Source organism: Rutidosis leptorrhynchoides, chromosome 6 (assembly GCF_046630445.1).
Source record: "Rutidosis leptorrhynchoides isolate AG116_Rl617_1_P2 chromosome 6, CSIRO_AGI_Rlap_v1, whole genome shotgun sequence".
NCBI classification, from domain to species: Eukaryota; Viridiplantae; Streptophyta; class Magnoliopsida; order Asterales; family Asteraceae; genus Rutidosis; species Rutidosis leptorrhynchoides.
The window spans coordinates 431950343-432022431 of NC_092338.1; the positions used below are offsets into that span (position 1 = coordinate 431950343).

At 33.5% G+C, this 72089-nt stretch overlaps 3 protein-coding genes and 1 long non-coding RNA gene across 4 annotated transcripts; all 4 read left to right on the top strand.

The window, feature by feature from the left end:
- Window positions 1-31156: 31156 nt before the first annotated feature.
- Window positions 31157-38427, top strand: LOC139851553 (protein argonaute 1-like). The gene is made up of 22 exons (XM_071840634.1): window positions 31157-31305; window positions 32139-32827; window positions 32923-33131; window positions 33245-33394; window positions 33479-33612; window positions 33705-33814; window positions 33940-34046; window positions 34144-34282; window positions 34369-34485; window positions 35149-35256; window positions 35328-35399; window positions 35497-35619; window positions 35729-35894; window positions 36055-36314; window positions 36439-36581; window positions 36878-36940; window positions 37024-37087; window positions 37182-37317; window positions 37414-37487; window positions 37607-37701; window positions 37811-37842; window positions 37979-38427. Exons 2-22 carry the CDS (start codon window positions 32147-32149, stop codon window positions 38182-38184), a joined length of 3189 nt encoding a protein of 1062 aa, XP_071696735.1. The 5' UTR covers window positions 31157-31305; window positions 32139-32146; the 3' UTR covers window positions 38185-38427.
- Window positions 38428-47316: 8889 nt separating this feature from the next.
- Window positions 47317-49255, top strand: LOC139852847 (F-box/kelch-repeat protein At1g57790-like). The gene is made up of 2 exons (XM_071842182.1): window positions 47317-47745; window positions 47886-49255. Exon 2 carries the CDS (start codon window positions 48035-48037, stop codon window positions 49169-49171), a length of 1137 nt encoding a protein of 378 aa, XP_071698283.1. The 5' UTR covers window positions 47317-47745; window positions 47886-48034; the 3' UTR covers window positions 49172-49255.
- A 1654-nt stretch (window positions 49256-50909) lies between these two features.
- LOC139853067 (uncharacterized) lies at window positions 50910-51356 on the top strand. Its single transcript, XR_011761271.1, has 3 exons — window positions 50910-50945; window positions 51070-51143; window positions 51263-51356. It is a non-coding gene; the product is annotated as an uncharacterized lncRNA (long non-coding RNA).
- Window positions 51357-52367: 1011 nt separating this feature from the next.
- Window positions 52368-53426, top strand: LOC139855268 (uncharacterized). Its single transcript, XM_071844505.1, has one exon. The coding sequence runs from the start codon at window positions 52368-52370 to the stop codon at window positions 53424-53426; it is 1059 nt and encodes a 352-aa protein (XP_071700606.1).
- The last annotated feature ends 18663 nt before the right edge of the window (window positions 53427-72089 follow it).

Consider the following 72089-nt stretch of genomic DNA (forward strand, 5'->3'; position numbering starts at 1 on the left):
TTCCCATCCTTGGTCTTGTGGAACATAACCGTTATGGCCGTTGATAAGACAGCGTGTTGTAACGTCGTCAAAGGGACGAGGGTTACGTAATGTCCAACAGTCCCGTAACAATCTAAAAACCTCATTTCTTACCCCAATTACCGACTCCGTCACTTGTGGGAACGTTTTGTTTAATAGTTGTAGCCCGATGTTCTTGTTCTCACTTTGGTGGGAAGCGAACATTACTAATCCGTAAGCATAACATGCTTCTTTATGTTGCATGTTAGCCGCTTTTTCTAAATCACGAAGTCCAATATTCGGATATATTGAGTCAAAATAATTTCTTAACCCGTTGCGTAAAATAGCATTTGGGTTCTCCGCAATATATGCGTCAAAGTAAACACATCGTAACTTATGGGTTTCCCAATGTGATATCCCCCATCTTTCAAACGAAAGTCTCTTATAAACCAAGACATTCTTGGAACGTTCTTCGAATGTCTTACAAACTGATCTCGCCTTAAATAGTTGTGCTGAGGAATTCTGACCGACTATAGACAAGATTTCATCAATCATGTCTCCGGGTAGGTCTCTTAAAATATTGGGTTGTCTATCCATTTTGTGTTTTTATACTGTAAAATAGACAAGAGTTAGATTCATAAAAAAAATACTTATTAATACAAGCAATTTTTACATATATCATAAAGCATAAGCACACTATATTACATATATTACACCACACGAATACAACTATCTTATTCCGACTCGCTTGTTTCTTCTTCTTCGGTTTTGGTTCGTTTTGCCAAGTTTCTAGGGATATATGATGTTCCCCTAATACGAGCCGTCGTTATCCACATTGGTTTAGAAAAACCTGGTGGTTTAGAGGTTCCCGGGTCATTGTTACAACTTAAGGACTTCGGGGGTTGACGATACATATAAAGTTCATCGGGGTTGGAATTAGATTTCTCTATTTTTATGCCCTTTCCCTTATTATTTTCTTTTGCATTTTTAAATTCAGTTGGGGTAATTTCTATAACATCATCGGAATTCTCGTCGGAATCCGATTCATCGGAGAATTGGTAATCCTCCCAATATTTTGCTTCCTTGGCGGAAACACCATTGACCATAATTAACCTTGGTCGGTTGGTTGAGGATTTTCTTTTACTTAACCGTTTTATTATTTCCCCCACCGGTTCTATTTCTTCATCTGGTTCCGATTCTTCTTCCGGTTCTGATTCTTCTTCCAGTTCCGACTCTTCTTCCGGTTCCTCTTCGGGAACTTGTGAATCAGTCCACGAATCATTCCAATTTACATTTGACTCTTCATTATTATTAGGTGAGTCAATGGGACTTGTTCTAGAGGTAGACATCTATCACATAATATCAAACGCGTTAAGAGATTAATATATCACATAATATTCACATGTTAAAAATATATAGTTTCCAACAAAATTTGTTAAGCAATCATTTTTCAAGTAAACACGGTCGAAGTCCAGACTCACTAATGCATCCTAACAAACTCGATAAGACACACTAATGCAAAATTCTGGTTCTCTAAGACCAACGCTCGGATACCAACTGAAATGTCCCGTTCTTATTGATTAAAAACGTTCCATATTAATTGATTTCGTTGCGAGGTTTTGACCTCTATATGAGACGTTTTTCAAAGACTGCATTCATTTTTAAAACAAACCATAACCTTTATTTCATAAATAAAGGTTTAAAAAGCTTTACGTAGATTATCAAATAATGATAATCTAAAATATCCTATTTACACACGACCATTACATAATGGTTTACAATACAAATATGTTACAACAAAATAAGTTTCTTGAATGCAGTTTTTACACAATATCATACAAACATGGACTCCAAATCTCGTCCTTATTTAAGTATGCGACAGCGGAAGCTCTTAATAATCACCTGAGAATAAACATGCTTAAAACGTCAACAAAAATGTTGGTGAGTTATAGGTTTAACCTATATATATCAAATCATAATAATAGACCACAAGATTTCATATTTCAATACACATCCCATACATAGAGATAAAAGTCATTCATATGGTGAACACCTGGTAACCGACATTAACAAGATGCATATATAAGAATATCCCCATCATTCCGGGACACCCTTCGGATATGATATAAATTTCGAAGTACTAAAGCATCCGGTACTTTGGATGGGGCTTGTTGGGCCCGATAGATCTATCTTTAGGATTCGCGTCAATTAGGGTGTCTGTTCCCTAATTCTTAGATTACCAGACTTAATAAAAAAGGGCATATTCGATTTCGATAATTCAACCATAGAATGTAGTTTCACGTACTTGTGTCTATTTTGTAAATCATTTATAAAACCTGCATGTATTCTCATCCCAAAAATATTAGATTTTAAAAGTGGGACTATAACTCACTTTCACAGATTTTTACTTCGTCGGGAAGTAAGACTTGGCCACTGGTTGATTCACGAACCTATAACAATATATACATATATATCAAAGTATGTACAAAATATATTTACAACACTTTTAATATATTTTGATGTTTTAAGTTTATTAAGTCAGCTGTCCTCGTTAGTAACCTACAACTAGTTGTCCACAGTTAGATGTACAGAAATAAATCGATAAATATTATCTTGAATCAATCCACGACCCAGTGTATACGTATCTCAGTATTGATCACAACTCAAACTATATATATTTTGGAATCAACCTCAACCCTGTATAGCTAACTCCAACATTCACATATAGAGTGTCTATGGTTGTTCCAAAATATATATAGATGTGTCGACATGACAGGTCGAAACATTGTATACGTGTCTATGGTATCTCAAGATTACATAATATACAATACAAGTTGATTAAGTTATGGTTGGAATAGATTTGTTACCAATTTTCACGTAGCTAAAATGAGAAAAATTATCCAATCTTGTTTTACCCATAACTTCTTCATTTTAAATCCGTTTTGAGTGAATCAAATTGCTATGGTTTCATATTGAACTCTATTTTATGAATCTAAACAGAAAAAGTATAGGTTTATAGTCGGAAAAATAAGTTACAAGTCGTTTTTGTAAAGGTAGTCATTTCAGTCGAAAGAACGACGTCTAGATGACCATTTTAGAAAACATACTTCCACTTTGAGTTTAACCATAATTTTTGGATATAGTTTCATGTTCATAATAAAAATCATTTTCTCAAAATAACAACTTTTAAATCAAAGTTTATCATAGTTTTTAATTAACTAACCCAAAACAGCCCGCGGTGTTACTACGACGGCGTAAATCCGGTTTTACGGTGTTTTTCGTGTTTCCAGGTTTTAAATCATTAAGTTAGCATATCATATAGATATAGAACATGTGTTTAGTTGATTTTAAAAGTTAAGTTAGAAGGATTAACTTTTGTTTGCGAACAAGTTTAGAATTAACTAAACTATGTTCTAGTGATTACAAGTTTAAACCTTCGAATAAGATAGCTTTATATGTATGAATCGAATGATGTTATGAACATCATTACTACCTTAAGTTCCTTGGATAAACCTACTGGAAAAGAGAAAAATGGATCTAGCTTCAATGGATCCTTGGATGGCTCGAAGTTCTTGAAGCAGAATCATGACACGAAAACAAGTTCAAGTAAGATCATCACTTGAAATAAGATTGTTATAGTTATAGAAATTGAACCAAAGTTTGAATATGATTATTACCTTGTATTAGAATGATAACCTACTGTAAGAAACAAAGATTTCTTGAGGTTGTATGATCACCTTACAAGATTGGAAGTGAGCTACCAAACTTGAAAGTATTCTTGATTTTATGTAACTAGAACTTGTAGAATTTATGAAGAACACTTAGAACATGAAGATAGAACTTGAGAGAGATCAATTAGATGAAGAATATTGAAGAATGAAAGTGTTTGTAGGTGTTTTTGGTCGTTGGTGTATGGATTAGATATAAAGGATATGTAATTTTGTTTTCATGTAAATAAGTCATGAATGATTACTCATATTTTTGTAATTTTATGAGATATTTCATGCTAGTTGCCAAATGATGGTTCCCACATGTGTTAGGTGACTCACATGGGCTGCTAAGAGCTGATCATTGGAGTGTATATACCAATAGTACATACATCTAAAAGCTGTGTATTGTACGAGTACGAATACGGGTGCATACGAGTAGAATTGTTGATGAAACTGAACGAGGATGTAATTGTAAGCATTTTTGTTAAGTAGAAGTATTTTGATAAGTGTATTGAAGTCTTTCAAAAGTGTATAAATACATATTAAAACACTACATGTATATACATTTTAACTGAGTCGTTAAGTCATCGTTAGTCGTTACATGTAAGTGTTGTTTTGAAACCTTTAGGTTAACGATCTTGTTAAATGTTGTTAACCCAATGTTTATAATATCAAATGAGATTTTAAATTATTATATTATCATGATATTATCATGTATGAATATCTCTTAATATGATATATATACATTAAATGTCTTTACAACGATAATCGTTACATATATGTCTCGTTTAAAAATCATTAAGTTAGTAGTCTTGTTTTTACATATGTAGTTCATTGTTAATATACTTAATGATATGTTTACTTATCATAGTATCATGTTAACTATATATATATCCATATATATATCATCATATAGTTTTTACAAGTTTTAACGTTCGTGAATCACCAGTCAACTTGGGTGGTCAATTGTCTATATGAAACATATTTCAATTAATCAAGTCTTAACAAGTTTGATTGCTTAACATGTTGGAAAAATTTAATCATGTAAATATAAATCTCAATTAATATATATAAACATGGAAAAGTTCGGGTCACTACATGGTGCAGATGCGGCGCATATGTCTCAGATGCGGCGCATCTGAAGCAGATGTGGCGCATCTGGTGGCCCAAATGCGGCGCATGACCAATTCTCGGTGCATTTAAAACTCTCGAGAATTTTCTTGTCTTCAGATGCGGCGCATCTCTTACAGATGCGGCGCATCTGGCCCTGTTGCACCAGTTTTTGATATTTTTTCGCGTTATAAACATTGCGGAAGGTCCCTAAACAACTTGGTTCGTACTAAAGCTCGAAAATCACTCAAATCACTCAAAACAATCAATCCTAAGAAATGAATACATGAAAGGAACTATGTACAATTTTTGTGAAGTTTATTAGCGAGTCGTTCACGCGACTCCTTCCCAAGCTAATTTGCGTTGGGGGAGAAAGTAATGTCATCTTGAACCGTGGTATCAACTCCATCAAAATAGAGTTTTAATCGATGACCATTCACTTTAAAAGTATTTCCGTTTCCAAACAACTCAACATATCCTGATGGAAATGCTTGTTTCACCAAATAAGGTCCCGTCCATCGGGACTTCAACTTTCCGGGAAAAATTTAAACCGTGAGTTAAAAACCAAAACCTTATCACTGGTTTTAAACTCTTTCACTTCTTTCAATCGGGCATCATGCCACCTTTTCGTTTTCTCCTTATACGAGCTCGAATTCTCGTACGCTTCTAACCTCAACTATTCCAATTCATGCATTTGCATGAATCAGTTTTCACCAGTCTTTTCCATGTCTAAATTACAAAGCTTTAATGCCCAGTATGCTCTATGTTCCACTTCAATCGGAAGATGGTACGCTTTACCATATACAAATCTAAATGGTGTGGTACCGATTGGTGTTTTAAAAGCAGTCCTAAAGGCCCACAACGCATCATCTAACTTGCGTTGCCAAATCTTAGGATTGTTATCAACCGTCTTCTCAAGTATGCGTTTCAAGGCACGATTTGTGTTCTCCACTTGACCACTCGTTTGCGGGTGGTACAGAGTAGAGAAATGATGAGTTACGCCATACTTCTTCAACACCTTTTCAAGAAGGTTGTTGGCAAAATGTGTTCCTCGATCGGATATGAGCGCCTTTGGGATTCCAAAGCGCGAGAAGAGATTTTTCAAGAAGTTCACCACCACCCTAGCATCATTCGTAGGTAAAGTTTTCGCTTCAGCCCACTTAGATACATAGTCAACGGCTACTAGGATGTACTTGCACTTATGGGAACTTGGAAATGGTCCCATGAAATTGATTCCCCAAATATCAAAGATTTCACAAACTTGGATGCCAGTTTGAGGCATCTCATCCTTTTTCGTGATGTTACCTGTTCGTTGGCATGCATTACAAGTCCGAACGAAATTATGGGCATCTTTAAAGATCGTGGGCCAATAAAAGCCCGAGTCAAGGATTTTTCTTGCGATGTGGTTTGGTCCGAAATGACCGCCGGTGGGCCCTTGATGGCAATGCTCAAGAATTTGTTGAGCCGTTTTTCCGTACACACAATGGCGAATCATTTGATCCGCACCAACACGAAATAGGTCGGGGTGTTCCCAGAAATAGGACTTCAAATCCGCAAAGAATTTCTTCTTTTGTTGATAAGAAAGTCCTTTTTGAAGAATGCCTGAAGCAAGATAGTTTGCAAAATGGGCAAACCACGGGATTTCAGATTCCTTGTCAACCCTCATTAGAGATTCGTCAGGAAATGTGTCCTTGATGATTGTATCATCGAGTTTATCTAATTCAGGGTTTTCAAGTCGGGATAGATGATCGGCATCTAGATTCTCGGCTCCTTTCTTGTCACGTATCTCAATGTCAAATTCTTGAAGTAAAAGAACCCAACGTATGAGACGATGCTTTGCATCTAGTTTCGAGAATAAGTACCTAAGGGCCGAATGGTCCATGTAAACAATGGTCTTGGACAACACTAAATATGACCGAAATTTATCAAACGCATAAACAACCGCTAGGAGATCTTTTTCCGTGGTGGTATAATTAATTTGAGCTCCCGTTAGCGTTTAGCTCGCATAATAAATTAGACGAAAATGATTATCGGGTCGTTGTCCTAAGACAACACCTAAGGCATAGTCGCTCGCGTCACACATTAGCTCAAATGGCATACTCCAATCTGGAGATACGATAATGGGAGCTTGTGTGAGTTTTGACTTTAGAATGGAGAATGCATTCTCGCAATTAGAATCGAAGTCAAATGGAGCATCCTTTTCAAGAAGTTTGGTCATTGGGCGGGCGATTTTAGAAAAATCTTTGACAAATCTTCTATAGAATCCCGCGTGACCAAGAAAGCTTCTAATGGCCTTGATATTCATCGGTATAGGTATCTTAGAGATAACTTCAATTTTAGCTTTATCTACCTCTATTCCCGCACGAGATATCTTGTGACCAAGTACAATGCCCTCCTTCACCATGAAGTGGCATTTTTCCCAATTTAGGACCAAGTTTGCTTTCTCACATCGGATAAGCATACGTTCAAGGTTAAAAAGACACGATTCAAAGGAATCTCCAAACACGGAAAAGTCATCCATGAAGACTTCCATACAATCCTCTACCATATCATCAAAAATTGCCATCATGCACCTTTGAAAGGTTCCGGGTGCATTGCATAAACCAAATAGCATGCGGCGATAGGCAAAGGTACCGAAAGGACAAGTGAATGTGGTATTTTCTTGGTCATTGGGATCAATTGGAATTTGGAAGTAACCGGAGAAACCATCGAGAAAGCAATAATATTCTTTTCCCGCTAATCGTTCAATCATTTGATCAATAAAAGGCAACGGGAAATGATCCTTTCTAGTGGCATCATTGAGACGTCTGTAATCAATACAGACTCTCGAGCCGGTAACCGTTCTAGTTGGAACGAGTTCGTCCTTTTCATTTACAATAATGGTTGTACCCCCCCTTTTGGGTACTACTTGTACTGGACTAACCCAAGGACTATCAGAGATGGGGTAGATTAACCCGGCGTCAAGAAGCTTGACTACCTCATTTTTAACAACCTCTTTCATGTTGGGATTTAGCCTACGTTGTCTTTGTACTACTGGTTTGAAGTCATTCTCAAGGAGAATTTTATGTGTACAATAAGACGGGTTTATCCTTGGAATGTCGGTCGTTTTCCAGGCTATAGCCTTTTTATGGGTTTTCAAAACAGAGATTAACCTTTCCTTCTCGTTACCGGAAAGATGTGAAGCAATAATTACCGGTAATTGAGATGTACCTTCGAGATAAGCATACTCCAAGTGTTTGGGTAGCTCTTTAAGCTCTAGTACGGGTGGTTCTTCCAAGGAATTCTTTATTCGGAATCTATCTTTATTTCCGATATCTTCAAATGATTCCTCTTCCTTGGGAATTTCTTCTTCTATGGTCTCATCATCCGTGACCACTTTCATCAACTCATCAAAAGCCTCATCAATATTGAAATATTCACTTTCACTTACCGGGGCAAATCCCGAGGTATCAATTTCAAGTAGCTCCTGCAATTCATCCTCAACAGAAAGATTTATAACATCAATTTAAAAACAAGAGTCATCGGTGGAAGTGGGTCTTTTCATGGCTTTGTAAATATGACAAATTATCCTCTCGTTTCCCACACCTAGACTTAATTGTTCTTTTTGGACATTAATGATAGCATCTGCGGTGTTAAGGAAAGGACTTCCTAAAATGATAGGAACTTTTGTGTCCTCTTGCATTTATAGAATAACAAAGTCGACGGAAAAGACAAGTGAGCCAACTTTTACAAGAATATCCTCGGCTATACCTATGGGGGTATCAAATGATTGATTTGCTAATCGAATACCCATCCGGGTTGGTTTCAAGTCTCCTAAGTCAAGTTTCAAATATAACGAGTAAGGCATTAGGTTAACACTTGCACCTAGGTCGGCTAGTGCATCGTACACTACCGAATCACCCATCATACATGGTATGATAAAACTACCCTGATCTCCCAATTTTGGAGGTACATTTTGCTTTTTCAAGATGGCTGAACACTCCTCATAGAGGAATGTGGCAGAAACTTCATGGTATCTACCCTTCGAGGATATGAGATCTTTCAAAAACTTCCCGTAATGGGGCATACCCTTAAGAACCTCCGCGAGTGGCATGTTAATGCTAATTTGCTTGATCATATCCGCAAATTTCTGATATTGACTCGCGAGTCTGTCTTTCTTCAATGCTTTTGGGTATGGAATAGGTGCCTTGTACACCTTCACTGGTGGTTCTTCACTTTCCTTCGATATTATTACTGGTGGATCATCTTTCTCTTGTTCTTTTTCAACATGCTCATCTATATCCACAGGTACCTGCAAAACAGAAGGATACAAAGGAAATTCCGGGGACTTAAGGGTCTCCGGGTTAGTGGTTAAACCACTTCTAGTAGTTATAGCATTTACATGCTCATTCCTTGTTTGATTGTTACTGGGATTCACTTGAGTATTTGAGGGGAGAGCACCAGGTGGTCTCTCTGATAGTAACTGTGAGATCCTTCCAACATCCCTTTCTAAATTCTGAATCGTAGCTTGTTGATTTTGAATTTGCTGAGTTTGAAGTTCCGCATTTTGCTCGTGTTTAACCATAAAATTTCTCAAAAGATCTTCTAAACTGGATTTCTTCTCGGGTTGTGGTTGTACATGTGCTTGTGGTTGTGGTTGTGGTTGATTGTGTTGGAAATTATTTTGGTAATTTCGTAGAGGTTGATTACGATTGTTTAGATGATTGTAACCCGGTGGTGCATTTCTTTGATTTTGATTTGGGAAATTCCGGTTATTTTGGTAACCTGAATTTCCTCCGTGGTAATTGTTGTTTGAACTTGAAGGTCCCCCTATTTGATAACTGTTGACAGGAGGATATTTTCGGTTCATTGCTTCAACTGCCAGAAAGTAGTCAAAATTCATTTCACCTTTTCGCAAGTAACCTAAGAAATTTGCTTGCTCTTCCATCGTTGTTTGGTCGCAATCTCGAGTGAGATGGGGACCTTGGCACAATTCACACCCTACCCTGATAGCGTTCATTTCTTTGGTTACCTTCTCAATTTGCCTTGCTTAATTTGCCAATTGAATTTTTAATGCAGCGATTTCATCGTTGCTTTCGACATTAGCAACCGTTGATGATCTAGAGAACTCCATCTCTTGATGCCAATTGTGAGAATGAGCTGCTATATCGGCAATTATTGTGTGAGCTTCTTCGGACTTTTTTTTCATGATTGATCCACCTGATGCAACATCTATATCCTTTCGGGTAGCCACATTGACCCCTTTATAGAATATTTGGACCTTTTGGAATGTATTCAACCCGTGTTGAGGACATACCCTAAGCATATTATTGAATCGGGTCCAAGCTTCATAAAGAGTCTCGTTAGACTTTTGCTTGAAGTGATTTATATCACTTTGCAATTTTGCTGCTTTTGAAGCAGGGAAGAATTATGACAAAAACGTGTCCATCATATCATTCCAATCTTCAATATAACCTTCCGGTAATGAGTCTAGCCAATCTCTTGCATCATCCTTTAATGACCATGGAAAGATTTTTAAACATGCTACCTCATCGGTGACATCTTTGATTTTGAAAAGCTTGCAAATGCTTACAAACTTACGAAGGTGCTCGTTAGCATCCTCATTTGGGGCTCCACCGAATTGGCATGTTTTAGTCACCATGTGGAGAAATTGGCCCTTTATTTCAAAACCATCAGTCATCGTAGGTTGAATAATTGCATAGCCCTGACCTGTTCTTGTTGCCTTCATTAATGCATCCATCGTTTGATTTGTAGCAGTCATCTCTTCCTATTCTTTAATAATTGGCTCGATGATTGGTTGAACAATTGGTTCAGAGTTAGAATCTAATGAAAGTGATTCTAAACCCTAAGCAAGAGATTCTACTTCTTGAGCTCTTAAGTGTTCGTGAAGTTCTCTTTTAGGTTCAGGATATGAAGGAATTAAATTAGAGTTGAAGAACGTAGATTCATGCACTAATACCTATCCTGCAATCACAACACCACAAACAAACCAATTGCAAAAACACAAGCTTACAATAAAAAGTAACTTTTCTAGGAATTGAATTCCTACAAAAGGATCAAATAATTCAAATTTTATTAAAATCTTTTAACAAAACCGGTCCCCGGCAGCGGCGCCAAAAAATTGATGTGTCAAAACGTAACCTTTAAAATGAAGACAATATGCTTAATAATTAACACATAATACAGGCAAATAAAATCCGATCATGTAGTAATTAGCAAGTAAATTGACCAGTTCGATCCACAGGGAGAAGTTTGTTTTAAGGATTTTACAACGATTAATTATTCTAAAGGGGGGGAGTTTGTGTTTGAAGTTGTATTTTCGTTTAACGAAACAGTAAATAAATATAATGAATAACAAGAATGAGAATGCGGTGTTTACTTCTATGCTTGATAAATGACAGGAATTGTTCTTTTATAATTAAAACCGTTATGTGGTAGTTACAATAGAGCAGTTTATATCAATTTCACAATTTCTATAAACTTAAGAGCTATGTTTAATCAACAAGATTCTTTCGTGGTTGAATTCACATAAAACATAGTTTACTAAAATCACTCTAAGTAAACTACATGATTGTATATCCTAAATATCGTTCAATTAACATCCTATACTCACATATAGGTGGCTAGATCACTAGGTGTTGAAGTATAAGCTATGGTCTTTGATAAACTCACATAAACCAAGTCATAACTTACATAATTGAACTAGGATACAAGGATGATTACAACAATGGATCTTTTAAAAGAACATGGTGATTTAGATTGATTAACTAACTAGATCCAACCCGGCTAAACTCACGTGAAACCTAAATTACAACAATCACTTGAGGTAATTTCATAACTATGTTGCTTTGGAACTTATTCAATTACCGAATTAAACACATAACAAAATCACTTAAGTTTATGCATCTAATCGTCTAGATTACTAGGTGTATTGAAGTATAGATTGTTTTCCTAGTTAACTCACATTAATAGGTTTGCAATCTATATAATTGAAGTAATGAACTAAGCAAGCATAACAATGGTTCTTACGGTTGAACTAGATAATTTAATCAATCAAACATATATATAACTAGCATAACATCAAAGTATAGAACAATTCCAAGCCATAAATCTTACATTGAAGCAAACACACAAGGCTTTTAGCCAAACATAATCATAGTAGAACTAATGAGACAGTAAATACAATTTGAATTCATGTTTAAAAGATATAGAACAATAATACCAATAGTGATGAATGATCCTAGCTTAATCTTGATGTTAAAAGAGTGGAGATTGACTTGTAGTCTTCCTTGAACCTTGAAAATCGTATTAGAACTGAGGGAAAATGTAGTAGTGAAGGTGTATGAAGTATGTAACCAAAGGCTCCATTAAATAGGCTCAAAAGTTAGGTAAAATGGCCAGAGATTGACCAGATGCGCCGCATCTCTTTGGGATGCGCCGCATCTCTTTACGTTCAGTAGATTCCAGCTCGATTCTGCACTCAAGACTGTCGGCAGGGGACCAGATGTGCCGCATCTGGGACAGATGCGCCGCATCTGAGGCTGTTTTGGTCCAGAAGTCTTTATGCTCCGCATCTGAAACTGTCGGGAGTTATTTGGTGCAGAGATGCACCGCATCTAAGAGATATGTGCCGCATTTGGACCTGTTTCAGTGGTTTCGGGCTGTTTTGAGCGTTCAATCTTCGTTTTAACTCTATTTTCGCTGTTGGTCTTCATTTATTCATTCACAATGGACTTTTACAAATATACACGAATTACAATACATACGTACAACAATTACATACAAATGGAACAACTTTGGATCGAAATAACGGCAATAAACATATATGATTTTGGCGTTATCAATTACCAAGTTATTTTGGGTAATAATGACACTAAGGAATTAGCACAGCTACGTGTTAACTGTTTACTCAGGTTCCGAGAGTTTTTCAGGTGCATAACTATATGCATCAATCCTTTCTTCTGTAGATGAAGTGCGGTTGGTTCATCCTCTCAATTGAGGTGTTTTCAAGAATCATAAAAGGTTTGAACGCAGATGGTAATCGTCAAGATACAAATGAGATTTAAGATGAAATCAAGTGGCAAACTTGAAGAAATGTTTAGTTTCATATGTTATAATCAATATTTTAATTCATTTTAATTATCCAATGTTATTAGTACACAGTCGATAGTCCACAGTTAACAGTCCAATAATTTCATATATAGTTTAATATATAATATTCGAATTAATTAATACATATCGTGACCCGTATACATGTCTCAGACTCGATCACAACTCAAAGTATATATATTATTGTAGAATCAACCTCAACCCTGTATAGCTAACTCGATCATTACTGCGTATAGAGTGTCTGTGGTTATTCCAAATAATATATATAGATGCGTCGATATGATATGTCAAAACTTTGTATACGTGTCCCGATATTTAAAATGCGTAAAATAAATAACAGAAATTAAATGACGATAAATAAAATTGCGAGAATTTAAATTGCGATAAATAAATTGCGATAATTAAATGTAATAAGTTAACTAGGAACAGTTAGCTAGGAACAGTTAGCTAGGATTTTGTTAGCGTGGATTCTTAACAAAATTTCTCATAGTTAATTTGTTTGTTTCTAACAAATTTTATTTTGTCTAATGTTTTATTCATTATGCCACTTGTCGGATTCTTATAGGCCAAAATCCAAATATGAAATTGAATAAAAATGGTTATTCTGTGGTGAACGGATACGTGCATCGGTGGATGTAAGTAGGATAGTAAATGACTGTTGAATCAGATTCGAAGAACGTACAATGTAACTTATTAATGTGAAATCTAAATATTCCTCGGGTATTACCTACCCGTTAAAATATTTTCACCATAATCAGTTTGTACAAAAGAATTTTTAATTACAATCTTTATGAAAACATATATACATATATATTTTTTTCAGATGTAATCATGGATTTAATGAGTCAATATGATATTAAACTCATTTGATTTTCGGTTTGAGCTAGAATAAATAATCTCTAAGAATTTAGAGATTACATAATCGCCATGAAGAATGAAGATAATTGATGTAGATCGATACGTAGAACGGTGATTATACTCTAGGTACAGAATGAGATGTTGAGGCATGGATTGTTGATGGTACTGGTGCTGTTATTGATGGTACTGTTGATGCCGGTGATGTTGCTGAAGCTGGTAAATTTTGCACCATATTCTCCAAATTGATTACTCGAGCGCGAAGTTCGTTGACTTCTTCTATTATTCCGGAATGATTGTCGGTTAGAACGAGCGGATGAATAAGGTTTAGAATTGTGGATAGAATATAATCATGTCGAGCTACTCTGGAAATGAGAGAGAAAATGGTGTCTCGAACAGGTTCGCCGGTAATTGCTTCAGGTTCTTCGCCAAGAGGGGAATGTGCGGGATGGAAGGGATCACCTTCTTCACGTCTCCATTGATTAAGTCGACTACGAACCCATCCTAAATTCATCTAGAATTGATGATGGCTGATTGGTTGATCCATTTCGGTTACACTGCTTTCGGAGTTCAAGTGGAAATCCATATCGGAATAGCTGTCGGAATCCGAGGAATTCGAACTGGTTGAGGGATCCATCTCGTACGATCAGATGAAAGATTTTCAATATGAAAAAGATTATATGATGTAGATTAGTACCCTGCAATACATGATTTACATATGCATATATAATACTAAAATCACATAAGTTACGGAGGAATCTATGGAAGCTATCAAGAAAAGTCTACAGTAACAGATATGCTAAGATATGAATTTTTGTCTATACACTATTCATGCAATCAATGCAGTAAATGTCTAGACTAAGAATGATAAGCAGGTAATTTCCTAAGGATGATAAGTAGATGATTTTCGACATGAAATGATAAGCAAAACTTTTGACATGCAGACACGGTCGAAGTCCAGACTCACTAATGCATCTAAACAACTATCAGTTAGACACACTAGTGCAAAACCTGGTTCGCTAAGACCACTGCTCTGATACCACATGTAAAGACCCATCCCAATCTATCTGGACGGATATATTACAATTGGTTACATCGCGAGGTACTTGACCTCTATATGATACATTTTACAAACATTGCATTCATTTTTAAAAGACAAACTTTCATTCCATTGAAAATCGACGACATGCATACCATTTCATAATATATCCAACTATAATTGACTTAATAATATTCTTGATGAACTCAACGACTCGAATGCAACGTCTTTTGAAATATGTCATGAATGACTCCAAGTAATATCTTTAAAATGAGCAAATGCACAGCGAAAGATTTCTTTCATACCTGAGAATAAACATGCTTTCAAGTGTCAATCAAAAGGTTGGTGAGTTCATTAGTTTATCATAATCATTCATTTCCATTATTTTAATAAACCACAAGATTTTTATTAAACATAATTCCAATAGCAGAATCCTCTCGTCTGCATAAAGGTAAAATCATTTCCAATAATATAATAGACCATAAGATTTCATTTTATAAACATAATCCTCAAGCATAATCCTCTCGTCTGCATTAAGGTAAAATCATTCATATGATGAACACCTGGTAACCGACATTAACAAGATGCATATAGAATATCCCCAAAACAGAATCCTCTCGTCTGTATAACAGAATCCTCTCGTCTTACTAAAGCATCCGTACCTCAGATGGGGTTTGTTAGGCCCATAGATCTATCTTTAGGATTCGCGTCAATTAGGGGTACTGTTCCCTAATTCTTAGGTTACCAAGCTAAAAGGGGTGATATTCGATTAGATAATCCAACCATAGAATGTAGTTTTGATTACTTGTGTCTATTTCGTAAAACATTTATAAAACAGCGCATGTATTCTCAGTTCCAAAAATTATATATTGCAAAAGCATTTAAAAATGGAGCAAATGAAACTCACAATAATGTATTTTGTAGTAAAAATACATATGACGTCATTGAATAAGTGTAGGGTTGGTCTCGGATTCACGAACCTAAATCATTTATATATATATATATATTAAAACAGATTATCGTAATCGAACAGTTTATATATTATTATTAGTGATATAATTGTTATATTTAATAATTTATAGGTTTTATTTATTAATTAAGTTTATTTATTTTATATATGCATTAAATGAATAATTTACATTTAGTTTTTAAAAAAGTATTTATGTAGTTATATTATATGCATTATATATATATATATATATATATATATATATATATATATATATATATATATATATATCATTTGTTTGTTAAAGAAATAGTAATTATAATAATACTGGAATAATATTAATAATGGTAAAAATTAAAATAATTCTAATACTTAATATTACTAACAATGATAATGATGTTAATAATTATAACTGTATAAATATTAATTTTACTGTTAATGATGGTTATGATAATGATTTTAATAATTATATAAATATAGTACTCATGATACAACAACAACAACAACAACGAAACCCAATACCACATGAGTGGTGTATGGGGGAGGTGAGATGTACACAATCTTTCCCCTATCCGAGAATAAAGACAAGTCATTTCTCCACCCAGGGTGAAAAACACTCAAAAGTAGAGAAAGTCATCCCTCTCTCTATTCGACGGATAAAGAGATTGCTTCCGAGTGAACCTCCGGTCAATAAGTAAATTAAAATTAAATTAAATTAAAAATAAAATTGAGACGCCATGAAAATGGTAAAATCAAATTTCCATGGGTTTTAAATCCTGCTTGAAATTTACTTTAGGCTCTAAGAGTTAGTCAAGTCGCCAATAAATCGACGCTTGCTATTGACTTAATAGTACTCATGATAATATTAATAATAATACTGATAATGATTCGATAACATTTTTAATGATAATAATTATAATAATAATACATAAGGATAATACTAATAATTATAGAATGTTAATAATGCTGATATCTATAGTAGGAGGCTGGAATATAAATAGGAAAGACTTCCTTAAATTCTTTCCTGAGTTCAACCAAGCCCCTTAACTAATTTTATTATTTTTCCTAAAAATAATAATAATTATTATAATAATTATAATACATATTTATAATGATAATAATAATTAATTGATAAAATTTATAATAATAAATACATTAATAATACTTATAATAATAATTTGATAAAATTAATGATAATAACAATAACAATCATATTTTAGGATAATACTAAAATGATAATAATATTAGTAATAACAATATTAATAATAATTATGATTACTATAATCATAATAATAATAATAAATGATAAATAATAATAAAATAATTATAATTCTAATAATAATAATAATAATAATAATAATAATAATAATAATAATTTGGAATATGTTTGACGATAAAAATTATACCATTATGATTACTATGTATTCATTATCATCATCACACTATTATCATCATCGTTATAATCTTATCATCTTCATCATGATCACCATGTCATATACCATAATCGATTATCATCACCATGCCTATTTCATGTACTATTATTATCATAATATTTCCATCCTTGATTCATCCTTATCGCTATCCTAACATCATCATCAATTATCATAATCTCATCGTGTAAATCATAATTCATAATCATAAATCTTAATCCATAATCATAAATCATAATCTATAATAATAAATCATAATTCATAATCCTAAATTATAATTCGTATCATAAATCATAATTCATATCACAAATCATAATTCATATCATAAATCATAATTCATAATTCATAATTTAATTATCTATGTCAAATAATCATCATCATCTTTTTCTTATTACCATCATCAACATCATTCTGTATCTTCGTCAATGTTAACATAAACAAAAGTAGAACTGTAGCAGCAATTACTGGAACACTCTGTAGTAAAATTCAAATGTTTGTGGGTTTTAATTGGACTGTCGAGAGGTAATAGAAGATGTAGCAGAACAGCAGCCCAAACACAACAGAACAAAGTTGTTTTGAGTTATAAAAGAAGCAACAACAGCAGTAATAATAAAATCAACATATGTGAACGAATTTTAAATCAAGTTTCATCAGATTGGGTAAGAGAAGTTCGACAGTTTTTTTTAAAAAATTAGCTGCTATGAACACTTGAAGTGAAAATTCGATATTGTGTTTTTAATTACTTTCAGGACCAAATTTCTTCTTCACAGTTGATGTAAATTCACCATTTAATACTCCTTAACAATCAATTTCACTTGAAACGAACAGATTCAATCGAAATAAAAAAAAATTAACTTTTTAATCCCATACTTTGACTCAAAAATTCGAAAGAAATCAGAGGAATTAGAGGCCGAAAACTTGCAGAAAGTTTAAATAGATTATCCCTAATACTTATGTGTTTATAGATTTTAACGACTTACTTTGAATTAAGCTATTGATTGAAACAAGTTGCGAATGGGAAAACCGAACCTGTTATCTAGATTTTCTGATTTGGAATAGCAAGAACGTTTAGGAGTGTGCAGCTATCGATTGATGAAACAATTAAGATTGATTGCGGGTGGTTTTGTAGAGATTCTTGTATCGGCAGCTGATCACGGACGAATGAAAAACAGGGATAGAGAAGAAGAAATATAAAGGTGTGTAATAAATCACGCGTTTTTTTATTCTATCTTTATATGTTGTACAGAGTACTAAATATTAATAATTGATAACATATTAATAATAATAACACTATTAATATTAATTATAATAAAATACTGTTAATATAATAATAATAATAATAATAATAATAATAACACTAATGATAAATACTAAAAATTATAATAATTATTTTAACAATTATAATAGTTATATTATTATTGATAATAATAATGATTTTTAATATTCAGGGTAATAACTGTGACGACCCGGAAATTTCCGACTAAATTTAAACTTTATCTTTATATTATTCTGACACGATAAGCAATGTTTGTTAAGTTAAATCTCAAGGATTTTAAACTATGTTTATACATTCATTTAAACCTCGACCAAATTCCAATGATTCACGAACCATTAAATGAACATATATGAATATGTATGTATATGTGTATATGTTATAAATTGAAAATGTCAACAAAGTATTTAAAAGTATAATGCTTTATATGAACATATTTGTTTCAATATGATTATCGACGAAATTAAAAAAAATATATTAAATGATTGAATTATCAGAAACATTGAATTATGATTACAAGTCTCTGTTGAGAGGTCCACTATGATTTGAGAAATCTATTCCTCTTAACGATATTCGGAATAATTTGTAAAGCTATTTATAAATAAAAATAAAAAGTGTCATTTACGAAAGTTAGACAAAAGCTAGTGGAGAATTGGTTTCCATAATATTCTATTAATCTATTTTCAAACGTACAAAAACGTTTTCAGTTTAAAAAAAAAACTTTATTATTAAACTTTTATAAATATCTAGAATCACTTTTGACAACTCATTACTTAACCAGTATAATAAATATAACGATATTTATATTTTATTTCATTAAATATATATAATGATTTAAATTAATATTATATATATTTATACGCGTATTATACATACATAGTTTTTATACTTTTACTATACTTTAACTTTACTTTAACTTTAATAATTCACTTTAATAATTCATACTTTAATAATTCATACTTTAATAATTCACTTTAATAATTCATACTTTAATAATTCACTTTAATAATTCATACTTTAATAATTCACTTTAATAATTCATACTTTAATAATTCACTTTAATAATTCATACTTTAATAATTCACTTTAATAATTCAAAAATCTATTATAAATAGAATTCAATAGGTTTCATTATTTCATAGAAACTTGAAAATATATTTCTCTAAACTCTCTCAATCGATTTACATATATATATATATATATATATATATTTGCTCTGTATTATTTCAAGATATTATTAGTATACATAAAATATTACGACGGAGTGATGTCCGAGTGATTTCAAAATAGTTTTTTGAATGAGTCGAAGCTAAGGAAATTATGGGTTATAGCTATGGAAGTGATGGATATGGTTCATGGGTATGCTCGTGAGGTCAATCTAGTGTTTATCATCTCCGTTGCGTCTACGTACTTTCCTGCAATATTGAATCTCAATATTGATACGTGAGCACTCATAACTTAACTTTTATATATCAATAGTGTATCCCTGACTAGTGCTCGAGTATATAGGATTATGCATGCTTGTACATTCGATATTGTCCTTAGATAGGTTTGTTGAATCCTGAATTAGATACATATGCTACTGAGATAGGGTATATGATATGCATGTCATTGGAAAGCTAGCGAAAAATTAAGAACTTTTCATTTAGATATCGAATGGTTTCGATGAACGAATTTGAAGTTATAGTCAACTGAATTTTAGTATTATTGTTAAAATGATTATTATTACTATCGTCGTTATTATTTTAATAGAAATATCATTGTTATTATAAAATATCATTATTACTATTATGTTAGTATTATCATTTTATTATAATAACATTTTTAGTAAATATAAATATTGTTATTTTTTATAGAATAATAATAATTATTATTACAAAATAATACAACTTTTACTTATTATTATTATGATCAATATTATTTTATCAAATAAATAGGGGATACAAAGATATTTTTCACCACGCGTAATATAATTACATTAATAATACTTACCACTATAGTTTTAAGATATTAAGTGAACTTTATAAATTTTACTACTTAAGATATATAAAAGTATATTTTATCATATATAAACGTTAATATAAATTTTTATTAATAAATGACTTTTATTATTATAAAATCTAATAAATATATTTAAATATATAAAACGACTATAGTTAAGTTATATAATAAACACGTATAAATTTTAGAAGTCATTTTGGGTCAAGTTGACTTTTGCATATTAGTCTCGAGCATTAGGATTGTGGTACACTATGACTTGATCAAAAATTGTTAGACAAATATTGACCAACATATAAATATATATAATTAATATAGGTTCGTGAATCCGAGGCCAACCTTGCACTTGTTAAATGACGTTATATGTATTTTTACTACGAAATACAGTATGGTGAGTTTCATTTGCTCCCTTTTATATATATTTTTGGGACTGAGAATACATGCGCTGTTTTTATAAATGTTTTACGAAATAGGCACAAGTACTAAAACTAATTCTATGTGGGTTTAAACCAGAAATATACCCTTAGCTTGGTAACATTAAACTACTTGTCTATGTACAGTAGGCGCGAATCCTAAAGATAGATCTATTGGGCCTGACAAACCCCATCCTGACTATGGGATGCTTTAGTACTTCGAGGTTATTTTAAACACACCTGATCTGGTGTACTTCAGAGGGTAAAACATGAACGTTAAGGCTTGTTACCGGGTGCCTACAACTTATAGAATAATTTTATACACTTGCGAGTGTACATATATTTATAAACGGAAATCTTGTGGTCTATTAATATATTGAAATGATTGTTATGATAAACCTATGAACTCACCAACCTTTTGGTTGACACTTTAAAGCATGTTTATTCTCAGGTATTAAAGAAATCTTCCGCTGTGCATTAACTCATTTTAAGGATATTACTTGGAGTCATTCATGGCATATTTTGAAAGACGTTGCATTCAAGTCATTGAGTTCATCAAGATTATTATTAAGTCAATTATAGTTGGATGTATTATGAAATGGTGTGCATACCGTCAATTTTTGTTGTAAAGAAAATTTGTCTTTTAAAAACGAATGCAATGTTTGTAAAATGTATCATATAGAGGTCAAATACCTCGCGATGTAATCAACTATTGTGAATCGTTTATAATGTATATGAACGGGTCCTTTCAGTTGGTATCAGAGCGGTGGTCTTAGAGAACCAGGTTTGCATTAGTGTGTCTAACTGATAGTCTTTAGGATGCATTAGTGAGTCTGGACTTCGACCGTGTCTGCATTTCAAAAGTTTTGCTCATCATTCTTGTCGGAAATTACCTGCTTATCATTCTTAGTCTAGACACATCTTATTGCATTGATTGCATGAATAGTGTATAGACAAAATTCATATCTTAGCATATCTGCTAATTCATATCTTAGCGTATCTGTTACTGTAAACTTTGCCTGACATATTCCGTAAATTCCTCCGTAATCTACGAAACCTTTTGCTCTATATAATTAGAATACCACCCGATAGCCGGAAAATCATTTCATATCCAAAAATTCTTTATTCAATCGTACGAAATGGAATTCGTCATTAGTTCAAGTCCCTCGGATTCCGAAATGGAATCCCACTCAAGTTCCGAAAGCAGTGTGACCGGAATGGATCAACCAATTAGTCATCATCTATTCTGGATGAATTGGGGATGGGTTCGTAGCCTCCTTAATCATTGGAGACAAGAAGAAGGTGATCCCTTCCATCCACCACATTGCCCTCTTGGCGAAGAACCTGAAGCACTTACCGGCGAACCTATCCGAAACACCATTTTCTCTCTTATTTCTAGAGTATCTCGTCACGATTACATACTACACCAAATTCTAGATTTTATTTATCCGCTCGTCCGAACCGACAATCACCCCGGTGTAATAGAAGAAGTCAACGAGCTTCGCGCTCGGGTAGTGGCTTTGGAGAATATGGTGCAAAGGTTACAAACACCAGCAGCAGCACCAGCAGCATAAACAGTACCACCATCAGCAACACCAACAGTACCATTACCACCACCAACAACAACCGCATCGCAAACCTCAACTTCACAATCTGTCCCATGAGCATCGACGTCATACGCCCTGTAGATACTAAGGAATACCACAACGATGAAGTATTGATTCATAACTTCATTGGGAAAATATTCTACGACGATTATGTAATTTCTAAAGTTTAGAAATTATCTATCCTAGCCTTAACCATAAATCAAGTGAGTTTAATTTAATATTAACTCATTAAATCTATATTACATCTGAAGAAATATACACATATATTTCCATAAAGACTGTAATAAAATTCTTTTGTACAAAATATTAATTGTGACATTTTTTTTAACGGGTAGTTAATACCCGAGAGATATATAAATTCACAATTAATATGTTACATTCTTCGAATCTGATTTAGCAAATCATCCATTATACTCCCTACTTTCACAACAATATACATTCTTTTATAGAAATCAAAACAACCATACTCATTCAAAAATCTAATTACATATTCTGATTTTGAAATCGCCGAATTCAATTCAAGTTATAAACGATATCATCACTCTTAGATTCTTACATCTTTTAAAGCTATACTTTAACTTCAAAACTGTGTTAGAACATTGTATGTATATTAACGATTATAATCTGTGTTCAAGCCCTTCGAAATACCTGAAGACACTTCAAATAATGAACAATCGAGATGATGATCCAACCACATATTATCCACAGTTACGTACCTGAAAAACTCTTGAAACCAAAGTCATAATTTAACATGTATCCATGTCAGACCTTTTGGCATTTACTAGCTAAAATAACTTTTCAATCCCTTCTAAAAATAGACGATTTTGTCACAACTCCAGCAAACCAACTTCAATTGTTCATTCGAATAAGCCTTATTATAATGATTACCCCTTCATCATTATTACCGAGGAACCTTTCATATCTCGCCACATAAGCAGTAAACTTATTAACAACTTCATTGATCTTTGACTTTCCGAAAAATCTTTATATTTATCAAAATCCCATCATTTACTCATCTGCATCTTGTAACGAGAATTGCCATATGAATTATCAGAAATTAGCAATCAGTATTTTGAAATCTCGCAGCATGTCTACGCCAACAATTATATGTGTCTATCTTCTGGACTTATATACTTTGAATGTGAAGTTTCTGAAAAACACCTTAAACTGCGAACTAGTTCTCGAAATACTGATGAAGCATCAAAAACTGTAAACGATCTTAACAGTAAAAAGTTTGATGACAAAGAATAGTAAGGTGGAAAAGCTGAGAAAAAGAGAAGGTTTGGAACTGGAAAACAGATTGAACAGACTATGAAGGAGGCTGTGGACAAATCACAAAGACTAAATCTGCCTTCAAAGAATCCAAATGATTCAGTGCCTGCTAAAGTCATTAACGAATACCTTACTCTTTATTCTAAACCTTTACAGACAAATCTTCATCATCATCCATCAATATTAGAAATTCTAAGATATTATCATATCTTTCATTATAAATATCCGCGATATTTCTGAAGATATTTTCACAACTAATCTTATCTGAAGTCATTTATCTCTTTGCGCTATCAGTGTTACATCATATAAGAAACTATTAGTTTCTATATTCTATAAACTTTCGAGTTTAAATTATGAATGTTTTGAAGTAGTGTTGGGAACTGAAGCATGAGTTAGTATAATATAATGACACTTGATCAACGTGATTATATTACAGTAAGTCATGCTGAGTTTCTAATGGGACATGACGATTCACAGACCATGCCATCATCATGTTCCATGTTACACGACTCTTGTATTCTATTTAATCTCTAAAAATATCAAGAATATATTTTCTTGATGATTCGGTCTTTTCAGGGTATTCTGGTAAATTAACAAATCAAGATCGTGCCATTACCATTTCCTTCTTAGAACATTAACTATGTTCATTCTGAAATTCATATCTGCGAATACTGGACCATTACAAACGTTGCTTAATCGCAAGAAGAAGAAACGAAAGGACAAAACTCCAAAATAGAAATTGGAGTATAAATCGCAGCAAATAGAAGGGAGCATTAACTGTGGATGTCAATGATTATAGAAGACAAAAGCAGGGGCTTTGAAATATAAGGGAAGTTATAAAACCCAACAACCACCCAAAAATTATAAACCGTATATATCGATGCATATAGCAATATAAAGACACGGAAGAACTAAAAACACTATAAAACCGAGAGTATAGTAGAAGTAAATAGATTCTTCCGGAGGCAGATGAAAAAGAAGAACGACAGATATGAAAGTGAGGAGTATATCGAGAATCAGTACTGGATGAAGCATATTGACAAATACTTTAAAATATGAGTTGAGGGAGAAAGAATAGAAGGTGTGAGTTGTAAGGAAACGAAGGAGGTAGATTTATAGTGAAATACCCGACAGAGAAATCAAGATGGATTATCGTATTAATTCGAAGAGAATCATAATCTCCTTAATCACCGAAGCATCAAATCCAACATAGATTACAAAGATTTTCTTTAAATTCGGAGATCAATTGTGATGACGTCAAAAGATATGACGAATCACTATAATCTTATTTCCTTCATTTACGATAACTTCCCTCATACGCTTTGAGTAATCGAATTATTTTATCCATACTTCTTAGACATGATAAAACTTCATAATCGTCATAATAACATTCTCATTGTTAGCCATAACGACCTCTATCAAATTTCGGGGACGAAATTTCTTTAACGGGTAGGTACTGTGACGACCCGGAAATTTCCGACTAAATTTAAACTTTATCTTTATATTATTCTGACACGATAAGCAATGTTTGTTAAGTTAAATCTCAAGAATTTTAAACTATGTTTATACATTCATTTAAACCTCGACCAAATTCCAATGATTCACGAACCATTAAATGAACATATATGAATATGTATGTATATGTGTATATGTTATAAATTGAAAATGTCAACAAAGTATTTAAAAGTATAATGCTTTATATGAACATATTTGTTTCAATATGATTATCGACGAAATTAAAAAAAATATATTAAATGATTGAATTATCAGAAACATTGAATTATGATTACAAGTCTCTGTTGAGAGGTCCACTATGATTTGAGAAATCTATTCCTCTTAACGATATTCGGAATAATTTGTAAAGCTATTTATAAATAAAAATAAAAAGTGTCATTTACGAAAGTTAGACAAAAGCTAGTGGAGAATTGGTTTCCATAATATTCTATTAATCTATTTTCAAACGTACAAAAACGTTTTCAGTTTAAAAAAAAAAACTTTATTATTAAACTTTTATAAATATCTAGAATCACTTTTGACAACTCATTACTTAACCAGTATAATAAATATAACGATATTTATATTTTATTTCATTAAATATATATAACGATTTAAATTAATATTATATATATTTATACGCGTATTATACATACATAGTTTTTATACTTTTACTATACTTTAACTTTACTTTAACTTTAATAATTCACTTTAATAATTCATACTTTAATAATTCATACTTTAATAATTCACTTTAATAATTCATACTTTAATAATTCACTTTAATAATTCATACTTTAATAATTCACTTTAATAATTCATACTTTAATAATTCACTTTAATAATTCATACTTTAATAATTCACTTTAATAATTCAAAAATCTATTATAAATAGAATTCAATAGGTTTCATTATTTCATAGAAACTTGAAAATATATTTCTCTAAACTCTCTCAATCGATTTACATATATATATATATATATATATATATTTGCTCTGTATTATTTCAAGATATTATTAGTATACATAAAATATTACGACGGAGTGATGTCCGAGTGATTTCAAAATAGTTTTTTGAATGAGTCGAAGCTAAGGAAATTATGGGTTATAGCTATGGAAGTGATGGATATGGTTCATGGGTATGCTCGTGAGGTCAATCTAGTGTTTATCATCTCCGTTGCGTCTACGTACTTTCCTGCAATATTGAATCTCAATATTGATACGTGAGCACTCATAACTTAACTTTTATATATCAATAGTATATCCCTGACTAGTGCTCGAGTATATAGGATTATGCATGCTTGTACATTCGATATTATCCTTAGATAGGTTTGTTGAATCCTGAATTAGATACATATGCTACTGAGATAGGGTATATGATATGCATGTCATTGGAAAGCTAGCGAAAAATTAAGAACTTTTCATTTAGATATCGAATGGTTTCGATGAACGGATTTGAAGTTATAGTCAACTGAATTTTAGTATTATTGTTAAAATGATTATTATTACTATCGTCGTTATTATTTTAATAGAAATATCATTGTTATTATAAAATATCATTATTACTATTATGTTAGTATTATCATTTTATTATAATAACATTTTTAGTAAATATAAATATTGTTATTTTTTATAGAATAATAATAATTATTATTACAAAATAATACAACTTTTACTTATTATTATTATGATCAATATTATTTTATCAAATAAATAGGGGATACAAAGATATTTTTCACCACGCGTAATATAATTACATTAATAATACTTACCACTATAGTTTTAAGATATTAAGTGAACTTTATAAATTTTACTACTTAAGATATATAAAAGTATATTTTATCATATATAAACGTTAATATAAATTTTTATTAATAAATGACTTTTATTATTATAAAATCTAATAAATATATTTAAATATATAAAACGACTATAGTTAAGTTATATAATAAACACGTATAAATTTTAGAAGTCATTTTGGGTCAAGTTGACTTTTGCATATTAGTCTCGAGCATTAGGATTGTGGTACACTATGACTTGATCAAAAATTGTTAGACAAATATTGACCAACATATAAATATATATAATTAATATAGGTTCGTGAATCCGAGGCCAACCTTGCACTTGTTAAATGACGTTATATGTATTTTTACTACGAAATACAGTATGGTGAGTTTCATTTGCTCCCTTTTATATATATTTTTGGGACTGAGAATACATGCGCTGTTTTTATAAATGTTTTACGAAATAGGCACAAGTACTAAAACTAATTCTATGTGGGTTTAAACCAGAAATATACCCTTAGCTTGGTAACATTAAACTACTTGTCTATGTACGGTAGGCGCGAATCCTAAAGATAGATCTATTGGGCCTGACAAACCCCATCCTGACTATGGGATGCTTTAGTACTTCGAGGTTATTTTAAACACACCTGATCTGGTGTACTTCAGAGGGTAAAACATGAATGTTAAGGCTTGTTACCGGGTGCCTACAACTTATAGAATAATTTTATACACTTGCGAGTGTACATATATTTATAAACGGAAATCTTGTGGTCTATTAATATATTGAAATGATTGTTATGATAAACCTATGAACTCACCAACCTTTTGGTTGACACTTTAAAGCATGTTTATTCTCAGGTATTAAAGAAATCTTCCGCTGTGCATTAACTCATTTTAAGGATATTACTTGGAGTCATTCATGGCATATTTTGAAAGACGTTGCATTCAAGTCATTGAGTTCATCAAGATTATTATTAAGTCAATTATAGTTGGATGTATTATGAAATGGTGTGCATACCGTCAATTTTTGTTGTAAAGAAAATTTGTCTTTTAAAAACGAATGCAATGTTTGTAAAATGTATCATATAGAGGTCAAATACCTCGCGATGTAATCAACTATTGTGAATCATTTATAATGTATATGAACGGGTCCTTTCAATAACAATATCTAATAATAATACAAGTACTATAAAAGATATAACTGGTTATATTTATTCAATCTCATATATATATATATATATATATATATATATATATATATATATATATATATATATATATATATATATATATATATATATATATCCATTTTAATAGCAACTAATTATTTTATATTATATTTTAAATTTTAATTCAAATGATTAAAGTTTACATTATTAATTCAAAATATTATATATACATTTATATTTATATTTGTATATACATAATTATTCGTTCGTGAATCATCGGGAGTAGTCAAAGGGTAATTGATTATGTGAACATAGTTTGAAAATTTTGGAGACTCAACATTACAGACTTAGCTTATCGTGTCAAAATCATAATAAGATTTAAGTTTAAATTTGGTCGAAAATTTTCGGGTCGTCACAACTAGCTTGTTGCTGATGTGAGCATGCTGATCGGTAGTATTTCCCAGCAGCTTTTCGTCAATATAGCGCGACAGAACTTTGACTTCGAAGATGCTGTTGTTGCTTAAAGCCCATCGCCATTTATCAGCACACCTGTAATCAAAATTAAATGAGGAAATAGCCTGTTCGAGCCGTAGCAACTCACTATGTGTTCGACCAGTAGGTTCTCTTGCCCAGCTTCATGAAAAACTAGTTCCAGTTTCGTTTTTTTGAACTCGATCCTTGACAGTTGCAACAGCATTACACTCCAATCGGTATAATCTAGGATAAAGGTTGCAAAGCTTGTCTCTGCCGATCCACTGTTCCTTCCAGATGAGATTGAATCGTCGTCGCCCACTAAGGAAGAAATCTTATATAATACTGTAAAAAGCATATAATAAGTATAAGAATTATAATAATACAAATGCATAATATAATATAATAATATATAAATAAATATAAACATATATTTGTTATAATATATACTATGTAATAAGTAATAAAATAATATATTTTTTTGAAAAGTCAATTTCAATTAAAACACACGCAAGAAGCGTGCAAGGATACACAAAACTCGGCCGAACCACACCCATGAATAAAAGCAAATTACAAGATCAAACAAAATAAAACTCCCATACCACCTAACACCATTACAACACCATAGAGTTTAGTAGCAAACGATGTAAGGAGGTGATGGAATGAATGGTTTAAGGAAGCGTTTATGGTGGAATGAATAGAATGAATGTGTGTGTGCGTGTGGTGTTGATGGTAAAGGAGTAGAAAAATTATGAATGTTAAGAATAATCGCAACAATAACAATTTTTGAGTTGATGAGATAGCGGATTCGGTGATCGGTGAGAAGTTACAAGCGTCTTCTTTTTCATCGGACTTTGTGGAGTCTTCAAATCAGTCGTTTTCTTCTTCAGATTATGCTGATACGATTACTGTGCGTACCGACGATATTTGCCTTGGGCTCGCAAATTGGTAGGTTTGTCTCTGTTTCGGAAGGTGGCCCAAGGTGTAAATGGTTCTTTTTTCAAGTTAACATGTCTAAGCCTAATGTGTTGATAAGGCTAGAGGCAATGCCACCGTAGATGATGGTTCCGGTCGGTACATTGTGCTTTTTTCAAAAATTCATAGGGCACTTGAAGGCCAAGGTTTCGTCAACAAGAAAAGGAAAATAGAACGAGATTGTCATTGATGTTTCGGCCCCCGTGAACGGGTTGCATTCGAGTGGTCTTAAGGATCCGAATCTTGACGGCGCTTGTTCAGTGCGAAAGGATTCGTATGCTGTTGATTTGTTAGATAATTTGGCGAGTGTTGCTACGGGTAATAGCGCGGGTAGGAAATTTTGTATTTGCAAGGATGTGGTGTATAGGTTTATTTATGAGAGTAGGGTAAACATTCGAGCAAATTTTGTGGGCGGGGTTGAAGTAATTTGGTCCTAAAGGCAAGGCGAAGGAAAATGCTAAGAAGAAGGTTGCTTCGGGTGAGTCGTTTAGCTTACGGGACAAATTTGAAGATGAGATTGCGATCAAAATGCTTTCAAAGACGTTCTAGTGATCGGATCTTGCAATTGGTCGTACGTTGGTTCGGGTCGTTCTTTAGAGACGGGTGGTTATTTCGACGAGTATAGGAAGCATGGTTCGAGTTCACCTTCTTCGGGATCTCTTGGTGGTGACGAGATCGGAAGTGACTCGTCTTTCTCTTTCAAGACTTGCACGGATATTGACGTCCGACAATAACTACAACAATGGTAATTTGGCCAGTTTGCCTAGTTTAGAGAAAGACGTTGCCGATTGGGAAGTTTGTCATCTTGTATATTGTTTTGGGGATTTTGTCTCCTTTGTATTGACGCTTATTTTGTAAGTCTTATGGACGTTTATTGTTGTGTGGCTTGACTGAAGTTTAGTTAGCTTATGTTCAGCTATGTCAGGGCTTTGTTTACTGTTATCAAGCCTCGTCGGGTGTTCGCCTTTTGTTGTACTTTGTATATTTCTTTTTCTCTTTTCGAAAAAAATATGTTATTTATATAATTTCGCTTTTTCCTACTACAAAAAAAAAAAAATACATAATAAAAAAAATTAAATAACAAATTGTAACAAACATTTAGAATATACAAATTGTATATTCTTAAGCCGCTGTAATGGTTTTCTTAACCACCATATTCTAACTCCTTGCTAGTTTAGCTCGTTTTTAGTTTAATATTATTTGGCCGTTAAAAAACATTTAGAATATACATAGATATTCACCATTAATAATATTTTATTATTTTACTTTTATTTTTCATTTTCATTTTCATTTTCATATTTTCATAAATAACAAACAAAGGTATCATCAATGGAATCGAATATCGAATACTAACACATCACATGACTCGGATTAATAAGAGCCCTAGGGACTAAATTGTCATTTTCTTTTTGACCTACCCGCAGCAGCTTTATTCATATTTATGCTGGAGCATAAAATAAAATAAGATTTTGTACAAATACAAATACTCCGTCATAAACAAAATAGATAGATACAAACTATCATATTTATCTCTTTTCTCTGTCTACATTTTAGGGTTTTCAACTCCTCCTTTATTATTACTGATCTTTTGCTTAGATCTGCTGCACTGTCTCTGCCTCTCATCTCCGATCTTTCAACCGATATCTTAGGGTTTGTGTTCGTTCAATTTTATTACTCTCTGTTCACAATTTCACGTTGTTCATCTGTAATTTGATGTGTTATAATTTGTTGATTTTTGTTACGTAGTTTGATTTCTCAGCTTCAGTTATATACTTATATGTAGTTGTTTTTATGTACTTTTACGTTTTTTTTTTTTAATATTTTTATTTCATTTTTGCTGTGTGATAAAGTGAAGTATGACATAATGTATTATGTTTATAGATTTGTTTGCATATGTAATTCATTCAAAAGAATTTGTATGGTTAGTCATGTAATGTGTATTTTATCTTATATGCTATGGTTTTTTTTTTTTTTTTTTTTTTTTTTTTTTTTTTTTTTACCATTTCAAAATTAATATCCATCTGAACTGTACTTTTATGTTTTCTGAAATAGTGTGTTGTTCTTTAGATTTTTGGATTTGCATAGGCTATAGAGATGTATGCTTGTATACAGTATAATTGTATGTATATTATCGATAATTCTGATAGGTATTTGTATCAGTTAGATATGTATTACTAGCTTTTGTTTCGCTATTGTATTTAAAATAATTTCTAATTATTATTCGTTATTTATTGTTTATTAATTAATTTTTTTTTGGGGGTGTGTATTCTGAGTTTACTTTTTATTTGTGCTCTCTGGTTGATTTACTTGCAAGTATTTATATGTACATGTTAAAATAATTCTGAGCTTGCTGTATTTCGTTGTAATGATATTAATTAATTTGTAGCTTTGGTGTATTATGCTACTTAATAATTTTTAATGCTTGCTGAATCCACCTTGTTCATATAGTGGTTAAACTTGTTAATTGTTTTGGTTTGTTTTAGTTGTCAAGATGGTAAGGAAGAAGAGGACTGACGGTGCTAGTGGAAGTGAAAGCTCTGAGCCACAGGAGTTCGGTTCTGGACAGGGTGGTGGTGCGGCTCAAAGGCCGCCAGCACAACAACAACATCAACAACAACAGCAGCATCAACAACATGGTGGTGGTGGTGGATATCGGGGAAGAGGTCAAGGTGGGTATCAAGGAAGAGGACAACAGGGCGGTTATCAAGGTGGAGGACAGCCTCAAGGAGGAAGAGGCTGGGTTCAGAGGGGTGGTGGAGGGTCACAACGTGGTGGTGGGCCCCAGCAGTATTATGGTGGACCACCTGACCAAGGTCAACAACAGCGGGCCCCAAGAGGACCTGCACCACAACAACGTCGTGGTGGTGGGACGTCATATGCTGGTGGACCTTCTAGGCCACCAGTTCCCGAGCTGTACCAAGCAACACAACCTCCTCAGCAGCCTGTGGTTCATGCTGAGTCGTCTACCGCTGAGCTGGCAGTTGATGAGTCAGCAGCTCAATTTCAGCAGCTGTCTGTGCTGCAAGATGAACCGATTCAGGCTGCCCCTGCGTCCAGCAAGTCGTTAAGGTTTCCTTTGCGCCCAGGTAAAGGTACCACTGGGACCCGGTGCATTGTGAAGGCTAACCATTTCTTTGCTGAACTGCCCGATAAGGATTTACATCAGTATGATGTGAGTTTCTTTCTTTCGTTTGTTTTTAGCTGCATTTTTTTTTTTTGGTACTAGTATTTTGTGATGAGACCCATTTTTTTAAATATGTTATATAGGTGACAATCAGTCCCGAGGTGACATCACGTGGTGTGAACCGTGCAGTAATGGCACAATTGGTGAACATGTACAGGGACTCTCATCTTGGAAAGAGGCTTCCTGCGTATGATGGAAGGAAGAGTTTGTATACTGCTGGTCCTCTTCCCTTTGTTAATCAGGAGTTTAAAATCACACTTTTAGACGAAGATGATGGTTCAGGAAGCACTAGGTCTCTACATTATGTCTATAATTATAATTATTATTTTTATTTTGATCAATAATCAATTAAAGTATGAGTGTGAACATGTTATTGAAGATTCTTGTTTTTCATGCTTAAAACAGGAGGGAGAGGGACTTCAGAGTTGTGATTAAATTCGCTTCGCGTGCGGATTTGCATCATCTGGGGATGTTTTTAGCAGGAAGGCAAGCAGATGCGCCACAAGAAGCACTTCAGGTTCTGGACATTGTTTTAAGGGAGTTGCCTACAAATCGGTACATTTTTGCTGTTTATCTAATTTGGTTGATATCTTTTGGCTTACATAATGACTTACTCATTAATTGTTTGAATTTACGTAGATATTCTCCAGTTGGACGGTCTTTTTATTCTCCTGATTTGGGTCGTAGACAACCACTTGGAGAAGGTTTAGAAAGTTGGCGTGGGTTCTATCAGAGCATACGACCCACACAAATGGGGCTGTCTCTAAACATCGGTTAGTTTGTTACTTTTGTATGTTGATTCTTCGAGTTGACTCAGTTTTATATTCATCTATTAATTTATTTGTATGATATTTTTGTCTTGCAGACATGTCTTCAACTGCGTTCATTGAACCATTACCTGTCATTGAATTTGTGACTCAGCTTTTGAATAGGGATGTTTCAGCAAGACCGTTGTCCGATTCTGACCGTGTGAAGGTAGCTTTAAATAGCATTTATTGTAAAATATACAGGTGTTTGTTGCCTGCAATTTGATACTTTTTGTGTATAAACCTCTTTTAAATAGATCTATTGACGTGATCTTTTGTTGTTAAAACCGCTAGATCAAGAAGGCGTTGAGGGGTGTCAAGGTTGAAGTTACTCACCGTGGAAATATGCGTAGGAAGTATCGTATATCCGGGTTAACATCTCAGGCTACACGAGAATTAAAGTGAGAACCGAGTTCTACTTTGCACTTGTATTTTTAGTGTGCTGACATTTTTGACATCATCATGACATATGAATTCTTTTCTTTTGTTACACATCAGTTTCCCAGTTGATGAAAGAGGAACAATGAAATCTGTGGTTGAATACTTTCGAGAGACTTATGGTTTCGCTATTCAACATGTGCAATGGCCATGCTTGCAAGTTGGGAACACTCAGAGGCCAAATTATTTGCCAATGGAGGTTTGATTTTTTTTTTTTTTTTTTTTTTTTTTTTTAATGTGATAGTTTGGAATGAAATGCAACATTCTAATATCGTTGTATTTCAGGTTTGCAAGATTGTAGAGGGTCAGAGGTATTCAAAGAGGCTAAACGAACGACAAATTACTGCTCTTCTTAAGGTCACATGCCAGCGTCCTCAGGAAAGAGAGGGAGATATTCTCAAGGTTTGAATTCCTTTATAATTTATCTGTTGTCTTCAAATATGCATCTTTCAATTCTTAACAATTTTGTGTTGATTTTATAAATGGTTGATGCTGTGTTATATTTGAATTAGATTGGAAACTTTTAAATAATAGAGGAACAGTTGAAATCCTCAAATTGGTTGAACATGCTGAAAATTACCAAAAGTCTATTTAAAAGCATACCTTTTAAATTGTTAACAAAATTTAGATTATTTTGTAATAATTTCGTTTCTTATTCATATTGACACATTAATTGTTTAATGAACAGTTTTAAAATGTGGGAAATTGGTGATTTAGGTCATTACGTTCTCATTTGTCCAATAAAATGACCCGTTTTTACTTTTTTCTCAACCTGTCCTTGCATCCCTCATATTTAGATTACAGTTATATTTAGTAAGTGACATTAATTGTAAATATCTTCTGTATTAATGGGTTCAAAAGTTTTTTTTATGTCAAGCTGGGTTTGCTTCCTTTGAGCTTGTTAAGTATACTTTTTCAAAATCTGAATTCATTTGCCACATTACTTAAAGCTTTAATCTGAAAAACTTTTGTGTGCCAAGAAGTTTGTTAACTATTACACTTCTCGTGAGATACTTGTATTATTCATTTGGCTGATTTCTACTTACATGTGGGTTGAATTTGCAGACTGTTCGTCACAATGCATATGGTCAAGATCCTTATGCCAAGGAATTTGGTATTAAAATAAGCACTAACCTAGCCTCTGTTGAAGCTCGAATATTGCCTCCTCCCCGGGTAAATCACTAATCATTTCTGACTATGTGATTAATAAGTAACAACTCTAACTGTTTATTTGCTTTTCATAGCTTAAATATCATGATACTGGTCGTGAAAGGGACTGTCTGCCTCAAGTGGGTCAGTGGAACATGATGAATAAAGTAACACCCTATTACAATGTTAAAATTTCTACTTTATAAATTGTGTATCTTGTCTCATTCTGATGATCCCATAATGCACGTCTGAAATTTGTTACAGAAAATGGTTAATGGTGGGACAGTCGCCAACTGGATCTGCATAAACTTTGCACGTAATGTGCAAGAAAATGTTGCCCGTGCTTTTTGTGCAGAGCTTGCAGTGATGTGCAATATTTCTGGCATGGTATTGTCAAAAGGATTCTTTGATATATATAATAATAATGATAATTATAATTATATGCATTCAAATGCCTTTTAATTTTCTATTTTCTCTATTCTGTTTTCCATTTCAGGCATTTAATCCCGAGCCGGTGCTTCCTGCACTTAGTGGTCGTCCTGACCAGGTTGAGAGAGTCTTGAAAGCTCGTTTTCATGATGCCATGACTAAACTTCAGCCCCACAAAAAGGAACTCGATTTGCTTGTTGTCATTCTGCCAGACAATAATGGCTCACTTTATGGTATCAAGTTTTTTTTTCCTGTTTGACCTATTAAAGATAGAATTTGACTTGTTACGATCTAAGTATATGGGTCAAAGTTGTCACCTTAATTGGTACGGTTGTGTAATTTTGTTCTAAAAAATAGATTGGATTATATGCCTTGCTGTTTCTTCTTTTGTAGGTGACCTAAAAAGGATCTGTGAGACTGATCTTGGGATTGTATCTCAGTGCTGCTTAACAAAACATGTCTTTAAGATGAGTAGGCAGTACCTGGCTAATGTCGCCTTGAAGATAAATGTCAAGGTTGGAGGAAGGAATACGGTTCTTGCTGATGCATTGTCAAGGCGTATTCCTAATGTTAGTGATGTTCCAACTATCATATTTGGTGCTGATGTCACTCACCCACACCCTGGAGAAGATTCAAGTCCCTCTATTGCAGCTGTACGATATATTAATATATACTAACTATGTTCTTAGTATTTTTTTAACGATTTAGCTTTTGTTATGTAAAGTTGTACTGGTTTGGTTTATCTCTTTGTTGACAGATTATTTGAATGAAATGTAGGTTGTGGCTTCTCAAGATTGGCCCGAGATTACTAAATATGCGGGTTTGGTTTGTGCACAAGCTCATCGCCAAGAACTCATTCAGGATCTTTTTAAGGAATGGCAAGATCCCAACAGAGGCAGTGTGTCTGGTGGCATGATCAAGTATTCTTTTGTTACTCTCTATTGGACATACACATACTGTACTTATTTCTGTGCAGAATGGGCGGGTTGGGTAACATTTGTAATCAGGTATTTGTACAGGTCAAGATGGGCGGGTTTGGGTTGACCCATAACATCTATGGCTCCAAGCTTTTTGCTAGTGTAATTTTTTTTAACAAACTGGTTGAATTTGCAGTCAATAGTAAAATTGTCATGTCGTTATAGGCATCTGCTTCTTCTATTGGCTTCATGTTTACTTGTAATAATATTCTAACCGTTTGTGATTATTTGATTTTTAGGGAACTTCTCATATCATTCCGAAGAGCAACTGGCCAAAAACCACAGCGTATCATCTTCTACAGGTAAAGTTCATACTCTCTTCTAAATGTATATGGTCACAAATATTTATATTTGTCTGATGATGAACATTTGATTGATTGTGAAGGGACGGTGTTAGTGAAGGACAGTTTTACCAAGTCTTACTTTACGAGCTTGATGCAATTCGAAAGGTAATTTAAACTCTAATGTGTAGTTTAACTGTCAACTTTTGGATCTAATAATTAGTCATATATATAATTGATCGTTGCTTTGTACTTGACTCAGGCTTGTGCATCATTGGAGCCAAATTATCAGCCTCCAGTTACATTTGTTGTGGTTCAAAAACGTCATCACACTCGATTGTTTGCCAATAATCATCGTGATCACAGCTCCGTAGATAGGAGTGGAAATATACTCCCTGGTATGATTAAGTGTTAATTAATAATTACTATAATTATAATTATGTTATATATTTCAGTTATAGTTAATTATTTCAATTATATGTATATATCTGCAGGCACTGTTGTGGATTCCAAGATTTGTCATCCTACAGAGTTTGATTTTTATCTGTGTAGCCATGCTGGCATTCAGGTGAATATTAAAAGCACTCGGTTAAATTTTAACCCGCTATATGTTGTTTCTTGTAAACATTTGTATAGCGTTTGGAATTATAAATATATGAAAATTTGTATTAACATCAATAATAACAGGGTACAAGTCGTCCTGCACATTACCACGTGTTATGGGATGAGAACAAGTTTTCAGCTGATGATCTACAATCTCTCACAAATAATTTGTGCTATACGTATGTTCATTTATCCTATTCTTTGTTTCTATGGTTATTGGTGACACAGTTTTTTAAAAAAAAAAAAAAACTTGTATTGATCTATTATGCTCCTTTCTCTTTTCAACAGATATGCTAGGTGCACTCGCTCTGTATCTATCGGTGAGTTTTCACTCCTTTTTATGGTTCAGTGAATGAAATTAATGTTAATTGTGTTTTCATTTTGGCCAAGTTATGCAATGTGTATACAAATTCTTATATCTAATATATATGTATTATATGGTTATAAAATATGCAGTACCACCAGCATACTATGCCCATCTTGCTGCTTTCCGAGCACGGTTTTACATGGAGCCGGATACCTCTGACAGTGGGTCGATGATAAGTGGTGCAGCTGGTCGTGGAAGGGGACCAAGCAACACTCGTGTTCCAGGTGCAAATGCAGCCGTTAGACCTCTCCCTGCTCTCAAGGAGAATGTGAAACGGGTTATGTTTTATTGCTGAAAAAACTGTGTTACTGTATTATGTTTGTGTGACTGGATAGTGTCTGTTTTGTTGCCTATGTGCTGAAATTGTGTGTGTTTGGTATTCGTAATCAGCTTCTTGTTGTTGCCCGGAGGTGGTGGTTTGCGGCTTAAAATGCCTTTTTATTTCTAAGATATTAACTATTTTGATAGCTGTTTGATTATGATTTGTGGTCTGTGGGCCACATTTATTTTGTTGATTGCTAATGTAACTTGTGTTGGTTGGGGAAGATTATTTAAATGATGAATGATAAAATTTTCTCTGAAATAACATCGAGTAGAGGTAACCAAACCGGATAAAAACCCGGATCCTTTTTTTTCTGGATTTTCCGGAACCGGTTCCGGTTCTTGGCGTCGGATTTTTTTGAATATTTTTCGAGAATTGGTTTTTTCGGTTCTCGACTGGATTTTTTCGGATCTTTTCGGATTTTTTTTCGGAATCAATTTCTTTCCTGATTTGATTTTTACTGGTTCGGTTTTTATAACGTTTGAAGTTTGAACAACAATATAATAATATAAACAATTAATTAGAAGTTATGTGTAATAAACAACTATATATATATTAGTATATTACTGATTATTAAACAATATAAATCATAAGAGTATTAATAGTAATCATGTGAATGGTATAATTTAGAGATGGCATCCTATTGTTGGGAGTTAATTCTCATACACTATTTTTTAATCCATTTACACTTCTGTCTTATAAAATTATAGTTTTACCCTTGTATTAATCTAGGGAGTTATATTATTATTCTAATCATAATTAAGGATATAATAGGTAATTAGGTGAACATGAATCAAAAAGTGGTGTGTGAGGATTACTCTCCTACAATAGATAATTAGGTGTACATGGATTAAAAAGTGGTGTGTTAGGAGTATTAATAAATCTGAATGTCTTGATAAAACAAGAATTCATTATGTTTTTTTATGTATATTATCAATTGTGTTACATATGAGCTTAGCTTACAAATGACAACAATCATATTACCATGGAGACATGGAATTCATGGAATTGAAGTAAATAAAGAAAAATGTACATAGAAGAAGACTAGAAGAGTTTGCATAATTATGTCATCTACTCATCCTACATCGATGGGAAAAAGATAGTGAAGGACCGAAGGGAAAAGGGGGTTTATAAAAAGGGAGGGAAAGGAAAAGAGTACCTTAACAATAATCTTCTTTTAAAGAAAATTGGGTAATCATATCAGCCTTACAATAATATTTTTTTTAAAGAAAATTGGGCTTTATTCAGGTCCATATTTCAAGTCCATATTAAAAAAAAAATCGGGTCACCACAAATAACCGGATCGGATCTATAACCTGATCCGGATCTTAACAAGTTTTTATCCGGAAAAATCTGATTTTTTGGGATTTCGTTTTCGATAGGATCCGAGACCGGATTTTTGGAGATCCAGTTTTGAAGAAAACCGGTTCCGAATATTTGGTTCGGATCGTAACCGAATTTATTGTGCACCTATGTAACTGAGTACAAAATTGAAATATTGTTGGTGCTTTTGATAGTTGAACTTGTATTTGTTCGGAATAATAAAATTTATTGTAGAAAAAGAGATGAATGATTTTCTTCGTAGTTTTTATAATAGGTGGTATGAGTAGACCAGATGACTTCTCGACCGGACGAATGAAACAAAAGGCTCATTCTCAAGCCGGTTAATTTGTTAGTTTATGTTGTTGCACATGTTGTTTTTTGTTCTTGTGGTGACCGTTAGCTTATGATCTTGTGTATGTAGGTGGTTTAGTCTGTTCATTCGTTTTGGTATCGTTTGGGTTCGGTTAGACACTTCGACTTGGCGTTAATTGGTTTACTTTTTCGAACCCTTTTGTTGTTTGTGTATAGTGTTTTGGGAGTCTTTCATCTATTGATTTGATGAAGGTTTCTTTAATTTAATAGTAATCGTTATTTTAGCAAAAAAGAAAAAGTTATCAATATGAGTACTAAGTTTATCTTTATATTCGGTTTATATGATATTATGTGTGTTTGAAATTATATATATATATATATACCAATACGAGTCAAAGTTGTTGAATGATGAGTTATATGTTGCACAAAAATCCGGAGTAGTGCGATACGGCCAAAACAATGGAGACGCGCATAATCTCACAACATACTCCTAACTCTTTTCCATTCAACTAGATAACGAAATTCGGGATGTTACATTTGATTATGGTGGTGGTGTAGACGAGCGTTTTTTTGTTCGATGATGGTGGTGGTGTAGATGAGGATTTGCGATGAGGGTGGTGGCTATACGATCTAATGAGGTAACATGTAACACACACCGATTTGCAAGTGATGAGCGAGTATGTAAAGATGAACATGACGATTTGCGATTTAGCGAGCGTGCGGGCACCAGAGATCTTGCGATTTTGCGTGTGGTTGTGAGTGTGTACAATGAACTTATGTTAAATGCCTTTTAACGTAGACTTTTTAAGTTCAGACACAAGGTCGCAAGGGCACATGGATGCAAGGCGTCTTGCACTTTGCGCGAGCAAATTATCAAACTTTTTTTTTTTCCGAGCTCTTAGTCAACAAGTTCTAGAAAAATAATAATTTGGCGATAATCCTTAATTATATGCAATAACTTTGATTGTTTTTTTTTTTTTTTTTTTTTTTTTTGCCGATTATATGCAATAACTGGCTGGAAAATATCGTTTGTGGGCCCTGGTTCGTTGGTGTAGCATAAACAAAAAACGTTTCCGAATGCTGAAAATAAATACTCTCCTATTATTATTACGTGTATTTACGCTTTGTATTCACAAATTGAAACCCTAAAATCTAATTGATGGATAATCAACCCAATCCCAGCTGTCTTACATCTCCTTCCTTCCAGCAATCGGTTAGTTTCTTCATAATTTTTTTTTAGGGTGCTTTTCATAGTAATTTATATTTTGTTTGTTTGTTTTCTTCTTCTTCTTCTTCTTCTTTTTTTTTTTTTTTTTTTTTTTACCTGGACGGCTATTAATCCGACCCATACACCCATACTCTGATTTTTACTACCCGGATGTTTCCAATCCATTCCTGGCTACATTCGAACGTTCTACCAATATATATATATATATATATATATATATATATATATATATATATATATATTATAATTATTAATAATTAATAATAATAATAATAATAAAAGCTTTTGCTGTGAAGACGAGTCTCAAGGTAATGATAATTGAATGAAAAAAAAAAAAAAACGAAAATTTGATCAAATTCACTCATTAGACTTTGAAGCAACTAACCAATTTGATGTAAATATTTGGCAAATTTATAGCAGTATTTGTGAATTTTAAATCAAAGTGTTACTGACTCATTCATGTCAACATCGTTCTTTGATTACTATTACTATTACTATATAAGCTATTGACAACAAATTAGATTTTTGAAGCAACTAACCAATTTGATGTAAATATTCGGAAAATTTATAGCAGTATTTGTGAATTTTAAATTAAAGTGTTACTGACTCATTCATGTCAACATCGTTCTTTAATTACTATTACTATTACTATTATTACTATATAAGCTATTAACAAGAGTGAATGGCGCAATCTGATTGGTCACGTACTTTAGTTTCTCCACAATTAATATACATAGAAAACCTAAATTGGGCAACACTAAATTAAGGGAAATTCGCCCAAATACACTATTTTTTAAACTTTTATTCCAAAATACACTTTCGGGGAAAAAATTGTCTATTTACACCGTTAGGTCGACCACTAGTTGGGTCGACTACCCCTTTACCCGGTCGACCACTTTAGTTTTCAAGGTAGTCGACCTCCATTCTTCATTGTTGTTGGTCGACTACTTCAGTTATATGGTCGACCTAAGGGTCGACCGAATTGTAGGCCTAAACCCGGTCGACTAACATAGTCGACCACAGTTGCTTCGTAGTCGACCGATAAGTTGGTCGACTAATCATAAAAACATACTACTAGTGGATAAGATATATCAGATAAGATTATTGCGAATTTAGATAAGGTTTTTATTTAAGTTTACTGTGTTAGCAATGTACCTTGGAGATTTATTTACCATTATGTGTTGTGTTGTGTTACCATCCAATTTAGTGAAATAAACTTTAATTTGAACAACAAATATTATATATTATCTCATACTACATTTATGGATTACACAACAAATAACACAACTTACAGACATATAACATACACGACAGTTAAACAGAAAACATACGAACACACATACCTAACATTCATGACTGTTAAACACATTTTAAACACAAAGAAGAAGCTAATCATCACTCAAATTGTAAGTGGAGCCAAATTGTGTTGAGCATGAGTCTTCAAGTTTTCCTTTACCCTTGCCCTTTACCAACCCCTTCGGCTTTGCCTTTGTTTTTGAGTTACACTTGAACTTTTGTTTACCATTTGAAAGATCATATTGTGCGGTGCAAGTTGATCTAGTATGTCCATATTCCAAGCAACGACTGCATTTTCTTTTATATTTGAAATTGTCTTTTTCCTCTCCTTGGGATGGTATACGAGCAGTACTCTTCGGTCTACCCGATTTTCGCTTTGTAACCAATGGCGGTAGGACGGTTTGTAGGTGTCCTGGATCTATCCATTCAGAAATATGATCTAGCGGGTTAATATCTTCCATGTATGCCGACTTGTACGTTTCAGTGTGGAAATACTTCTAAACGTGTGTAGTAACGTTACGTAGGACAAAATACCTTGCTACTGCCATTACATGTCCACAGGGTATACCGGAAAACTGCCATTGTTTACATGTGCAAGTTTTATCTTGTAGATTGACTTTACCGCCTTTTTTCATATCCAATACCTCAAACTTAACTTGTGATATCGGTTTGACAGTCCAACTAATAGACTTACGATTTCTTTTACCCAGCTTACGCTCTGCATATGGTGTGACAGGTGTTGTTAAACCATCAGCAGTGTTTCGGTGTTCCCAAAACCATTGTTGAACTGAAGCTCTAAAGAATTCAAGAAGCATTGTAATCGGGAGTTTCCTTGCATGAACTGACAGTGCGTTCATTGACTCTGCACTATTAGAAGTTAGGTAAGCATACCGAACACGATCTGCATGATGTCTAGACCATCTGTATATGGTGTGACAGGTGTTGTTAAACCATCAGCAGTGTTTCGGTGTTCCCAAAACCATTGTTGAACTGAAGCTCTAAAGAATTCAAGAAGCATTGTAATCGGGAGTTTCCTTGCATGAACTGACAGTGCGTTCATTGACTCTGCACTATTAGAAGTTAGGTAAGCATACCGAACACGATCTGCATGATGTCTAGACCATCTGTTGAGGCCAACAGTAGTGAGTGTACGTGCACTGTCTGGGATAGTCGATCTAGGTAATGGTCGACTACAATGTAAACATGGTGATAGTCGATCCAATGAAGGGTCGACTACTCATCTGCACACTGGACAGTTTATATAACTTACCAACTTGCATAAATGAATTATATAATAAGAAATTACCTGCTTTTGTTGACGGATATGTTGTTGTAGGTTTTGTATCATAGAATGGAGTTTTAAAATACTTGTCCGATGGACGCCTCTAGAAACATATAAACTCTGCACTATCTTTAGTGTCTCACGTGTAACACGGATGCCAGCCTCAACCCGATCACTCACCTCCTTAATCTCCTTAGCATGTTTGTTTTCCTGATCATCTAATCTCTCTGTCAAATTCTTAATCATATCCGTCAACTCCTTCTTCGTTTCATCATCAAACTTCTTCGAATCATCAACTTTCTTCACCGGTACTTTAGCATCGGGGTTCTTGAAATAATTTACACTAGCAACCCACCACTCACACTTAACCTCTGTCTTGGTGGGCCTCAAACGATTGAGAGGTCGTTCTTCGTCCGGGATATCATCCTGTCATACACATATACATATACATATACATATACATATACATATACATATACATATACATATACATATACATATACAGTTACAGTTATATATAAATATACATATACAGTTACATATACATATACAGATACATATACATATACATATACAGTTACATATACACATACATATACAGTTACATATACATATAGATATACACATACATATAAGCATAACACATACATAAATATTTTGGTATAATTATACTCACCGGGAGTTGCATCAACTCAACGTACTCATTCCAGCCCATGACTTTCTTCTTCTTCCGTTTCCAGTGGATTCCACGAGGTATGCCTTCACTTTCCGGCTTGAAAGCATATGCTTCTATTCGGTGTTTGTATGCCTCCCATATCCACATCTACAAACAAAAACCAAATTTGGTTAAATATGAAACATGTTAATTGCTTAAAATTTATAAGTACGGATTACTACCTTAAACGCCCAAGTGAAGCCGCTCAAATGGTATGTCATTACCCCCTTCCGGGTTTTATCTGCTACCCTCTCTTTATAAGGTACTAACACGTGATGCAAACTATTATAAAGTTTGGTCCATAAGAAAGAACCCTACGGATACTTGTTCATCAACTCAAAGTCCTCTAATAAAAGAAGCATGCCATCGTTTACGCTATCCCGCAACTGCTTCCCAAGGAAGCATAAGTTAATTATCAACGCAATGGCGACTATGACCTTATCCTTGTCAGTTCCTTTCAACTCATCTTTAAAAAAGGCGTCGTGAAACTCCAAAAGATGACGTTGACCACTATGTCGTTTAATAAAAACACGAGATGAAACCGAGTGGTCAAAATCCGACCTCTCTTGACCTATCCAATCTATAAAAGATGTAACTGGACCAAACCGCATCCCGGTAACCAAGCAAAACTCACGTCTACCACACCTAATGACATGGTCTCGGGTAACTCGAAACCATAGCTCTTCTGGCTCCTCACATATTTCGCGTCCGTTGATTACAAACTTTTTCGGACGGTCTGATTCATTAATAAGCAATTTATGTATCCCGGATCATTGTCATCACACTTTATATCTAACCAATGACCGAAACACGTCTCTCTGAAAATCTTTGTCTGAGCCGGAGTGAGTTTGTTCTTAATCTCCCTTATAAGAGACATCTTGCTTCGAATGGTGACCTTGGCCTCGAACCAAACCTGTAATCAGACAATGATAATGTCATTATACATAAATGTTAATATACATACACATACATACAGGTACATACAATTGAAAAGCAAATACACTATAGTCGACCTTCTTTCTGGTCGACTACAGTTTTATTCAACTATAGGCGACCCAAAATGGGGTCGACTATAGTGTATGTTTTTGGCAGTCGACCCTTTGAATGGTCGAGTATGCAAGTGATCTTCTAACCTAAGGCATCCCCATAACCATATACAGATATATACACTTTAGCAAAAACAATGGGAGAATTATATATCTATAGTTACATATACATATACATATACATATACAATTACAGATACCTATACATATACTGACATGTACACACATAGATATAAATACAGGGACCCATACATTGATATACATATATACACATATATACACATACAGATAAACTAACATATACATACAACAACGAAATAGGTTTTACCTCAATATCTGTCATCTTTGAAGGGAACTCTTGATTGAATCTAGGGACGAAATAGATACACTGACGATGGAATTAGGGTTTATCTACAAACTATTGAAGTGATCTCTTGATTGAATCTGCAATGAATGAGGGTTGATGAATCAGGGTTCGTAACTAGGGCTTGTGGAGCGAATTTTTGTTAGAGTTGAAATTTGAATTTTGTTATCCCAACTCGCTATTTCAGTGTCTTTTTGTATACTCGACCATCATCAAGGTCGCCCGTGTTTTTTGGGGTCGAATACAGTGGTCGACCGATAGCCAACAGAAATCGACCTTGCCAGTTATAAACGGTGGTCGACCACATTGAAATTTGGTGTGGTCGACCGGGTATAGAGGTAGTCGACCCAACGGGTGGTCGACTTAATGGTGTAAATAGACAAATTTTTTTTCTAAAAGTGTATTTTGGAATAAAACTTTTTTAAAAAGTGTATTTTGGGGAATTTCCCCTAAATTAAGGCAACATATATTTATAGGAAAAGAAATGGTGCTAAACGATGTTTGTTTTTTTATATTTGTGTTTTATGGAAATTGACTTTTGTTTAAGGGTTATTATTTTGTGTAAGTATAATTAACAACTGAATTATGTGAGTTTGATTTGTTAAATTACACAAGATTAAATTATGCGAATTTAATTTTGTAATATTTGTGCAGGAGTGCGTTAACCATTCTTCTTGTTTATATCAAACCTTGCTTGTTGAGATTTATTATCTGGTTGAAAGCTAGTGTTATTATGCTTTTATGTAATATGTAATTTTGAGGGCATTATTTAGTTGTTATTGAACACGGTCAAATTGATGTCTTTATATTGTGTAAATTTCACTCACTTGTCTGCATTTGACTGAATATATATATATATATATATATATATATATATATATAATGTGAACATTTCAGATTGAGCAGAAGAACCTGACGTCTCGTGTTCCACCAGTATGTGACCGAATAAACCTTCTTTCTACTAAGTATCCATGGCTGGTTATTCAGAACAAGCAAGCTGATGGTGAAAACCACCCCGGAGGAGAACAGAGTTTATGCATCGTTCATGACAAAAAATCTCGCTTTGATTGTCGAATCCCTGAGTTGGTTGGGAGGCGTATCCGAGGGTGTTACCATGGTTGGGTGATTCTATCCAACAAACACAATGTCATGATGTGGTGGTCACTTTGGAATCCGGTTACTTCAAAATTTATTTGTCTCCCACCATTGTTTCTTAAATCTGGGGATGATGATTTTAGTTATTGTTGTCTGTCGTCTGATCCCGATGATCCTAGTTCGATCCTCTTGTTACAAAGATGTAATAAACCGAAGTTAGTTGTATGTAGGTTAGGCGGTAAAAGAAAGACATCAAGATGGATCGGAATGTCATACGCGAAACAGCTTAAGAGCTTAGAGGAGGATAATGATGAGGATTATCATGATGATGATATCCTAAACTGCCTGACTTGTTCGAATGGTAAAGTATATGCCTTGACTATACGCAATTGGTTTCTAATACATGTTGACATTGTGGTCAGCGATAAAGAGGAAGAGGAGGAGGAGGTGGTGGTTGTGATAAGTTTATCGAGAGTTAGGGAATGCCCTATTCCTTTCATCTTTAATTGTAGTCTAGACCCTTATTATGTGTTGAAGGGCTATGGTACAGATTTGTTCTGCATTATATTAGGTTTCGATAAAGTATCAAGTAGTAAACTAGTTGCTGCAAATTTGTTCAAATTAGACACGACTAATGATGCGACTTCAACATGGGAGGAAATAAAAGACCTGAAAGATGCTGTTTTTTTTGTGGATCATATATTTGTGTATTTTACAACCATGGACTTACCTCCGAACTAGGAGGTTATATACATGTGCGTTGTGATTTGGGCAATAAAATATTCTCATACCACGTTAAAGACAGAACCGTATCCATAATAGCTATGATTTTCCTTTAAATTATGCACACTATGTCTCACTATGGGAATGCAGGTACCAATTTAAAAATATTTATTAGTATGGACTTGTCACTTAAATATATATTTATTATTTGTTGTTTTTTTTTAAATTCCTTCATCTAAGTAGTAGTAGTAAAGAAATATTATTATTATTTTGGATATAATATTGTGTAGGTTAGAAGGTGGTCAGGATGGAGAAACCAACTACACAATTGAATATGAAGTCGAAAAGGTCATCACGGATGAGATAAGTATAACATCGTCAATTACAAATGATGATGATGATGATGATGATGATGATGATGAATGTAATATCATGACGAATGAGTCACTCCTTGTCACTATTCCCTTTCATATTTTGGAAAAGATTATGGAGACGTGTTGGCATCGAGTTCTTGAAGTTTCGTGCTACATGCAAATCTTGTCATTTAGCCGCACCTTTGATGCGTATGAGGGATGAAGCAGCTTTAATGAAATTGCGCTCATATTCATTTGCTTCACCCTTGCTAATGGTGGTTGATGAAAATCGAGGAGGCATTATGAATCTTACAGATCCAGTATTTGGTGACAAGTATATTATGAACACTAGTCATGATCAGGAGGAGATAATTATATGTTGTTCTAGATACGGTTGGCTGCTGCTATTTTATACTAACTCAAGATACTTGGTGTTCTTCAACCCCTTCACAAGGAATGTTCACAAGCTTCCTAGTACGTCTCTTTGGTTGGAAAATTTGTGTTTTTCAGCGCCTCCTACTTCCCCAGATTGTATGGTCGTTGGATTTACAACACAAGATGATGGGCAAGATGATGATGTGCGGCATATGTATATTCTCCACTTTGTATCTACTACTACTCAAGAACCATTGTGGCGCATAGTTGATCTGGATTATGGCCCCGATGCACCATACGCCTTTAGATTTCCAACATTCCATGGCCCACATCTTTATGCCCTGTGTAATGAGGGACGACTTGTTGTTTTTAAAGAGATAAGCCAAGTACAAGTACGTTCCTCTTGGGAGGAGGTTGTTGCCGAAGCTCCAAAATCTCAATTTCAATGGATGACGTGGGCAAGAAGGAACACACAGTATTATCTAGTGAAGCGTGATCAACATCTTTTGCTAGTCATCCTTGGCATATATGGAGAATATCTCGAGGTATTCCAATTGGATGATTCAACAAAAGAGTGGGAGAAAATAGATTCTTTAGGTAGACACGCCATCTATATTTCTGATACAACATGTTGTTGCATTGAAGCAAGAATACCAAAATTGCAAAACAAGATCTACTTTCCAAATTTGCATACCGAGAATGGGAAGATTGTGTTTTATTCACTTGACAAGAGCGATTACTATGCCTTTGATGGTGACAAAATTGAAGCAACTGCTTGTAAAACAATGTTCTTAGGAACCAAATATCATCTGAACCCTTATGCGTGGATAGAACCTAGTTGGTGCTAGCTAGTTCCATTCAATTATTTTTATATAAACTAGGCATTATAGTTTGTTTATTCTTTTTTGTTCATCAAAACTTTATTTGTATCATGAACTTATGCTTTTAAATTTGAATTGGCCGATTGTGTATGACGTTGGATGATTCCACAAATTAAGTTAAATTTAAATGTTTGTATGCTTTTGGAATTTTTTATTTTAAACAGCACTGGGATTTGTGAATGATTTTATTAGGTAACATCTGCGAAGGTGTTGATTAGGGAACATTAAATTTAGGTTACTCTTATTATCTTTTATTTTTATTTTTAGGTTACTCTTATTCCTAGAGCAATAAGAACTGGTATGATTGTGAAGGTGTTGTATTGGGCGGGTTGGAAACATGTCAAAATGGGTTTCAATCCAATTGGGTAACTATTGGTATGGTCTAGAATTAGTGAAGTTGGGAAAACAATATGAGTAAATGTGCTATCAAAAATGGATTCGGGCCATGTTTTTGAATATAGGCACATGACTTGCCCTTTGTGGCGTGATGTCTTAGCCGGACCTCTTATACTTTGTGAGCTGTACTATTGAATACTAGGCACAAGTCATGCTTCATGCTGAATTCGATTTGTATTGCATACAATCCCAGATTTTCTTTTCTCTAGCGCGATGGGAAATCCAATCAAACAATTCTTAACTATAGTGTTTACTTTTATATCTTTTTAATTAACTGATTAAATCTTGATGATTTTGCTCAGAGTTGTGATGAGATGTACAACATTAATAGTATATATTATGACTTGTATGTGAAAGCAAACAAGACGTTTTTTAGAAGGACAGAAAAAGGTTAGTGGTTATTGTAGACACACGTTGAAGGTTAGTCCTGAAACTAAAAGTTACTCGATTTCGTTTTCCCTTTAGCTCAACCTTGAAACGTAACTATCTGATGTTGGTGGTTATTGTAGACAAGTGTTGAAGGCTACCACAAGTTTACCGTCAAAACATGAACATTTGCATAAGTGTGTATTAGATGTTTTGAAAGTTGAATAATAATAATAATCGAGATTGAATAGTAAGCTGAACAACAAATATCACCTAAACATGACTTCAACACTTTGTTTTTCTATAGATTTGTATTTGTATTTATACACACATGTCACATGGCTGCATATCTTAGCTTCTTGTGTTTTATACTTGTTTGTAGATTGTTAGTAATCGTTTTTTGTTTTTTTTTGTCATGAAGCATATAGGAATCACCCATGTGGCAGAAAGTTTAATGTATTTTACCTTGGACTAAGTACAAGGTAATTTATGAACTTCATGAAATGCAAGGAGCTGCTTCGGTGTACAATATTTGAGGTAAAAGTTATACGGAGTATTTATTACGGTCCTTACGGAGTACTTGCTACCTATTATAGCAATATCAAATCTTAGAAAAGAGGCACTTGGTATAGAACTGAAAAGATGGAACATCTACTCTACTTACTAATAAATCACGGGTTTTTGCCCAACCACTGCACGAGCTGGAGTTTTTTCTTCAACGCGCACAAGTTTTATATATGTTCTAATTTTACTCGCTCCATTTTGGTATTGTATTGGTTTTGTTATTTACGCGTAGTACAATAGACTAGAACCAATAAACTATGCTTTTGTACTTTGACTCAGGCTTGTGCGTCATTGGAGCCAAATTATCAACCTCCAGTTACATTTGTTGTGGTTCAAAAACGTCACCACACTAGATTGTTTGCCAATAATCACCGTGATCACAGTTCTGTAGATAGGAGCGGAAATATACTCCCTGGTATGTGTCTTTGATTACTATACTCATTATTTCATTTCACTTATAGTTAAATATATAAAATTAATTTGATAGCAGTTTTTGTTAATTATTTAATAAATATTAATTATTAATCATGTATCTGCAGGCACTGTTGTTGATTCCAAGATTTGTCATCCTACAGAGTTTGATTTTTATCTGTGCAGCCATGCTGGCATTCAGGTAAATATTAATGCCACTCACTCACGATTTCGCCTGCTACATGATGTTTCTTTTAAACATTTGTGTAGTGTTTGGAATTATAAATTTATCTGTATTAATGTTAATAATATCAATAACAGGGTACAAGTCGTCCTGCCCATTACCACGTGCTATGGGATGAGAACAAGTTTTCAGCTGATGATCTGCAATCTCTCACTAATAATCTCTGCTACATGTATGTTCATCTATCTTATTCTTTGTTTCTATGGTTACCTATGGGGCGGTTTTTTTTTTTGTTTTTTTTTTTAATCTGTACTGATTTATGCTTCTTTTAACAGATATGCTAGGTGCACTCGCTCTGTATCTATCGGTGAGGTTTCACTCTTTTTTACGGTTCAGTGAAATTAATGTTAATTGTGTTTCTTATATGTTGCAAGATGGGCGCAGTTTGACAAATATTTGGGTCAAGCTAATCAGAGGCACTTTTTCCCTCTACTCAAAAGCTTGTTTTATATAAAGCAATTTTGACAAATTTTGCACTTTTGACCATATTTTCTTTTGGATTAAAGTTATAATTTATTTATTTTACCCATTGAACCTTGTTATCTGATAAGAGTACAAGACATTTGCATGTTTTTGTTAGACTGCACCTATTCAAGAAAAGCAACCATAGTCAAATTACCTATTTAGGTAATTTGACTTTTTGGGATCAGAAGATATCACTTCATCCTTTCCCGAATTAGAGTATCACAAGACTGCATAATCCAAACAAGTAAACGGCTAAAGTGCAGCCTGTCAATAACAGTTGACAGCTCTTTTTCCTTATTTGTAATGGGGTTCCAAAAGATAAATGGATCCTAACCAAGACTAGAAATAGCTGTTAGTATCTTGAGTGTATAAGAACACTCATTTCATGTAACTTAGAACCAATACAATTGTATCAAACAAATTATTATTCAATACAAGATCGGTTCATCAAATTATTGTTTTAACATGGTATCAGAGCTAACGGTATCGATCCTTTGATCAAGATACTCGTTTTTGCTTCAATCATCTACCATTGTGAATGGCCACCATGTCTAATGACGGCAGCCAAACACCCTCAAGCCAGCAAAGTCAAATTGACGAATTAACCAGTCAATTGGCAAATCTCTTGAAAAACAATTACCAACAGCCCAAGATCTCAGATACGTTAAAATAGGCTTGAGTCTAAACAGCTCAAACTATGCATTGTGGTCAAGAATGATGAGAGTTGCCATTGGAGGTAAATCCAAGGCACTTCTCAAACATTTAACCTCCAATCCACTCGATAGTAGTCATGAAGAATTCGAACAATGGGAGCAAGAAGATCTCATTGTATTCTCATGGCTGATACAAAATATCGAGCCCAACCTTGCAAGCAATCTCACTTCTTTTTCAACCGCCAAACTACTATGGGATGCATTAGCTACAACCTATAGTAGTGGCACTGATAAGCTTCAAACATATGATTTGTATGTCAAAGCTACAGAGATGAAACAAAACAACCTCAATCTTGAAGAATTGTGGATCCGAATGCAAGGAATTTGGGGTGAACTCGAAATCCGAGACCCAAATCCATTGGAAAGTGCTTCAGACATCAACAAATACAACAAAATTAGGGCTGAACAGAAGCTCTTCCAGTTTTTAAAAGCTCTTGACCAAAAACATGACACAATCAAGAGAGAGCTCCTCAGATTAAACTCACTACCAACGGCAGAGGAAGCCTACGCCACCGTGAGAAAAGAAACAGCCCATCGACAGATTCTAGGGTTATCACCAACTGACCCCTCAACCAATCATGGGATTGCAACCGGTTTGGTCACAATCGATGGCAAAGAGTCATCAGTTCATTTAACCAAGACCCACCGGAGTGGTTATCAACCAAAAATAGACAAAACAAAGCTTAAATGTACCAGATGTGGTAAATCGAGGCATACCATCGATAAATGTTTTGAGATTAAAGGGTATCCAGAGTGGTGGCCAAAGCAAATCAAGGGTAAAGCTTTGACGGCAGTAGCAAGTGATGAATCCAACACCACCACCACTAACGACGGCTTCGGTGGTATAGCCATCACCCATGTAACCGCTGGTATAAACCTCAAACCCTTCTCTTCTTTATTTACAAATACAGGAAAATCACATAGGTTTGAGTCTAGAAAAGATAAAGCATCTGGGGAAGAAGCAATATCTTACTTCGATGAGAATGGGAAAAAGAACCCACGTAATTCTGTAAGGGAGATGATATATCCACACTCCTTTTTTATTCATCCACCATTATTATAGGTAAACTTCCTAAAATACCCTTGTGTTATAGCAGTAATTACTTGTTTATTTTGTTATCACCATCTCTCTCTAAAACATTGCATATGTTCTTCAACAACTCCATTTCTTCAAACAATTCTATATATGTTATCTGCTTATGTTCTTAATACAATAGCTTAAGTTGCACCCTATTTTAGTAAGATTACTTCTGGAACGACAAAAACATAAAAGATTTTCAATTTGCTAAGTTAATAGTACCTTACCAACATATATATGATATGAATATTACAAAAATTGTTAGCTTTTTAAATTCTGGGTAAGAATTCTTTTTTATCATATACATGTGTTGATCTTTTTCTTTCAAAAATTTACAAAATGAGTGTCTGAAGCTAGTAAAAGAAATCACAAATACAGCCGGAAAGAAGTTTCCGGTCAAACTACGGTAAAAATCGGTGCAAAATTTCTTGACGATGTAGGTGTTGGCTACGATGTCGACAAAATAATCCCTTTTATGTTGCCGGAAAAATACAAAAGGTTGCCGGAAAAGTTAATTCCGACGAAAAAATTCTGGTTGAGCTTGAATGGCGCGTCAGAAGTCCGGTGATGGTGAAATCATATTTGGTTGATTCGGGAAAAAAAAATCAAGTTTAATAGTGGTAGTGGTTTCAATTTGTTCTTAAACAAAGATGGATGATGATCTATTAAATGATGGGATGGTTTTGGATATTAGGTAGATAGAGAACAAAATGATGGAAGTGGTTTTGGGGTGTACCGTATGGTAGTACTCTATTTGACAATTCCAGTAATATGATAGGGGCATTTTAGGAAGTTAACAAAAATGATGGTGGATGTATAAAAATTGAGTGTGGATATATCAATTCCTCCCATTCTGTAAGTAAAAAGCAAGGGACGGTTGGGAACAGTGAAAGGTATCCTAGGCTAGTTAAGGTTAATACCGTTGGGCCAAACTCTAACAAGTTTGTTGGGCCTAATAACAATCGGCCCACTGAAAAGGGATGGGTTAAGATCACAAATAAAAAAGCCCAACTAATTGTGTTAACAGGCCTGAGTACATGGGAATTAATATTGGGTCGAAAAATATTACTAAAAATATTAAAATTGGGCCCGATTTCATTCCGTGTCAAAATAAGTATTCCGTTTTAACAAAAATTCAAAGAGATCTTCCCGAAGCAAATGTTATCTCAAATAATTCTAAATCGAAATCTTGGATTTTTGATTGTGGGGCAACAGATACTATGACCTTAGACGAAAACGATATTATTTTCAAAACAAAACATAGAAAAAATAGGATTCAAACGGCTAATGGGGAAATTGTCAAGTCAAAAGTGGCGGTACCATTGAAATTTCACCAACTATTAAACTACCTAATTGTCTATATATTCCAGCTTTATCTCATAAGCTGTTATCGGTAAGTCATGTTACAAAAGAACTAAACTGTAAAGTCCTGATGTATCCGACTTTCTGCATCTTGCAGGATATCCGGACAGGACTGTTGATTGGTCGTGGCATTGAAAAAGGGGGGTTATATGAAATGCCCCGTTCATATTAATTATAAACGTTTCATATTAATTGGTTTCTTTGCGAGGTTTTGACCTCTATATGAGACGTTTTTCAAATCTTGCATTCGTTTTTAAAAACAACCATAACCTTTATTATTGAATAAAGGTCTTAATGACATAATTTAGATTGTCTATCAAAGACAATCTCCTCAAATAAATAAGTTTTTACACAACTCATTACAATATGATCAAATATATTACAACAAATACTCCGAATGCAAGTTTAAACAATATAAACAATTATGCCGACTCCAAATCTTGACCTTGGGTTGGCATACGACAGCGGAAGCGTTTTTAATATTCACCTGAGAATAAACATGCTTAAAACGTCAACAAAAATGTTGGTGAGTCATAGGTTTAATTTCTATATAATAATCATAATATTTAATAAGCCACAAGATTTCATTTAATTAAATGCGCAGGATCATTACAACTGCAAAAATCATTCATACGATGAGTCGCCTGGTAACCGACCTTAACATAGAGCGCTTAAGATATCTGGCATCATACATTCCACTATTCAAATGTATGACAAGAACCCTTCGAAGTACTAAAGCATTTCCACTATTCGAAAATGGGGGTGGTTGGTGCCCGTAGATCTACCTTTAGGATTCGCGTCAGTTAGTGTTTTTCACTAATTCTTAGGTTACCAAGCATAATAATAATAAGTACAAATATCCGGTATAACAAAATAATCGTAGAATGTAGTTCCATGAACTTGTGCTTATTTTGTAAAACATTTATAAATTTTTCATGTATTCTCATCCCAAAATAATTTAGATAGTAAAAATGGGACTATAACTCACTTGTGATGATTTCCGAATAGATAGTGGTAAGACTTGGCCTTTGACAAATTCACGAACCTAATAATAATATTCTTGTGTCAAGATATATATATATATATACAAGTATCATAAGCATGGAATATTAATTATATATATATATATATATATATATATATATATATATATATATATATATATATATATATATATATATATATATATATAATTAATATTCCATGCTTATGATACTTGTGATAATTTTAATTGTCCATTGTTAGTATTCCAACGTTCGTAGTCCAATAGTCCAACAGTATAAATATATATATATATATATATAAATATAAATGCGTATATTGTGTTAGAATTTACTAACACTGTAATATATTGTCTTAATATAATAAGACACATAATATGTATATTGTCTGAAGCAATCCGCGACCCATTGTATACATGTCTCAGGATCGATCACAACTCAAAGTATATAATATTTTGGAATCCACTTCGACCCACAGCTAACTCGAAATTACTGCCAATGGTGTCTTATAGTTCGTTCCAATAATATATATATATATATATATATATATATATATATATATATATATATATATATAGAAGAAATCAAAATGATATGTCAAAATGCTGTATACGGATCCACGGTGATCAAGTCATATATATATATATGGTGCCTTACGATCTTTATTAAGACTATAATATATTGTCGTAGAACTTACTTCCACTTTTGAAAAACATACTTCCACTTAGAGTTTAACCATGGATTTTGGATATATTTCATATCCATATAAAATAAGATTTTTCACCAAAGGAAATCTTTTAATTCAAAGTTTAAGATAGGTTTTTAAAATTAAACCCAAAACAGCCCCCGTTCGACTAATACGGCGTATATTGGATTTTAAGGTGTTCTTCGTGTTTACAAGTTTTATATCCTTATGTTAGCTTGACATACTGTCATAATACATGTGTTGAAGTATTTTAAAAGTCAAGTTAGAAGGATTAATTTTTTTTGCGAACAAGTTTAGAATCAACTAAACTATGTTCTAGTTGTTGTACGTTATAAACTCATAATAAGATAGCTATATGAATATGAATCGAATAAGATTATGAATAAGGTGACTACCTTAAATCAATTGAACAAAGTTGCTGAGATAGAAGTGATGTTCTTGATCTTGAAAGAGTTGTTGGCTTGGTTTAAAAAGATTGGAAGTAATCTTCTTGATTTTGATGGTGTTCTTGAAGTGTTCTTGGAATGGTTTTCTTATAATGATTTAAGCTTGATTCTTGGAATGGTTTATGAAATATATGATGAAAGGTTACTGAATTGGAAGTGTTCTTTGAGTAGTGTGTGTTTTGAGATAAATGGAATGAAGATTAAAATGAAGTGAGGTGTTTATATATACACATACATACATATGTGTAGATATAGATATAGATATGTGATGTGTATGTTTTTGTTTCTTGCATTTTAGTCATACAAGAGGTTAAATGCTTTATCCCCACATGTTTGATACTGATTGAGGGTGGCTAAGGAGGGTATTTTTGGTATTTCTTATTGGTATATACTCATAGTAATTAAGTATAGAAGCTGTGTATGATACCGGTATAAATACCGAATGAATACGAATAGAATTCTTGATGGAATTGAATGAGAATATAAATATAGCTATCTTTGTTGAGTATAAGTATGTTATTATATATGTTTAAGTCCTTCATAAGTGTATTAATACATATTAATATAATACATATACATATATTTTAATTTAGAAGTTACTACAACGTTAATCGTTATATATATGTATATAGTCTTGAAGTCTTTAAGTTAGTAGTCTCATTTTATATATATAATTCTTTGTTAATATATTTAATGAGATACTTAAATATCATTTTAACATGTCATAAATATATATATCCAATATATATTCTATTTAATGATTATCATAAATTATGACGTTCGTGAATCGTCATACAGACTGGGTGGTCAAATATTTGCATAAAATCCATTCCAAATATATATATCTTGACAAGTTTGATTGCTTAACATGTCGGAAACATTTAATTATGTAAATATTAATCTTATATATAGCGGAAAAATCCGGGTCGTTACATTACACACCCGTTAAATTAAATTTCGTCCCGAAATTTAGAATAGTACCTAGTTAACGTGCGATATCGGGAAACAAATGTGGGTACTTCAACTTCATTTGGTCTCCTCATTCCCAAGTAAATTCAGGTCCTCTACGAGCATTCCATCGAACCTTAACGATTGGTATCTTACTTTGTTTGAGTCGTTTGACCTCACGATCCATAATTTCGACGGGTTCTTCAACGAAATTTAGTTTCTCGTCAATTTTAATCTCGTCTAAAGGAATAATGAGATCCTCGGTGGCTAGGCATTTCTTCAGGTTTGAAACATGAAAGGTGTTGTGAATCTTTTCTAATTGTGGAGGTAGCTCAAGTCGATAGGCCACCGGCCCAATGCGTTTTTCAATTTTGAATGGCCCAATGTATCTTGGGCTCAATTTCCCCCGTTTTCCAAAACGAATAACACCTTTCCAAGGTGATACCTTAAGCATAACCATATCACCTTTCTCAAACTCTAAAGGTTTTCTTCTAACATCTGCATAGCTCTTTTGTCGACTCCGGGCTGTTTTCAATCGTTGCTGAATCTGAATGATTTTATCGGTGGTTTCTTGGATAATTTCCGGACCTGTAATCTGTTTATCCCCCACATCACTCCAACAAATCGGAGACCTGCACTTTCTACCATAAAGTGCCTCGAATGGTGCCGCCTCAATACTAGAATGATAGCTGTTGTTGTAGGAAAACTCAGCTAACGGTAGATGTCGATCCCAACTGCTTCCAAAATCAATAACACATGCTCGTAGCATGTCTTCGAGTGTCTGAATCGTCATTTCACTCTGCCCATTAGTTTGTGGATGATAGGCAGTACTTAAATCTAGACGAGTTCCCAACGCTTCGTGTAATGCCTGCCAGAATCTGGAACTAATTCTGCTATCACGATCAGAGATAATAGAGATTGGTATACCATGTCTAGAAACAACTTCTTTAAGGTATAATCGTGCTAATTTCTCTATACCATCCTCTTCTTTTATTGGCAGAAATTGTGCTGACTTAGTAAGACGATCGACTATTACCCAAATCATATCATAACCACCTGCGGTTCTCGGTAACTTAGCAATGAAATCCATGGTAATGTTTTCCCATTTCCATTCTGGGATTTCAGGTTGTTGGAGTAGGCCCGATGGTTTTTGATGTTCAGCTTTGACTTTAGAACAAGTCAAACATGCTCCTACATATGTGGCTATATCGACCTTCATTCCTGGCCACCAAAAGTTTCTCTTGAGGTCTTGGTACATTTTCTCCGCTCCGGGATGTATTGAATATCTGGTTTTATGTGCTTCATCTAGTACCACTTTCCTCAAATCTCCATTCTTTGGTACCCAAATTCTTTTAGCTAAAAACCTGGTCCCGTCTTCCCGAATATTAAGCTATTTTTCTAATCCTTTGGGTATTTCTCTTCCAAAAATTCCTTCCTTCAAAACCTCCTGTTGTGCCTCTTTTATTCGAGTAGTAAGATTAGTATGAATAATCATGTTCATAGCTTTTACTCGAATAGGTTCTCTTTCCTTTCGACTCAAGGCATCGGCTACCACATTCGCTTTCCCCGGGTGGTAACGGATTTCACAATCATAATCATTTAGCAGCTCAACCCATCTACGCTGCCTCATATTTAGTTGCTTTTGATTTAAAATATGTTGGAGACTTTTGTGGTCTGTGTATACGATAAACTTGACCCCATATAGATAATGTCTCCATATCTTTAATGCAAAAACAACGGCGCCCAATTCCAGATCATGTGTGGTGTAGTTTTGTTCATGAATTTTGAGTTGTCGAGAAGCATATGCAATCACCTTCTTTCGTTGCATAAGAACACACCCAAAACCCATTCTTGATGCGTCGCAATAAATAAAAAAATCTTCCATTCCATCAGGTAACGATAAAATAGGTGTCGTAGTCAACTTCTTTTTCAACAATTGGAAGGCACCCTCTTGTTCGGAAGTCCATTCATACTTCTTCCCCTTATGTGTCAAGACAGTTAAAGGTTTGGCTACTCGGGAGAAATCTTGAATAAATCTCCTATAATAACCGGCTAAACCCAAAAATTGACGTATTTGCGTTGGAGTTTTCGGGGTTTCCCAATTTTTGATGGCTTCGATCTTGGCGGGATCAACTTTGATTCCATTACTACTGACTACGTGGCCAAGAAATTGTACTTCATTTAACCAAAAAGCGCACTTAGAGAATTTTGCATATAGCTGTTCTTTTCTTAACAATTCTAACAAAAGTCTCAAGTGTTGTTCGTGTTCTTGGTTATTCTTCGAATAGATAAGAATGTCATCAATAAAGACAATAACAAACTTATCTAAATATGGACTACATACTCGGTGCATGAGATCCATGAAAACTGCGGGTGCATTGGTTAGACCGAATGGCATAACCATGAATTCGTAATGGCCATAACGAGTTCTGAAGGCTGTTTTTGGTATATCAGCTTCTTTAACCCTTAGTTGATGATAACCCGACCTTAAGTCAATTTTGGAGTATACGCTCGAACCTTGGAGTTGATCAAATAGATCGTCGATTCGGGGTAAAGGGTATCGGTTTTTGATGGTTACTTTGTTCAGCTCACGGTAATCGATACACATGCGAAAAGACCCATCTTTCTTTTTAACGAACAAAATTGGAGCTCCCCATGGTGACGTACTCGGTCAGATAAAACCACGTTCTAATAATTCTTGTAGCTGACTTTGTAATTCTTTCATTTCGGTGGGCGCAAGTCTATATAGAGCACGAGCTATTGGTGCGGCTCCTGGTACAAGATCTATTTGGAATTCAACGGATCGGTGTGGAGGTAGTCCCGGTAATTCGTCCGGAAACACCTCAGGAAATTCTCTTGCAACGGGAACGTCATCGATTTTCTTTTCTTCTTTTTCAACCTTCTCGACGTGTGCTAGTACGGCATAGCAACCTTTTCTTATTAGTTTACGCGCCTTCAAACTACTAATAAGATTTAATTTGGCATTACCCCTTTCTTCGTACACCATTAAGGGTAATCCGTCTTCTCTCGGAATGCGAATCGCCTTCTCATGACAAACAACTTCAGCTTTCACCATTGACATCCAGTCCATTCCAATAATTATGTCAAAGCTTCCCAATTCCACCGGTATTAAATCAATTGCAAACGTTTCGCTAACTAAACTAATTTTTCGATTTTGGCAAATTTTATCAACCTTAATTAGTTTACCGTTTGCTACTTTAACTATTCACTTTTTATCCAAAGGCGTTAACGGGAAATTTAATTTGGCACAAAATTCTCTACTCATATAACTTCTATCGGCACCCGAATCAAATAAAACATAAGCAGGTGTATTGTTGATAAGAAACGTACCCGTAACAAGTTCCGGGTCTTCATGTGCTTCCTCCCCATTAATGTTGAAAGCTCTCCCACGGCCTTGCCTATTTCCATTCCGGCACTGGTTTATGGTATGGCCCGATTTTCCACATCCATAGCAAACAACACCGTTATTATTTGTTTTGGCATTATTTGCTCCTCTGTTTCTATTTGGTCCGTAGACTTCAAACTTTGCCACAATATGGCCATTCCTATTGCACTTGGTACATAATTCTCTACAAAACCATTCCGGATGAAACGTATCACACCTTGGGCATATAGTCCTTTGCTTTTTGTTGTCGTCGTTGTTGTTGTTGTTGTTGTTGTTGTTATTGTTGTTGTTGTTGTTAGGGTTATTGTTGTTGAGACGTTTGTTGTTGTTATTGTTGTGATTGGGATTGTTGTTGTTGTTATTATTATTGGGATGGTTGTTGCGGTTATTGTTGCGGTTGTTGTTGCGATTATTGTTGTTGTTGGGGTGGTTGCGATTATTGTTGTAATTGTTGTTTTGATTGTTGTTGTTGTACTGGTGACCCTGATCACCGCTTTCCTCCCACTTTCTTTTCTCCTGTTTCATTATGGCCTCCTCGGCCGCTTCTTTCTTTATCCTTCCTCTAATTTGGCCTATCAATTTGTGGGCTATACGGCTCGCTTTCTGCATTGTTGCAGGGTCGTTAGCACCTACATGCTCTTGGATTCGTTCCGGCAACCCTTTTATGAATGCTTCAATTTTTGCTTCTTCGTCCTCAAATGCTCCAGGACACATTAAAGCAAGTTCATTGAAACGTCGCTCGTGGGTAGTGACATCTAACCCTTGGGTTGTCAGTGCTTTAAGCTCTGCCTTGATCTTGTTGATTTTGGTTCTGGGACGGTACTCTTCCGTCATCATGTGCTTGAAAGCAGACCATGGAAGTGCGTAGGCGGTATTCTGTCCTACGTAATCCATGTAGGTATTCCACCATGTCAAAGCAGTTGAAATGTCCCGTTCTTATTGATTAAAAATGTTCCATATTAATTGATTTCGTTGCGAGGTTTTGACCTCTATATGAGACGTTTTTCAAAGACTGCATTCATTTTAAAACAAACCATAACCTTTATTTCATAAATAAAGGTTTAAAAAGCTTTATGTAGATTATCAAATAATGATAATCTAAAATATCCTGTTTACACACGACCATTACATAATGGTTTACAATACAAATATGTTACATCGAAATCAGTTTCTTGAATGCAGTTTTTACACAATATCATACAAACATGGACTCCAAATCTTGTCCTTATTTTAGTATGCAACAGCGGAAGTTCTTAATATTCACCTGAGAATAAACATGCTTTAAACGTCAACAAAAATGTTGGTGAGTTATAGGTTTAACCTATATATATCAAATCGTAACAATAGACCACAAGATTTCATATTTCAATACACATCCCATACATAGAGATAAAAATCATTCATATGGTGAACACCTGGTAACCGACGTTAACAAGATGCATATATAAGAATATCCCCATCATTCCGGGACACCCTTCAGATATGATATAAATTTCGAAGTACTAAAGCATCCGGTACTTTGGATGGGGTTTGTTAGGCCCAATAGATCTATCTTTAGGATTCGCGTCAATTAGGGTGTCTGTTCCCTAATTCTTAGATTACCAGACTTAATAAAAAGGGGCATATTCGATTTCGATAATTCAACCATAGAATGTAGTTTCACGTACTTGTGTCTATTTTGTAAATCATTTATAAAACTTGCATGTATTCTCATCCCAAAAATATTAGATTTTAAAAGTGGGACTATAACTCACTTTCACAGATTTTTTTACTTCGTCGAGAAGTAAGACTTGGCCACTGTTGATTCACGAACCTATAACAATATATACATATATATTAAAGTATGTTCAAAATATATTTACAACACTTTTAATATATTTTGATGTTTTAAGTTTATTAAGTCAGCTGTCCTCGTTAGTAACCTACAACTAGTTGTCCACAGTTAGATGTACAGAAATAAATCGATAAATATTATCTTGAATCAATCCACGACCCAGTGTATACGTATCTCAGTATTGATCACAACTCAAACTATATATATTTTGGAATCGACCTCAACCCTGTATAGCTAACTCCAACATTCACATATAGAGTGTCTATGGTTGTTCCGAAATATATATAGATGTGTCGACATGATAGGTCGAAACATTGTGTACGTGTCTATGGTATCTCAAGATTACATAATATACAATACAAGTTGATTAAGTTATGGTTGGAATAGATTTGTTACCAATTTTCACGTAGCTAAAATGAGAAAAATTATCCAATCTTGTTTTACCCATAACTTCTTCATTTTAAATCCGTTTTGAGTGAATCAAATTGCTATGGTTTCATATTGAACTCTATTTTATGAATCAAATTGCTATAGGTTTATAGTCGGAAAAATAAGTTACAAGTCATTTTTGTAAAGGTAGTCATTTCAGTCGAAAGAACAACGTCTAGATGACCATTTTAGAAAACATACTTCCACTTTGAGTTTAACCATAATTTTTGGATATAGTTTCATGTTCATAATAAAAATCATTTTCTCAGAATAACAACTTTTAAATCAAAGTTTATCATAGTTTTTAATTAACTAACCCAAAACAGCCCGCGGTGTTACTACGACGGCGTAAATCCGGTTTTACGGTGTTTTTCGTGTTTCCAGGTTTTAAATCATTAAGTTAGCATATCATATAGATATAGAACATGTGTTTAGTTAATTTTAAAAGTGAATTTAGAAGGATTAACTTTTGTTTGCGAACAAGTTTAGAATTAACTAAACTATGTTCTAGTGATTACGAGTTTAAACCTTCGAATAAGATAGTTTTATATATATGAATCGAATGATGTTATGAACATCATTACTACCTCAAGTTTAGTAGGTAAACCTACTGGAAGTGACAAGAAATGATCTAGCTTCAAAGGATCTTGGATGGCTTGAAAGTTCTTGAAGTAGGATCATGACACAAAAACAAGTTCAAGTAAGATTTTTACTCGAATTAAGATAGTTTATAGTTATAGAAATTGAATCAAAGTTTGAATATGAATATTACCTTGAATAAGAAAGATAACCTACTGTATATAACAAAGGTTTCTTGATCTTAGATGATTACTTGGAATGGATTAGAAAGCTTGGAAGTAAATTAGTAAACTTGAAGGGATTTTTGAAGTGTTCTTGAAGTGTTCTTCCTATGATGATTATAGCTTGATTCTTGAAGTGATTTTTGATGAATATGATGATTAACTATTGGAAAAATACGTTCATAATAGTGTGTGTGTGTTGAGAGAGAATTAGAAAGAGAATTGGAAGTGAAATGGAGTGAATGATGAGTGGTAATTGGTGAGTGGTGAGTAGGGTTAAAAGGAGTTCTAGTTAGTTGACTAGCTCATGGTAGAAGTTAAAATTGATTAGTCATACATGACATAATCAAGAGTGGAATCCCATGCTAGTTCCTATTGGTATATACCTATAGTAAGTACGTTTTGAAGCTGTGTATAATACGGGTAAGAATACGACTAGAATTCTTGATGAAAGAAAAGGATGGGAAAGTAACTGTAACCATTTTTGTTAAGTATGAGTGTTTTGATATATGTCTTGAAGTCTTCAAAAAGTATTTTAATACATCTAAATACACTACATGTATATACATTTTAACTGAGTCGTTAAGTCATCGTTAGTCGTTACATGTAAGTGTTGTTTTGAAACCTTTAAGTTAACGATCTCAATTAATGTTGTTAACCCATTGTTTATTATATCTAATGAGATGTTAAATTATTATATTATCATGATATTATGATATATTAATATATCTTAATATGATATATATACATTTAAATGTCGTTACAACGATAATCGTTACATATATGTCTCGTTTCGAAATCCTTAAGTTAGTAGTCTTGTTTATATGTATATAACTCATTGTTAATATACTTATGGAGATACTTACTTATCATAATCTCATGTTAACCATATGTATATCCATATATATATCGTCATGTCGTTTTTACAAGTTTTAACGTTCGTGAATCGCCGGTCAACTTGGGTGGTCAATTGTCTATATGAAACATATTTCAATTAATCAAGTCTTAACAAGTTTGATTTGTTAACATGTTGGAAACATTTAATCATGTAAATATAAATCTCAATTAATATATATAAACATGGAAAAGTTCGGGTCACTACAGTACCTACCCGTTAAATAAATTTCGTCCCGAAATTTTAAGCTGTTGAAGGTGTTGACGAATCTTCTGGAAATAGATGCGGGTATTTCTTCTTCATCTGATCTTCATGCTCCCAGGTGAACTCGGGTCGTCTACGAGCATTCCATCGAACCTTAACAATTGGTATCTTGTTTTGCTTAAGTCTTTTAACCTCACGATCCATTATTTCGACGGGTTCTTCGATGAATTGGAGTTTTTCGTTGATTTGGATTTTGAAAGGACCCGTTCATATACATTATAAACGATTCACAATAGTTGATTACATCGCGAGGTATTTGACCTCTATATGATACATTTTACAAACATTGCATTCGTTTTTAAAAGACAAACTTTCTTTACAACAAAAATTGACGGTATGCACACCATTTCATAATACATCCAACTATAATTGACTTAATAATAATCTTGATGAACTCAATGACTTGATTGCAACGTCTTTCAAAATATGCCATGAATGACTCCAAGTAATATCCTTAAAATGAGTTAATGCACAGCGAAAGATTTCTTTAATACCTGAGAATAAACATGCTTTAAAGTGTCAACCAAAAGGTTGGTGAGTTCATAGGTTTATCATAACAATCATTTCAATATATTAATAGACCACAAGATTTCCGTTTATAAATATATGTACACTCGCAAGTGTATAAAACCGTTCTGCTTATGTTGAGGCCTCAGTAACCAACCTTAACAATAATATAATAAGTCATCTTCGCAAAGATGGATACGTACACTCGCAAGTGTATAAATAATCCTCGAAGTACTAAACATCCGCCCACTAGCTCTTATGTCTAGTGCAGCCTACAGGATGGGGGTGTTAAGCCCGATAGATCTATCTTTAGGATTCGCGCTCACATGCTCTTATAACATGTAACTAAATTACCTAGCACATCAATCCGCAGAATTATCATTTTTGATCACTTGTCTCTATTTCGTAAAGCATTTATAAAAGCAGCGCATGTATTCTCAGCCCAAAAATATATATTGCAAAAGCAATTAAAAAGGGAGCAAATGAAACTCACCATACTGTATTTCGTAGTAAAAATACATATAACGTCATTTAACAAGTGCAAGGTTGGCCTCGGATTCACGAACCTATATTAATTATATATATTTATATGTTGGTCAATATTTGTCTAACAATTTTTGGTCAAGTCATAGTGTACCACAATCCTAATGCTCGAGACTAATATGCAAAAGTCAACAAAAGTCAACTTGACCCAAAATGACTTCTAAAATTTATACGTGTTTATTATATAACTTAACTATAGTCGTTTTATATATTTAAATATATTTATTAGATTTTATAATAATAAAAGTCATTTATTAATAAAAATTTATATTAACGTTTATATATGATAAAATATACTTTTATATATCTTAAGTAGTAAAATTTATAAAGTTCACTTAATATCTTAAAACTATAGTGGTAAGTATTATTAATGTAATTATATTACGCGTGGTGAAAAATATCTTTGTATCCCCTATTTATTTGATAAAATAATATTGATCATAATAATAATAAGTAAAAGTTGTATTATTTTTTAATAATAATAATTATTATTCTATAAAAAAATAACAATATTTATATTTACTAAAAATGTTATTATGATAAAATGATAATACTAACATAATAGTAATAATGATATTTTATAATAACAATGATATTTCTATTAAAATAATAACGACGATAGTAATAATAATCATTTTAACAATAATACTAAAATTCAATTGACTATAACTTCAAATCCGTTCATCGAAACCATTCGGTATCTAAATGAAAAGTTCTTAATTTTTCGCTAGCTTTCCAATGACATGCATATCATATACCCTATCTCAGTAGCATATGTATCTAATTCAGGATTCAACAAACCTATCTAAGGACAATATCGAATGTACAAGCATGCATAATCCTATATACTCGAGCACTAGTCAGGGATACACTATTGATATATAAAAGTTAAGTTATGAGTGCTCACGTATCAATATTGAGATTCAATATTGCAGGAAAGTACGTAGACGCAACGGAGATGATAAACACTAGATTGACCTCACGAGCATACCCATGAACCATACCCATCACTTCCATAGCTATAACCCATAATTTCCTTAGCTTCGACTCATTCAAAAAACTATTTTGAAATCACTCGGACATCACTCCGTCGTAATATTTTATGTATACTAATAATATCTTGAAATAATACAGAGCATATATATATATATATGTGTAAATCGATTGAGAGAGTTTAGAGAAATATATTTTCAAGTTTCTATGAAATAATGAAACCTATTGAATTCTATTTATAATAGATTTTTGAATTATTAAAGTGAATTATTAAAGTATGAATTATTAAAGTGAATTATTAAAGTATGAATTATTAAAGTGAACTATTAAAGTATGAATTATTAAAGTGAATTATTAAAGTATGAATTATTAAAGTGAATTATTAAAGTTAAAGTAAAGGTAAAGTTAAAGTATATTAAAAGTATAAAAACTATGTATGTATAATACGCGTATAAATATATATAATATTAATTTAAATCGTTATATATATTTAATGAAATAAAATATAAATATCGTTATATTTATTATACTGGTTAAGTAATGAGTTATCAAAAGAGATTCTAGATATTTATAAAAGTTTAATAATAATTTTTTTTTTAAACTGAAAACGTTTTTGTACGTTTGAAAATAGATTAATAGAATATTATGGAAACCAATTCTCCACTAGCTTTTGTCTAACTTTCGTAAATGACACTTTTTATTTTTATTTTTAAATAGCTTTACAAATTATTCCGAATATCGTTAAGAGGAACAGATTTCTCAAATCATAGTGGACCTCTCAACAGAGACTTGTAATCATAATTCAATGTTTCTGATAATTCAATCATTTAATATATTTTTTTTAATTTCGTCGATAATCATATTGAAACAAATACGTTCATATAAAGCATTATACTTTTAAATACTTTGTTGACATTTTCAATTTATAACATATACACATATACATACATATTCATATATGTTCATTTAATGGTTCGTGAATCATTGGAATTTGGCCGAGGTTTAAATGAATGTATAAAAATAGTTTAAAATCCTTGAGATTTAGCTTAACAAACATTGCTTATCGTGTCAGAATAATATAAAGATAAAGTTTAAATTTAGTCGAAAATTTCCGGGTCATCACAGTACCTACCCGTTAAAGAAATTTCGTCCCCGAAATTTGATAGAGGTCGTTATGGCTAACAATGAGAATGTTATTATGACGATTATGAAGTTTTATCATGTCTAAGAAGTATGGATAAAATAATTCGATTACTCAAAGCGTATGAGGGAAGTTATCGTAAATGAAGGAAATAAGATTATAGTGATTCGTCATATCTTTTGACGTCATCACAATTGATCTCCGAATTTAAAGAAAATCTTTGTAATCTATGTTGGATTTGATGCTTCGGTGATTAAGGAGATTATGATTCTCTTCGAATTAATACGATAATCCATCTTGATTTCTCTGTCGGGTATTTCACTATAAATCCACCTCCTTCGTTTCCTTACAACTCACACCTTCTATTCTTTCTCCCTCAACTCATATTTTAAAGTATTTGTCAATATGCTTCATCCAGTACTGATTCTCGATATACTCCTCACTTTCATATCTGTCGTTCTTCTTTTTCATCTGCCTCCGGAAGAATCTATTTACTTCTACTATACTCTCAGTTTTATAGTGTTTTTAGTTCTTTCGTGTCTTTATATTGCTATATGCATTGATATATACGGTTTATAATTTTTGGGTGGTTCTTGGGTTTTATATCTTCCCTTATATTTCAAAGCCCCTGCTTTTGTCTTCTATAATCATTGACATCCACAGTTAATGCTCCCTTCTATTTGCTGCGATTTATACTCCAATTTCTATTTTGGAGTTTTGTCCTTTCGTTTCTTCTTCTTGCGATTAAGCAACGTTTGTAATGGTCCAGTATTCGCAGATATGAATTTCAGAATGAACATAGTTAATGTTCTAAGAAGGAAATGGTAATGGCACGATCTTAATTTGTTAATTTACCAGAATACCCTGAAAAGACCGAATCATCAAGAAAATATATTCTTGATATTTTTAGAGATTAAATAGAATACAAGAGTCGTGTAACATGGAACATGATGACGGCATGGTCTGTGAATCGTCATGTCCCATTAGAAACTCAGCATGACTTACTGTAATATAATCACGTTGATCAAGTGTCATTATATTATACTAACTCATGCTTCAGTTCCCAACACTACTTCAAAACATTCATAATTTAAACTCGAAAGTTTATAGAATATAGAAACTAATAGTTTCTTATATGATGTAACACTGATAGCGCAAAGAGATAAATGACTTCAAATAAGATTAGTTGTGAAAATATCTTCAGAAATATCGCGGATATTTATAATGAAAGATATGATAATATCTTAGAATTTCTAATATTGATGGATGATGATGAAGATTTGTCTGTAAAGGTTTAGAATAAAGAGTAAGGTATTCGTTAATGACTTTAGCAGGCACTGAATCATTTGGATTCTTTGAAGGCAGATTTAGTCTTTGTGATTTGTCCACAGCCTCCTTCATAGTCTGTTCAATTCGTTTTCCAGTTCCAAACCTTCTCTTTTTCTCAGCTTTTCCACCTTACTATTCTTTGTCATCAAACTTTTTACTGTTAAGATCATTTACAGTTTTTGATGCTTCATCAGTATTTCGAGAACTAGTTCGCAGTTTAGGGTGTTTTTCAGAAACTTCACATTCAAAGTATATAAGTCCAGAAGATAGACACATATAATTGTTGGCGTAGACATGCTGCGAGATTTTAAAATACTGATTGCTAATTTCTGATGATTCATATGGAAATTCTCGTTACAAGATGCAGATGAGTAAATGATGGGATTTTGATAAATATAAAGATTTTTCGGAAAGTCAAAGATCAATGAAGTTGTTAATAAGTTTACTGCTAATGTGGCGAGATATGAAAGGTTCCCCGGTAATAATGATGAAGGGGTAATCATTATAATAAGGCTTATTCGAATGAACAATTGAAGTTGGTTTGCTGGAGCTGTGACAAAATCGTCTATTTTTAGAAGGGATTGAAAAGTTATTTTAGCTAGTAAATGCCAAAAGGTCTGACATGGATACATGTTAAATTATGACTTTGGTTTCAAGAGTTTTTCAGGTACGTAACTGTGGATAACATGTGGTTGGATCATCATCTCGATTGTTCATTATTTGAAGTGTCTTCAGGTATTTCGAAGGGCTTGAACACAGATTATAATCGTTAATATACATACGATGTTCTAACACAGTTTTGAAGTTAAAGTATAGCTTTGAAAGATGTAAGAATCTAAGAGTGATGATATCGTTTATAACTTGAATTGAATTCGGCGATTTCAAAATCAGAATATGTAATTAGATTTTTGAATGAGTATGGTTGTTTTGATTTCTATAAAAGAATGTATATTGTTGTGAAAGTAGGGAGTATAATGGATGATTTGCTGAATCAGATTCGAAGAATGTAACATATTAATTGTGAATTTATATATCTCTCGGGTATTACCTACCCGTTAAAAAAAATGTCACAATTAATATTTTGTACAAAATAATTTTATTACAGTCTTTATGGAAATATATGTGTATATTTCTTCAGATGTAATATAGATTTAATGAGTTAATATTAAATTAAACTCACTTGATTTATGGTTAAGGCTAGGATAGATAATTTCTAAACTTTAGAAATTACATAATCGTTGTAGAATGTTTTCCCAATGAAGTTATGAATCAATACTTCATCGTTGTGGTATTCCTTAGTATCTACAGGGCGTATGACGTCGATGCTCATGGGACAGATTGTGAAGTTGAGGTTTGCGATGCGGTTGTTGTTGGTGGTGGTAATGGTATTGTTGGTGTTGCTGATGGTGGTACTGTTTATGCTGCTGGTGCTGCTGCTGGTGTTTGTAACCTTTGCACCATATTCTCCAAAGCCACTACCCGAGCGCGAAGCTCGTTGACTTCTTCTATTACACCGGAGTGATTGTCGGTTCGGACGAGCGGATAAATAAAATCTAGAATTTGTTGTAGTATGTAATCGTGACGAGATACTCTAGAAATAAGAGAGAAAATGGTGTTTCGGATAGGTTTGCCGGTAAGTGCTTCAGGTTCTTCGCCAAGAGGGCAATGTGGTGGATGAAAGGGATCACCTTCTTCTTGTCTCCAATGATTAAGGAGGCTACGAACCCATCCCCAATTCATCCAGAATAGATGATGACTAATTGGTTGATCCATTCCGGTCACACTGCTTTCGGAACTTGAGTGGGATTCCATTTCGGAATCCGAGGGATTTGAACTAATGACGAATTCCATTTCGTACGATTGAATAAAGAATTTTTGGATATGAAATGATTTTCCGGCTATCGGGTGGTATTCTAATTATATAGAGCAAAAGGTTTCGTAGATTACGGAGGAATTTACGGAATATGTCAGGCAAAGTTTACAGTAACAGATACGCTAAGATATGAATTAGCAGATACGCTAAGATATGAATTTTGTCTATACA

Bases quoted from the DNA above. Each gene is read 5' to 3' on its own strand.
- LOC139851553 (XM_071840634.1), top strand. From the start codon at position 32,147: ATGGTAAGGAAGAAGAGGACTGACGGTGCTAGTGGAAGTGAAAGCTCT. The intron at 33,395-33,478 runs GTACATTTTTGC...GAATTTACGTAG, and splicing joins AGGGAGTTGCCTACAAATCG to ATATTCTCCAGTTGGACGGT. The intron at 36,582-36,877 runs GTATTCTTTTGT...TTTGATTTTTAG, and splicing joins GTGTCTGGTGGCATGATCAA to GGAACTTCTCATATCATTCC.
- LOC139852847 (XM_071842182.1), top strand. From the start codon at position 48,035: ATGAGTCACTCCTTGTCACTATTCCCTTTCATATTTTGGAAAAGATTA.
- LOC139855268 (XM_071844505.1), top strand. From the start codon at position 52,368: ATGAGAGTTGCCATTGGAGGTAAATCCAAGGCACTTCTCAAACATTTA.